The 72,089-nt window shown below is 36.3% G+C and overlaps 1 protein-coding gene across 2 annotated transcripts; it reads right to left on the bottom strand.

The window, feature by feature from the left end:
• Positions 1–2,558: 2,558 nt before the first annotated feature.
• Positions 2,559–37,721, bottom strand: RASSF9 (Ras association domain family member 9). Of its 2 annotated transcripts, none has more exons than XM_003906844.5 (2): positions 37,231–37,721; positions 2,559–7,530 (listed from the first exon to the last, which is right to left on the bottom strand). In XM_003906844.5, the coding sequence occupies exons 1-2, from the start codon at positions 37,275–37,277 to the stop codon at positions 6,270–6,272; spliced, it is 1,308 nt and encodes a 435-aa protein (XP_003906893.2). In that variant the 5' UTR covers positions 37,278–37,721; the 3' UTR covers positions 2,559–6,269. The 2 variants fall into 2 exon arrangements, with proteins under 2 accessions (XP_003906893.2, XP_009179545.2); XM_009181281.2 differs by lacking the exon at positions 37,231–37,721 and adding an exon at positions 17,868–17,896.
• Between the last annotated feature and the right edge of the window lie 34,368 nt (positions 37,722–72,089).

Consider the following 72,089-nt stretch of genomic DNA (forward strand, 5'->3'; position numbering starts at 1 on the left):
TCACAAAGTTCCTAACTGGACCAATGATACAATATTAATAGACATCCTATTTTTATTTATGTCATGGCCATTACAAATATTACTAGTTAAACTTAGGTATTCTATACTATGCAAATTAGGTAAAAATCTTAGACTTCTTTGCATTCAAATGTGTTTTAATCTGAATTTTGTTGGTCAGTTAATTTGTTTTTCTAGGGTAAGGAGAGTTGTTTGTTTGAAATTTCAGGTAATTTCCTAACTTTTTCAATTTACTTTTCTGGTATGCAAAATAATGTAAGAGAGAAAGTCTACATGCATGAGAGTAAGAATAATTTGAATAGGTGGTTGAAAGTTTAAAACTTAAGCATGAATGCACTATAAAGAATTAATGTACTATTAATCCACTATATTCAGTGAAGTTATTGAATTCAATGGATACAACATAGTTCTGAAGTGAGGGCTTAAAACAAGCAATGACTAGGGAATTTCCAAATTTTAACTTGGATGAAGATACTTATTAGTTGAATAATTTAATGAGGAGAGACAAACCTCATTTATGACAGTAACACAAAAGGTATGAAATTCAGAAATAAATCTTATACTGCTTGTGCAAGAAGAAAATAAAGTTTTAAATCCTGCTGAGGGACACAACTGAAGACTTGAACAAAAGGAAACACATAAGGCTCTCAAACAATAAGTCTCAATATTTAAGTAGTCAGTTTTCTCCAAATGTATATATAAATTTAGGCCGGGCACGGTGGCTCACGCCTGTAATCCCAGCACTTTGGGAGGCGGAGGCGAGTAAATCATGAGGTCAGGAGATTGAGCGTATCCTGGCTAACACGGTGAAACCCCGTCTCTACTAAAAATACAAAAAATTAGCCGGGCTTGGTGGCAGGCGCCTGTAGTCCCAGCTCCTCGGGAGGCTGAGGCAGGAGAATGGCGTGTACCCGGGAGGCGGAGCTTGCAGTGAGCCGAGATTGTGCCACTGCACTCCAGCCTGGGCGACAGAACAAGACTCAGTCTCAAAAACAAACAAACAAAATGCATATATAAATTTAGCATGATCTCAATTTAAAATACCAACAGACTATTTGTGTAGCTGTGCAAGATGATTATAAAAATTTCAAAATGTATAAAACAAGAACAGGAAAAATTTAAAAATACACACGAGTAGTAGGAATATATAAATAATTAAAATATACCAAATCTTAAAAGGATTATAAAGTCACAAAAATTCAAATCATGTAGATCTTGAATGTGAATACCCGACCAAATCAATAGGATGATAGAAAAAGTCCAAAAATAGATTCGAAATATGTACCAGAATTTGGTTCACAATCAAGGGATATTTAAAAACAGTGGCACAACGTTATTTGGTAAATAATGTGGAATAACTTGTAATCACCTAAACAAGAGTCAATTATCTCCCTACTTTTAAGCATTGTAACTAACTTAATTTCAGACGGTTGAAAGTTTACAACTAAAGCACGAATGCACTCTAAAGAAGCATCAGAGAAATTATTTTACAAATTATTTATCACGCAGTGTGAAGGCCTATTCAAAAATGACCAAAAAACACTTCATGACTTATTTATCCATACATTCAACTATATAACTTAATTTTTTGCTTTAAGATAAACAAGTTAAAAGACCAATAGCATACGCTGTGGGTGGGAAGAGTACATTAACAACTTGGGTAATAAAAGATTAATTTTTATAAAGATAAATTGTCAATGTTTATTAAATTTGAAAATGCCTTTGTCACCCTTTAAGCCAATATTCCTACATCTGACAATCTAGTCTTACAGAAATGCATTGATAGAATGACATTGTTTATAATAGTAAATTATCAGAAAATATCTAAATTCCCCAAAGGAGCAGATTAGTTAAAATAATTATTATAATTGATACAATGAATTTCCCTGCTGCTATCAAACAGCGTAAGGAATCTCTGTATGAACAATATGGGGCCATCTCCAGAATAACCACATCTCAGAGTGAGTAAGGAGTTATGTAAGAAAAATGTAAGAGTCTGCATAATCTTCCACAATAAATTGGAACAAATATGTATAAAACCTAATAAGTAGTTTTGTTCAATCTTATTTGCTATATATTTATATTTTCATGAAATAACTAACCTTAAAATAAATTGTATATTAGATTAGCAATTATATAATTTATGGTTGGGTGCAGTGGCTCATGGCTGTATTTCTAGCACTTTAGAAGGCCGAGGGGGCAAATTGCCTGAGTTCAGGAGTTCGAGACCACCTTGGGCAACATGGTGAAACCCCGTCTCTACTAAAAATACGAAAGAAATTAGCCAGGCGTGATGCTGGGTGCCTGTAGCCTCAGCTCCTCGGGAGGCTGAGACTCGACAATTGCTTGAAGCCAACCCAGGAGGTGGAGGTTGCAGAGAGCCGAGATCGTGCCACTGCACTCCAGTCTAGGTGACAAAGCTAGACTCCGTCTCAAAAAAAAAAAAAAAAAAAAAGGTAGCAATTATATAATTCAAACTGAAAGAAGATTTATTTTTAATATAGTCAAATAAAAGACCCCCAAAAACCATATCACATGAATGGTATAATTATTTCTTTTATTATTTTGGATCAGTTACAACATGAAGAAATGATATATACTTAATATTTGTCACATCATGTTTATTAAACCAACCAAGCAGCATGAAAAGAAATAGTCTAATAGCTAAAAACTATATATCAGGATAAAATGTATTTGTCACTAGAAAAATATGTTTTAAATAGAACAATATGTCTACTTGGAAAATAATTATAAAATGCAGCCACAGAAATATATTTTGTCATGTACAGTAGATATTTAAATAAATATAAAAATAAAATTTTAATGGATTAAAATAGCTTCTACACACTAATGAAGTGTTGTTATTTTACTTAAGAAGAAAAATGAAATAGATATTTTGTTTAGGATATTTTAAAGTTACTTTCTGTGTCTACCACTTAAAACCTAACTCTAAAGTATGTTTTTTTCTTATAAGCACACAATGCAATAAAAAGTTCTAAAATATAACCATTAAATCAGCTAAAAGAGACAACATATGGGTTTTATTAAGTCAGTAATTCTATGAATTAAAAATAAAAATAAAAACTGATGTCACATTTTAAAAAATCATGGTAGCATGAAGATTTAACTTTTCTTTCCCAAAATTTATAAGCTCAATTACTGTGAATGTTTTAAGTCTTCTAAAATACATATTCATTCATGTACAAAATGTATAAGCATCATTTGCCGTGTATAAAACACACACCACACACACACACACACACACACAAGCTACAAACCTCTAAAATTTAGTCACTCAATTCAGAAAGGGAGTAGCTGGCAAAGAAGTTAATAGGAAAGAGTAAGGCTAACAAGACAGATGATAAAGTATTTTAATAAGAATTCACTGAAGGAGGGGAATTAGGTAAGTGCATAAATATGTATAGCCTAAGCCAGAATAAAAATGCTTCTTATGAGAAGTACCTCTAAAATATTTCTGGGTTCAGAGATGAGATTCCAACTGATTGAATGGAACAAACATATCATAGAAGAGCTAGCACATTAAAAAGACTGTGGAAAGGGTAAGATTTCAGAGCACTGCAGAAGGAGAAAAAGGAGAATTCCAAGTGGAAGGATGAACAAGGATGAATCTAGGTCTTGTTACAGAAAGTTAGAATAGTCAGCTTTGGTTGTTTCTTCTAGCTGCATATAGCAATTTCATAGTTAACCTGTCAGGTTACTCAAGAATTTATACTTTAACATTTCTATAGATAATAACATTATTTTCTATCAAATTCTATACTTATAATTCTAATTCTCACTTAATTTAATAACAAATAGTTCAGTATCCAGATGTGACGGCATTGTATTTCAGTACTTCTATTTGTGTTAATATACTAACATATAACTGTAAATTAAGAGGTTCACCACAGTAGCTGATGAATGATTAAAGCATAATGATTGTAATGATCGAAAGCACAAATGCATTTGTATAACTAGTGAGCAAATGGAAATTCTAAAATGAATTTATAAAGCAATGGTACTGCTTTCTGAGACTTGCAAACATTATTTACTGTAAAATGTGGAAGAATTGACCCTTAAATGCATCACTGTGCTTAACTGTATAAAAGGAGAAGTTAATTCAGTTTCTAAGATGAAATTATCTCTCCAGGCCTACTTCTTATCAGAACCTTTTTCGAATTCAGATAATTAGTCAAATAGATAAGCATGTTCTTTCATTATTTTCTCACTAAAGATAAGAGTAATTCAAAGAGATTACTTCCACTGTAGGAAAATGTTACAATTGATTTATCATTTATGATGATCTTCTGAATTTGATCCCCATTAGTGAACAATGAATATGTCAGTAGCTAATATTGTTGAATAATTTTATGGACTCTTAGGCAGGTGAACTTTCCTTTCACAGATGACTATTCAATTCTATCTCTTTGAAAAAATATATAACCAATGTCAGAATTATTACTCTTTATCACTGTATTTTTCCATGGAATGGAAATTTCTATTTTTCTTTCCAGCCAACTTCAAATAAGACCTGAAAATATCTATTTTGGTGCAAGAAATGATAGTATAAATGCTCATGAAACTGAAGCAATAAGAAAAATCTAAATATCTTCCCAAAGATGAGTTAAAAGACAGGAGAAGGCAGGAACAAATAAATATGTTAAGAAAATTTAAGGAACAATAGATTTTTTTTAATGAGTTAACAATAAAGTTGCTTTAAAAAATTAAATACTTCTCAAATGTTGAAAGTAAAACAATAAGAACACTGAGTTAAAACCTGCACTGAAGTATGCATAAGAATAAAAGAGAAGAAATGAGAAAGATTGGGATGCTTAACCGATGTCCACATATTGAAACTAACTAAAATAATATTTCTACTTACATGTGCACTGACACACAGGAAAGGTATCAGCTAAATAAAAAATAAACTGCCGCAGTATTCAGTTAACAGTACAATAAAAAATAATTATTTCATTATGATTGCATCATGTGTTCATTGGCAGGAAGGAAGAAAAGGAAAAAAAGAAGATGGGAGAAGGAGAGATGAAGGCAGGAAAATAGAGAGGAAGTAAGGCAGACAGGAAGGCAGATAAGAAGAAAGTAAGCAAAGAAGGGAGAGAGAAGAAAGCACATTTCTAATTAAAAAACAAGCATCGTCGGCCATAATAATGATTGTCAGTCAAGATAAGACCTAAATAATCCCTTCAGTTTCTTGGATTCTTACTAGTGTGTCTGGGATTTTGCTAGTACTTTTTTAGGAACTAAGTTTTTTAAAGCACTTTAGACGAAGAAATAAGACAATCTGAATTATGGCATAGCAGAATAAGTCTTTTGTCCATGTGGTTTCCTCTCTGTAGGTTCAGAGACAAAATGCTAATAATTACAGCAGATTCTATTTTATCCACAGAAGGTTTCCAAATTCCATCACTGCAACTTTTGTAGACAAGATATAAACAAATAACACTTTGACTGATTTTCTCTGTAACCCACACTGTACCTCACTCAGTGAATGAACATGGGTTTCGTCAGGAGATCTGAATTGCCAGATAGCAAATACCCATGCATAGCTCTTAATAATTTTAGACTTCTTTATAAAAATTGCTGTTTGCATGCAGCACTTGGCCCTGCCTCATCTGTATCCTATATATGTCTGATTCCCTGCCAGTGTTTATACAGGTCCCAACAGCAGCTTGTTTCATAGGCCTCAACAGGTAGAAGGGTTCAGGAAGTGATATACATGATATGTTGTATTATCAAAGGATCAATTAAAAAAACCAAAATTTGAATTAATGCAGTTACAACACAGCAGCTTCCATATACTTTACAGATATAAAAACTCCAATGATACAGTTTTGGAAAAATATATATCACTGCACATTTTAATTCTACTTCTTCATGTTTGAATATTTGGGCTGTCTAATATGGAGGATTGCTTTTAAAGTTTACGTAAATCATTTTCCATAGTCGCTAAAGAAGATTATCATATGATTCCCATCAAATTATTTCTGTGTTCTCCACCTACAAGCTATCTGTGCTGCATTTGTAATAAATAGTTCATCGCTTGAAATTGTAATATTTTAAGTCCCCTTGGAAATTTCACATCAAAAACAACACATTTCTTTAGTTTTTATTAACTATTGAATACTATAATATGATTTACATTTTTTTCAGTGTTATATTTAAAATAAGGTTTCCAATTAAATTAAACAAACATTAAAACATGAAAGCAGGTCAGAAAGAAGGCATTGGAACTATGTTGACAACAGCACCACATCTCCCATGGTTGTTTCGGAGTCCTGACTGTGGTTAGAACTGATACCAGTGTCCGAGTCCGTGTCATTTGTGTAATTGCTAAATACTCTTTGAGTAAAGGGAGGAATCTCCCCGTTGCTACTGGAAACCTCAGATTCCTTCACTCTGTTTTCCTTTAACTGGCACCCATCTTTGTTGCTAATATGAAGTGAATTGAATTCCTTGGCCAGGAGTTCATATTCTTTTTCTTTCATCTGAAGCAATGAGTCACTGTATTTAATCTCTTTCTGGATGCCACTCAAATGAGAGTGAATTTTCAAACCAGCTTTCATGCTTTTCTCCAAATCACACTTAACACTCTCTAAATTAGAATTTTCCAGTTCACTTGCAACTGCCCCTTCCGCATCTTCATTTATATCAATGCAAACACTTTTTACCTCTTTTTCTATTTCAGCAGACAGCTTATCAATGAGTATTCGGTAATATTTCAGTCGTTCTTCCAGCTGTTCAATTCCATCACTTTCGCTCAGGTCCTCCAGAGTCTGGTTTTCCTCATACTGCAAGTCTAGATTTTGCTCAACTTCACTGAAACTGGGCATTAAATATGCATCCTGAACGTAGTTTTCTCCATCATTTTCTACCCGATCAAGATGGAACTTAGCTTCACACTTTTCAATTTCCAGATCCAGCTCTTTCATCCTCTTGACTTGCTGATGAATAGTATGGTCCTGGGAAATGATGAGATGAACTAATGTCTCCATATTATCTCGCTCATGAGAAACTGTGTCCTGCTTAATTTTGGCCAGTTTCCGGAAAGTTTTTCTGACTATTCTTTTTTGTTTATCTGGTGGTAATGTCTTCATGTAGTTTGCTGGGCTGAGCTCCCACATTTTTTCTGTGTTTTGCACTAATTTGGCTTCAGCTGTCCGCCACAAAGGAACTGGTAAAAAAGCATCTGCTTTAACCAAAACAAATTGCATATTGGGCTGCTCATCTCCCCATGCTTTCCAAAGCTTCAGGATTCTAGTTAATGGAGGAAGAACCCGTTCTGAGCCTCTCCACTTCTCTATGATGCAGTAATCACTGGGCTTCCCCAGAAGAAATCGTTTCTCTCCAAATGTAGCCTCATGTTCCTCAAGCAAAGCCTGGATGACATCAGCAGAGGTGGTGCGTTTAGTCAGCCCACACACAATCTTCTCTTCTTGGCAAACCCAAACCACAATTTCCTTCTCTTCTGAATCCATGTCTTTAGTTGGAGATCTGAAAGAAAAACAAAAGCACATTATATTTCTGTCATCGCCTGTGTAAACTCAGAAAGATGGTTTAACATTAATACGCTTTCTAGATTTTTACCCTTAATGAAAGAGGCATTTTAAAGTTGAGAATAAGAGTCAGAAGAATTGGCCGCGTGTGGTGGCTCATGCCTGTAATCCCAGCATTTTCAGAGGCCGAGGCGGGTGGATCACCTGAAGTCAGAAGTTTGAGACCAGCCTGGCCAACATGGATAAACCCCGTCTCTACTAAAAATACAAAAATTAGCCGGGCGTGGTGATGGACACCCTCAGGCGGCTGAGGCCGGAGAATTGCTTTAATCCAGGAGGTGGTGGTTGCAGGGAGTGGAGATTGTGCCACTGCCCTGCAGCCTGAGCAACAGAGTGAGCTCCATCTCAAAAAAAAAAAAAAAAAAAAAAAAGGAAGATTTAATTATTTAATGCAAGAAAAATATAAAAACCATGGAAAGAATCTTAATTATCTTTTTATTTCCTAGCGGGCTCTAGAAAGAGCAAACTTTCATTCAAGACAACTGAGGCTATTTTAATTAAAGCATAGGTAGCAATAGTGAAATCATAGAGTTAAAAATAGTACAAAATGGAAAAATAGTCATTCTTTTTCATTAACAACTGTTTATTTCATGCCAACTATATGGCCAGACACATCTAAAGGTACTAAGGATACAGTAATAAACAAAGAAGACAAGAATGCTGACATGAATATGTAACTAATGTAATATCAAATTGCAGTAAATGCTCTGAAGAAAATTAAATGGGGTGAAGAAATAGAAAATGACCTGGAAGAACGGCAGTCTATTTTACGTTGAGTGCTTAGGACAGTCTTCCCCAAGGAGGTGACATTTGCATAGCGATATCAATTATCACAAAGAGGCAATCAGAGTTCTCAGGAAAGAATTCCAGGAACAATGAGCAGAAGTATAAGGATCTAGGGACAGCAATAACGTGAATGTAGTTGAAAGCTGAGGATAGCAGAGTTGGAAATTGCTGCCGGTGGGAAGGAGAGATTAAATAATAGGCAACGGAGGGGATGGAGAAAAGCAACATCTCCTTTCTCCATCCCCTACTTTGGAGAAAGAGGAAGCTAAAGAGTTAGCTAACATTTTCCTAAACTCAAGCAGCTGGAAAGTTTTAAGCAGAGGTGAAACTAATTTATTCTTTACATATGTCTGTCTTCTGTTTGTGAAATGGACTGGAAAATAGAATAAAAATTAGAAGCAAGAAGTCTATTGCATCAGTCTAGAAAAGAGATGATGATTTCCCGGACTAGAGTTTTAACAATACAGATATCATAAAGGAATCAGAGTTGAGATATAGATGGTTACACAGATAGATCCCCCCTACCCAGCACACAGAGGCACACGCATGTATTTATGTAAATATACATGTACATATGGGCTTGATAGTACTTTCCTCTGTATTATATAAGGGCAAGTGGGAAAAAATCACGTCAGTTCTCTGGAGAAAAAATTGACACAAGTAGTAAAAGCAGCAAAACTTCCACGGTGTCTAGATCATATCTATTGGAAAATTTTTAAGATCATACTTTCCATCATGACTATACATCAAGTTGACTGTGTCTTTCATAATATCTCTTTAAAAGAATGCTATGGCCGGGCGCGGTGGCTCAAGCCTGTAATCCCAGCACTTTGGGAGGCTGAGACGGGCGGATCACAAGGTCAGGAGATCGAGACCATCCTGGCTAACACGGTGAAACCCCGTCTCTACTAAAAAATACAAAAAACTAGCCGGGCGAGGTGGCGGGCGCCTGTGGTCCCAGCTACTCCGGAGGCTGAGGCAGGAGAATGGCGTAAACCCGGGAGGCGGAGCTTGCAGTGAGCTGAGATCCGGCCACTGCACTCCAGCCTGGGCGACAGAGCGAGACTCAGTCTCAAAAAAAAGAATTCTATGAAACAAATGACACAAAATGAATTATGCTACAATGTGATTTCCGATGGTATAACAGTTTTGAGTAGTAATTGGCTTCTTGTGAAAGTTAAGTCAAAATCATTTATTGCTTTACTTATATGGTGCACTCAAAGGATATGACTCCAGGAACCACTTACCAAAGAAAATTTCTCTGGCTCCTATAATAATTTAACATTTAGAATTTATAGTGTTTATGTTTTGGTAGCAATAGTGATTAATTCTATGTTGTTATCTTTATTTTAAATTAACTAACTCTTATACTTTGGTTACTAACTCACCTGAAATCAAAAAGTTATTACTAAAGGTGAAAGATAAATCAGGGATGCCAAGTAACACTGAAGATTAGGGCAAACTCCTAACAAAAAATGTCCAAGAAAATGTAAGTATTCACATGGAGGAAGTAAAATATTATAGTTGATTACTCAAAAAATCACACTGAGTTGTGATAATTCTCTTATAAAATATTTTGCACTTAATGACTCAATATTGAGTATTATATTTTGAAGTAAGTATGATATTTGACAATGTTTATAATTCATCATTTAATAATTGCAAGCAACAAAAGAGTAGGTTAGAAATTAGGACACCAAACTTACTTTCATATTTTGATTAGTAGAGAAATAAGACACAAATACTTTGTAAACAAAAACAAGTAAGTTCTTTAAGTAAGTGATACTACTATCTGTGTTATGGCTATATAGCACGAGTCAGCTCTAAATAAATCCTTACCTTAATATGTTTTAATTGTGTACATGCAGTATCCAAAATTAGTATAAATGTTTTTGTACCATGTAGAGTTAATTTACTTCAACTAGGATATTTGAAAATCAGTAAACAATATTCTATGTACTTATTGCATGTTAAATTGCAAAATTTTATTGTAAACTTTTATAAATAATGGTAAAAATAAAATTAAATAGTTGTCATAATTATCAACCTTATAATGCTAGTAGTTGTTATGTTAAAACTAAGGAGAAATTTGTTTTATGTTATTTTTTAGTATTTAAGATTAAATTCTAAAAGAAATCCTGTTCAAAATAAATAGCATTAAAGATAGTAACTATCTATCATAAAGTATCTACAATGTCCCAGGCACTGTTCAAATCTCTTGCATGTACTAAGTAATTTAATTGTCACCATTCTGTAATGTAGGTAAAAATATTACCCCCATTTTACAGATAAAGTGAGGCACAAGAGGTGTTAGTAACTTGCCTGAGGTCACACAGTGAGTGGTGCAATGAAGGTCCAAACATAAGCAAGAAAACTGGCTCCAGAGTCTGCCGTTTTAACCACTACACTATAAAAACAAATTTCTAAGTCTGATAATTTAGATATGTGGATTAATTTGGAAATAAAATGAACCACTTTTTTAATAAGAACTTAAATTAGTCTTAGATACCAAGGGAATGAACCACAGTGCCCCATTAGAGCACTCAATTGATCAAGGAAGAACTTTTTCCACTAGGCAGCCATAAAGAAATGTGTGCAGAAATTATTCTCTTCTGTGCCTTTTTAAATTTTAGTCAAATCTTGTTTTATAACTCATGCAGTAATAAAAGATTTCTGCTGACCTGGATATCTCCCTTAGCTGACAAAACTCTCATGTAACCAAAACCCTCTGTTGTTGTCTTCTTAGACCTATCTCCTGTAGCAGACCTACAATTTTTTCATCCCTACACTAGAGCACTGAAGGAGACTCAGAAACTGAGCATATAATCATTTTTACTAGTAGAATAATAATGATGATGATGATGATGTATGTGACGATTCCCAAATACTCCCATGACCCCTATTCCTATTGGAATCCTTCCTGCTTTGGAAGGATCAAGTTCTTGTATATTGTGACCTCCTCTAGAGATCTGCCATTTTCAGCTCACATGGAAAGAACACTAATGATCATCATGCACATTGGTTCTATGTTACATATTTAAAAGTAATGCCTTATTAATAACCTCACAATCTGACTGGCTCCAGAACTATCATTTTCTGTCTTTCTTTTTAAAATCTGCCCCAAATGTCCTTGTATTTTCTGCAGTCAGCTATTTCTCAATATTTTGGGGAAATTTTAGAATCATGCAAACAGAACAATTTTTAAAACTTCTTCTGAACACATTTAAAAGTAATAACCATCTATTACTGAATTTAGGCAATAAATCATTCACAACTATTATATGGTTCACCAGGCCTAGAGTCTACTTTATAGCAGACTTAGGATTTATTTAAAATAAACCATATTTTATAATGTGGCTGTGGCTGAGTTTGTATTCATTTATTCCACAAATGTTTGTTAAGCACCTCCTCTGTGACTGGCACTGTCATGGGAAATGTGTATGATACAAAGATATACGTAATTTATAAGAAAATGTTTCTCTCTTATTGTGGGGAAAGTGCCAGGATTGAGAATGGAACATTTGTTTGTTTATTGGTGGTTCCAGTGCTGAATTCCTTAATACATTAGTAGCACCCAGTTGCTAGACGGATATAGACTTACGACCCTCAGTATCATTTCATAAAGTTAAAAAAATTTAAAAATATAGAAAGTATATGGAATAAATATCCATCAAAAATTAAATCAGTTTAGAAATCTTAAATAATCATTACTTTATAGACATAAATGTTTTCATTTGGTCACAGCCCTATGAAAACCTAGTCATCTGATATAAATAAATATTTTAACACTCGATCTGGGCCTAAATAAAATGTTCCCATCTCAACCTTTCAAAATGTACTGTTTAGTAGAAATAATGATATCCACAAATGCAAACACAACAAAAGGTTAAACATACAAATTTAGATTAGATAGCTTGGTTTGTTATGTAATACCATGTAACAAACAGTTCTTATCTAATGGATTCAAATCTAGTAGTTGAGACACATAACCTCCAATTCTAATGCAACAGCGGATTGCATAAAATATACACATATATTGCATGTGTAAAATTGTTATTTGTTCTGTGTTACTTTGCTTTATGTGTGTGTTTCTTGGGGCTGAGCAGATAAACATTGCTTTATTCTGTTTTTAATTTATAAAATCTCATATCCCAAGATTTATGTCTATTTTCTATTCTTATCTGTGTTTTGGTTTCACTGATGAACAATCCCACTGCCAATTTGATTGTTATTATTCCTTTTTTTTTTTCCTTTTCAGCTCACCATACTCTGCTCTTGCTCACTCAATACTTTTTAATACCTCAAATATGTTTTCCTGTTCATTGGAAATATGTTTATTGATATTTACAATTTTCAATCCAATGAAGATATTTCTATTTTAGAGGTTTCTTGGGCAACAGCCCTGAAGTTAGGAACCCATGTATAAGGCATTACTAATGTTATCCCCATTTTACAGATGACATAACTGAGGCAAGGAGAGGGAAAGTCACTTGCCTAGTCACAAAGCTAGGAAGTAGGAGTTTTCCTTCCAGCTCTGGCTTTATACTTTAACCTATAATCCCTGAAAGTGGATTACAATAGCTATTAAGATTACTCACTTACAAATATTTTCCAATTTATATGAATTGATTACATGTCAATAGTTACTTTTAAATTAACACTTGGAACTCAATGTACTTTTCTTCATAAAATTAATGTTTTACCTACTATAGTTAATCAAACTCCTGGGTTGAATGCTTTTAGGTAAAGTATAATTTTGCCTTCCTTTAACTTTATGATCTTCTTCATGAACATTCAGTATAAAGGCAAGCATTGAGAGAGTCCCCTGTATCTGATTCTGGAATACTAGATGAATAGGGGCTGAGATTGAAGGCAGACGGTAAGACTGATATTGATGTTGGTTCCAGGAGTGATCCTCACTAGATACTCTGGAAGGGAGTAACCAACAGGTGGATGTCCTGATGGGCACCTCTATAGGAATACCATCATTTGTTTGCAAGTGTAGATTAGTTTAAATTAACTGGTTATAAAATAGAGATTTCCTGGATTATGGAATTCCAAATGTATTACTCCTATATTACATTATAGAGGAAAAGCTTTTACTCAAAAAATTGTACATTTAACAGAATAAAGTAACAACCACACTCACACTTAATTCATGCCAATTTCAGTTTAGAATTTTAGGTTAATTTGATAACTGTTATCTTCACAATTTGCCAGTGGATATAAAATTTCATAAGCCAGAATTCAGTGGGGTCATGTCTTCAAAGTATAGTAGTTAGCATGCTAATAGCTTATCATCCATGAACTTTCTTTAATAAATTATATGGTCAAAATATTTGAATCAGTTATCTACATCATTACTTATAACAAGGTAATGTACCAGATGTCCACTTTAAGCAGGTAAAACAATGAATAAATAAAAACTCAGAGTATCACCTTACACAATGTTAATTACGGTATGTTACATTTTGTTTCTGATTAAAACACATCACAATCAATAAAACTTAAGACATTTTACAATGAAATATACGTTCAAAATTGAATAACATTATAGCTGTGATTGCACTTGATTTGAACTAGTTTGTCCATTTCAAGAATGGTTCCTAACAGAAGAGAAAATGCTTTTTACTCATATTTAAACTATGACTCCCACCAATTCATAACTACTTCACACAATTATCTTTTACTATGTTTTAGTTATTGGAAATTGAATGAAAAACAATTCAAAACATTATTGAAAATATTTTGTTACACTATATACATATATTATGCTACAACTATAATTACATAGTATACATTTATGAAATTTCTTATGCACATAACTATCCTTAGTTGTATATTTGAAACCTTGTTAAATTTGAAAACATTAAATACATCCTAAGGTTTCCACAGAAATATTTTGTTGTGTTGCTTAACATACTTCTGTTTATTTTAAAGATAGTTTATAATCACATAGTATGTTTGAAAATTATCAATATATACACAAGAAAAATTTTTAATGTTCATAATGCTATATAATGTACATTTTAATTTAATAACCCCCGAAATATTGAGATTCATTTGCAAATAATTTGAAAAATATATAGCAGGGATGATTGGACTTGAAAATTTAAATTTAAGATTTTATCTTAATTTTTATGAACAGATTTAAAAAAATCAGCTACATTATTTTTTCATATTCTATATATTCTTCACTATAAAACTGCAATGTAGATATATGACATATTTCTGCAAGTAAAAATACGAGTAATAGAGGTAGAAAATTGTGGAAAATATACTGTATAAATACAGGTATTAAGAATGATAATAAAGTAACCACTATTATTACTTAATACAGAGAGTGGTATAGTGTTTTTGGTACTCTTATTCAGTAACCTTATTGATTTTACTATAGTAGTTAACAATATTATTTTATAAATATTTTCTAACTTATACACAATATTTTTTCACCTGTTTCAACCAGTCTATTTTTTTTATTGGCATGTACACTACCAAAATAAAATAACTCTTAACCAAGTAAGAGACATTGTAAAAAATCACTAATATACACGTTGGATCAAAGATGAGCCAAGAATGTTTTTAATCTTCCCCGATTTATAGTTTTCTGGTTTTGATTAAATTTGTGCTAATGAGACACACTTCACTGAAAAGACAGATATATACTTGGTTATTCGCCTACACCAGTTTCATTATTCAGGTTTTGCCTTTTTCGAATATCTTCATCATAAATTCAAGAGGATTTATATACTACATGAAACTTTCAACAACATGTGTTAGCCTCAGAGGTATTTTTCCAAAATAACTTTGAAATATTAGTGAAAAATTGAATATGGGACTTTTTACATTGACTCTATTGTGAAGCAAGCACTTAAAATGATTCTCCACTGATAATTAGCATTAATAACACAGAAACAATTACACAGAATTAAAATGAGTTGGCTTGTAATAAAAAAGACACATTCATACAATCAAATATTCTTTCAAAATACTTTAATTGACTAAGCACAAAGCATCAAGACATAAATTAGCAGTTTAAATCCTGAAGTTTTAAGATAAAATATTGTCTATGATATTGTAGCATCAAATTGGAGATTCAACAAAATTTATATTTATAGAAAAGGAATTTAGTGTGGAGGTAGAGAAAAATGAAGCTAAGTGGATAAATGTATAAAATTTGGCCATCTTTATTCAGTGGCCCAAAGATAAAAGGCACGAAAGTTGGCCCTGGAAAATCAATCAAAGAGCAAAATTTCTTTCTAGTGTATCATAGACATTAAACTTTGGCTAAAATTTTATGTATAAAACTTAGCAGGAACCCACTTTCAAAACAATAAGAATAAATAAATATTAAATTATTAAGAATAATTACATTATAAGATATGCTTCTAAAACCCAGTATATGAACACCAGGATGTAACCTGTAAATATTATGGAAAATATTTGGAACTTTGAGTGCATTTTTCCATAGAACATGTGAAACAACTCTCGATTTCCCAGGCCAGCCTGGAAAGTATAATACTAACACAATGTAGCTACTATGTAAAGGAGTGATTCCAAGGGAAATGCTTTTATTGCTTGAGTCTCTGCAGAAAAAGCCTTCGTGCTTGAAAATCAGAGTCTGGACTTTTTCAGTTTCAACCTATTGGTGGCACCTATGCCTAGAGATTGTGAGGGAAACTTCCATCAGATTGAAGGATGAGACCTGTGAAGCTTTGGGGGCATATCTGAGTCTTGGCCAGCTTCCCAAAGACTAGTCTTTGTTTCCTTCTTATTACCACTGTTTATTCTTTAAACTGAAATTTATCTCAGTGGTTCCCTACCAAGGGTGATTTTGCCCCCGGGAGATATGTGACAATGTGTAGACACATTTTTGGTTTTCACATCAGGTGGCACTGTTGACACACCCTCTTCCAGATTTTAAACAAAACAGTATGTATCCAGTGATTAGAAGCCAGAAAGATAAATATCCTACAATGCACAAGACAGCTTCTCATATCAAATAATTATCTGGCCTGAAATGTCAATAGTGGCACTGTTGACAAGCCCTGTTCCAGATTTAAAATAAAACATACTTTCAGCACAGCTCCCCTTTTCCCTCTTTTTTCTTACCACTTCTAGGAATCTAATAGTAAAATGTATTAAAGCAAAAATAACAAGCCAGGGAGATGCAGTAATCTCAAGTAGTCTAAAACATATGATGAAAGTTGGCATTCTATTTAACGAAATATGAATAGGACTTTTTTTTTTTTTTTTTTTTTTTGCTCCTTTTCATCCCACCATCAACCTTTATACTTGCTATAATTAATTCTACCCAACTGGGCCTCTTTGTTAACTCCAGAACTGGTTCTAAGGAACAGGATTAATTTTAGTTCATGGAAAGGCTTCCATTCATAGCCTTGTAAATTTTTCTTTTTGATTAAGAAATTGTATTTGAATATATGGCCACTATATACGGGAAATGAGCTATGGGACAAAAAGAAGATGTGTGGATGACATGACATACTTGGAATGGTTTAGACCCATGCAGTGATGGTTGTGTTAGGGATGGGAGTCAGCACAATGGTTTATTGCAATTCTCTTATATGCCTTCCTTGAAGTTATTTCTGTCCTGGACAGAAGGGACAAACAAAAATCAGAATTAGGAAGGAAGATTTCTAGGCACTCAAAGTTTAAGGAAAGAGATGGCCAAGAAATTATCTGCAGTCTTTACACGGTGAAAGGGAAACTCCACAGACAACTGTAGGAAATAAGAGAGAGAGAGAAAAAAAACAAAAACCTCTAGTTTAGGGGAGCTGTAGGCATAAAAGATAGGTCTAAACAAGTCAGGGACAACCTTTAAAAATAGCCTAGCAATAAAATTAAACTGAATATAACATTATGTTGCTTTTGTTGTCCAGAAGACATTCTGGAATCTAATATGGTCACAAAGTCACCCTTATTCATGTGAATTGGTGACATCCATTATTCCATGCATTGTGTTTCTGATTGCTGAATATAAAACAATGGTTACTCCTTTGGGTATACACCCAGTAATGAGATTGCTGAGTCTAATGGTATTTCTGATTTTAGGTCTTTGAGGAATTGCCACACTGTCTTCCACAATGACTGAACTAATTTTCACTCCTCTGAAAAGTGTATAATCATTAATTTTTTTCCACCTTACCATCATCTGTTATTTTTGATTTTTTTAATAGTAGCCATTCTGACTGGCATGAGATGGTATGGTATCTCATTGTTGTTCTGATTTGCATTTCTCTAATGATCAATGATATTGAACTTTTTTTCCTATGATGGTTGGTTGCATGTATGTCTTCAAAAAAAAGAAAAATACACATTACATTAAACCAAATAAAACTGCCTATATTCTGACTTAAAAAATAAAGTATCTGTTCATGTCATTTGCCCACTTTTTTATGGGATTGTTTGTTTTTTACTTGTAAATTTAAGTTCCTTATAGAGGCTAGATATAAAACCACATGTACTCACGCATATGTTCATTGCAGCACTAGTCACAATCGCAAAGACATGGAATCAAACTAAATGCCCATCAACGGTAGACTGGAAAACGAAAATGTGGTTCATATACACCATGGAATACTATGAAGCTGTAAAAGAATGAGATCATGTCCTTACAAGGATATGAACAGAAATGGAGTCCATTATCCTGGACAAACTAACATAGAAACAGAAAACCAAGTACTGCATGTTCTCACTTGTAAGTGGGAGCTAAATGATGAGAACACGTGGACATATAGAGGGCAACAACACACTGGTGTCTTTCAGAGGGTGGAGGATAGGAGGAGGGAGAGGTTCAGGCAAAATAACTAATGGGTACTAGGCTTAATACCCAGGTGAGGGGATAATCTGTATAACAAACCCCCATGACACAAGTTTACCTATGTTACAAACTTGCACTGGTACCCCCGAACTTAAAAGTTAAAATAAAAAAAACAATGGTTACTAATATTCTACATTTCATCAGTATTTGACTAAACTAAGCTTAGTGTTATAGCCTGATTTTTTTCATGCTATAGAAGGTAAACAAATGTTTTCAGCCAAAATTTTCTTTCCATAGAGAAAAGGGGATTATCTTTCTCATATTTTCTTAAAACACAGTGCACATAATTCCCTTCAAAATCTTCATTAAATGTCAGTACATTTTATAATAATATAATCCTCAGTAGACAGAAGCTGATTTTACTCTAACACCATTACAGAATTTTTTTTTGAGACAGAGTCTTGCTCTGTCGCCCAGGCTGGAGTGCAGTGGCGCGATCTCAGCTCACTGCAAGGTCTGCCTCTTGGGTTCACACCATTATCCTGCCTCAGCTTCCCAAGTAGCTGGGACTACAGGTGCCCACCACCACGCCTGGCTAATTTTTTGTATTTTTATTAGAGACGGGGTTTCACCGTGTTAGCCAGGATGGTCTCAATCTCCTGACCTTGTGATCTGCCCTCCTCGGCCTCCCAAAGTGCTGGGATTACAGGCGTGAGCCACCGCGCCCGGCCAAATGTGCAATTTTTAATAAAAATTTTAACAGTAAATTGCATTTATTCTATATCACTTTGCCTCCAAATTCACTGTTCATTTTAAGCTATGGTACATAAATTATTATAATTTGCTTCAACATGTATTTGTTAATGGAACTTCAGTTTTAACAAATATGATTTGGTGTTAAGGATGTAAGAGAAATGGAAGATAAAATGATTTTTATATTCAGAATATTGTCATATAGCTGGAAAGAAAAAAATATATGTTTAGAGAAATAGATTTTTAAAATTCAAGACCACATTAAGCACTACTAGAAATCATAAGATATGCTCTGTACAAATGTACTATACAATTTCAGAGAAGAAAGGCAACAACAAAGTTAAGTAGTCTTTAATAAATAATAAAAAAGACATAGAAGTTGTTCTCAATAGCTTCAATTCAGTCACAACCTCCATAACCCTTTGTAGAAAGAGCTTCAAGAGATTTAATGTGGGACGAAGGTGGTAATTTAGATCTTGTCTGTAAAGGGGACCTATTCAAATTGTGCCTTGCCTTAACATGATTAATGTGGGCATGGTAGCTGAGGAACAGCTACTTAAAAAATGGTAAGATAACTAAAGAACAGTTGAGGATAGGTAAAAGATACATTGGATAATAATAACTCATATTTATTGTATGCTTAGTAAATGTCAACAATTGTGGTAAATGCTTTATGCATATAAATTCAGTTTTCATTACAACCATATCAAATAGGTTGTATTATCAAACCCATGTTACAGATTAGAAAACTGAGGCACAAGAGATTGTTTGTTCAATGCTACCCTCAGCTAATAAGTGGAGTAAAATAAGTTTCGATAATTGAATTAGAATTGAGTCAGACCACTGATGAACTCTCTAGTAAATCTAATATAATAATCAATATGTTTTAGTAAGTTTTTTTCTGAAAACAAAATATAATATCTGAGTTAGATTTGAACTTATTGAGAAAATATGCTTTGTGGTATCATAAAAACACAAGACAGTATACATTTATTTATCAACTACATCAATGTATTATCAATATACAAAGTTATCTATCAATGCAATATTCAATAATTGATTTTCTTGAAATCAGGTGGCTTATCATACACAGACTCCTCATTTTTTAAATCAGTTTAAAAAGGAACTATAAAATTGGCTGGGCATGGTGGCTCACGCCTGTAATCCCAGCACTGTGGGATGCCAAGGCGGGAGGATTACGAGGTCAAGAAATCGAGACCATCCTGGCCAACATGGTGAAACCCCGTCTCTACTAAAAATACAAAAATTAGCTGGGCATGATGGCGTGTGCCTATAGTCCCAGCTACTCTGGAGGCTGAGGCAGGAGAATGGCATGAACCCGGGAGGCGCAGCTTCAAGAAAAAAAAAAAAAAAAGGAAATATAAAATTATTTTGTAATTTCCATGGTGAACACCTGAATAAAATATTGAATTGCCTGTTCAATTCAAATTTCTAAAAATATTGTTAAAACTGGATTAAACAAAGTTTCTTCATGGTATTGTAAACCTCCAAAACAATATAATGAGTAACTTGGAAGGAATCAAATGCATGTATCTTTGATTACTGGCTTTTTCACATACTAGGCAATTTTTTTTTTTACCTCAAGCATTCTTTTTTTTTTTTTTTTTTTAGGAGACAGGGTCTCACTACGTTGCTGGAGCTGGTCTCAACTTAAGTGATCCTCATGTCTTGGCCTCCCAAGGTGCTGGGATTACAGGCACGAGCCACGGTTCCTGGCCGCTTTAATCATTCTTGATTATACTACAATGTTTACCATAAAAATTAGCAAAATACGGATTTTAAATAAGAAAATTTAAAATGACTTATTCATTCCTGCACCTGGAGATAACTCATATTTAATTATTTTCTAATAAAAAATACCAATATTTAATGAACATTTAGTATGTGCTATGCTCTGAGTGCTTTACATGTTTAAACCTATTTAATCCATTTCCCAAACCAATGAGGATGTACTAAAATTACGCCCATTTTATAGATGAGTGAATCAATAAGTACAGATAGATCATTATGCACATCTAAGCTTAAATTTTCTCATCTACACAACACACCCAAATCACAAGTTTGTGATAAATATTAAATTACACAACATATGTGAAGTTCCTAAGCCAGTGACTGATACATAGTTAGCATTTATAATGACTAGTTCTCTGTCTGCTTTAGAAAAAAAACAAAAAAAATAAGACAACAATAATGTGGTTATATGAAGACCAGCAGAGCGCCAAGTTCATATTTGTAAATATTAGTACCTTGTCTAGATATTTAAACATACAAAGCTAAAATGTCTCTGCTAGCTTTGGAAATGGAAAATTGAAAAGGACAACTGGTTCAGTTATTTTTCTAGTTTTCTTTAGACTTGTTCATTAGTCAATAGATAGGTGATAAGTCAATGTTTTGATGTTCAAATAAATTTGGAAATTATTTGGCTACCACGGTGTTGGCAAACTATAGCCCTTTGATCACATGCAGGCCACCACCAGTTTTTGTATGGTTCATGGTCTAAGAATGTGTTTTACATTTTTTCATGATTTTAAAAATCAAAAGGAAAATAACCAGCTTAGACATGAAAATCATAAGGTTCAGATTTCAGTGTCCATAAAGTTTTATTGAAACCCAGCCATGCTCATTTGTTTACATATTGTATATGACTGTTTTCATGCTGCAATGACGAAGTTGAGTATGTGACAGAGAATGATCTTATGGTTCACAAACCTTGAAATATTTACTATTAGTCCTTTACTGAAAGTTTGTCAACCCCTGGATAAACACAGTCAAATAGATTTCTTTACTTTAGGAATTCTGAGGGCATTTAATATGATGATGTTACATCATAAAACCCCAAGAAAAGGAAAATGATTTCAGTATACAGTACTTTCTAAATGTATTTGACCTTGTCACATTTCACAATATTTAAGGTTTACATGAAACGTCTGTAACGCACAAATTAAACTATTTTTTACCATATAAAATGAAAAATGTCATCTTTTTTCCTCAGAAGCCACCTGTATTTGCTAACAATAAATTAAATAATATTTCCCTCATGTAAATAATGTATGACTGCATAAAACTGTATTAAAATGCCGATGGGATCTCTTACATAAAACATTAAAATTTTTTTCAGGAATACATATTGAATGTCAGTCTAGGAGGACCTTTGACTGTCGTCTTTAAGTTTTAGAGAACTGTTCAATTTATTTTTAGTAAGTTTCAATGTTCCCCCACTTGTTCAGCCTTTAAAAGTTACATTGAGGCCCAGCGCAGTGGCTCATGCCTGTAATCCCAGCACTTTGGGAGGCCAAGGTGGGCAGATCACGAGATCAAGAGATCCAGATCATCCTGGCCAACATGGTGAAACCCCGTCTCTACTAAAAATACAAAAATTAGCCGGGTGTGGTGTTCGGCGTCTGTAGTCCCAACTACTCCGGAGGCTGAGACAGGAGAATGACGTGAACCTGGGAGGCGGAGATTGCGTGAGCCAAGATGGCCCCACTGCACTCCAGTCTGGTGACAAAAAAAAAAAAAAAAAAGAAAGAAAGAAAAGGAAAAGAAAAAGAAAAAAAAAAGCTACATTGACCAATAAATTCTAAGTTTGTCTGGCTATTTCCTACACTTAAAAAATAAACACGTCAGAAAAACTGAAGGCAGTTTAGGTAAAGCAAATATGCTACACATGAAATAGGAAGCTCTGGCCCACAACTAACTCTGCTTAATTTTACCCAGTATGTGGCAAATGTCTTCTGAAGTAACATTTGTTTTTGGATCATACAGCTGCAATCCTAGGGAGAGATAAATACAGAACTCATAAATAATACAGCTCTTAGGTTGCTAAGGAAATTTGAATCACTGTTTTGATAGATAAAGCATGAAAATTAGTGCTATGAAAATAGTTTCCTCCAAACTCAAACCATTAACATTTTTAAAAAATAGTTTGAAAATTGGAGTCTTTCAGAAAATTAATGACTCTGTGGAAACTTAGGACAGTCATCACTTAATAAAAACAAAAGAAAAAATTATCTTGAAAATTAAAATTTGATATATATGTTTGTGTGTATACAAGTGTGTGTGTGTATAATTGTATTTATTAGTTCTGTGCTCAACTAATGCCACTTCAATTTTCCAAGAAGTAATATTATAAACCAGACATGCGGGATAAGAAAAACCCTAGACATTCCATAATGGCAAGGTAGCTATACAACATAATTCCCATGTACAGAGAAAAGGGAAGAGAGTGTGTAAAGAATGTGTATTGGAAACCACTTGGGGTTAAGTAAACTGAGCTCATAGTTCAGATTCCGGAAACTGATTATAATCAAAATACAAATATTTAACATGCGGTATTTACCAGATGAAATGGTGAGAAAATATCTAATCTTGTTGAAAATTCGAGTGTTCACTTCCCAGTATTACCTGCACCTGCGAGGTTGCTAAAGTGCCCTTAGTGTTTGGTATTTTGTAAAGAAATATTTCGCAACAAAAAATAAGTGCTTATTAAAAGGAAAGTCACCTACCCTTAATGTTTTGTTTACTGATAACTATTGTTATTTCAGCTATTAGTACGAGATTTTCTTTTGACAGCCGAATCCATATTGGCTTTCCCTTCTTAGTGCAAGATATTTCCTAATGATAATGATTTTGAGCTTGTATTTATGTGCAACCACCTGCTCTTCCCCTCTAAATGTATTCCGAGATAAGCTGGTAAACTGGAAGGGCATAAGTCACATGAAAGAATTTCAGTTATCCAGTTGGATAGCTGAAAACATGAGGTGAGCCCCGTTATCCCTGACTTTCATTTTCTGAATATACCCTGTAATGAACTGCAACAAAATAACTTCCAACTGGAAGCTTCATCTGAATAATCAACTATTTACATTAATCACAAATAAATTTCTTGAAGAGAAAAAGAAAATTATTAACTTGTAGAAATGAGAGTATATCAGGGCTTGCCATTCTATTTTGTTAAGGAAAAGGAGAGATATTATACTTGGGAACATTATTGGTAAGAGAAAAATACGAATCGTCTATATCAAAAGTATTGTGCGTTTATTTTTCTTCCCTAGGTTTTAACTCTTTAATATGCTTTGAATTTTAACGTCTCCACCTCTTCTAGGACTTTGCTTTATAATTTACCCCTTCATTAACTCTTTTTATCTTCTACCTTTTTCTCTGGTTCTTTCTACTATCTTGTCACATTAAAAGAACCTTCGCTTGACCACATATTCCCCTCCACTATCTTTCCTTCACACACCAAATAGCAATCCATTGTTATTCTCTCTAGTACATCACTTTCCAGAAACTCCTCAACCCACCACAAAATGTCTATCTACCGCCTCCACTCATCCTCAGTAGACACGGGCCTTCTTAGGGTTTTCAGAAATCTCCTAACTGCCACACCCAATAGTCACTTGCAGAACTGATCTGACATGACCTCTTTGTAACATAATGCATTCCGACCTCCTCCTTCCATTCTTGCAACTCTCCTCTCCTTGACTGTTACGATGCCATTCTCACATGGGTCTTCCTTTACTTTTCCAGCTGCTTCTTCCCAGATCCCACATGGACGTTGCTTCTTCCACATAGTCAATAGATGTGGACGTCATGCAAGTTAAGATTAGCATGGCCACAAATACTTGGCAGTTCTTCCCATTAAGAGAAGCTCTCTATTTCTTCACCCCTTGAATAGACCTTGGAACTTGCTATGACCAATGGAATGTGACAAACCCCATGTTTGCAAGTTCTGGAGTTCAGGCTTCAAAAAGTCTTGCAGCTTCTGCTTACTTCTTTTTGGAATGCAGTCTGAGACTCCTATTTGATGAAAAAAAGCCTGAGTTCAAAGAGTATATGGAGAGAAAAGAGGCAAACCATCGAAATAAAGTTGCTCTACCTGAACTGAGCCCTCAGCCAATCAGCTGCTCATGAGAGAGCCCAGGTGAAGCCAGCAGAAGAACCAGTCCTGCTGACCCACAGAATTATGGAAAATAATAAATTGTTCTTTTAGCCACTAATTTGGGGAGTGGTTTTTTTTTTCTTTTTTTTTTTTTTTTTTCTTTTTGAGATGGAATCTTACTCTGTCGCCCAGGCTGGAGTGCAGTGGCGCAATCTCGGCTCACTACAAGCTCCGCCTCCTGGGTTCAGGGCATTTTCCTGCCTCACCCTCCCGAGTAGCTGGGACTACAGGCGCCCGCCACCTCGCCCGGCTAATTTTTTTTGTATTTTTAGTAGAGACAGGGTTTCACCGTGTTAGCCAGGATGGTCTCGATCACCTGACCTCGTCATCCGCCCGCCTCGGCCTCCCAAGTGCTGGGATTACAGGCTTGAGCCACCGCGCTGGCTGGGGAGTGTTTTATTATGCAGTAAGTGATAACTGATACAGTTGGCATCCCCTAAGTTTTCGACTGTGACTCATTTCTTGTCTCACTAAACACAGTCTTGTGTGTGACTGCAATAATAGTTGCAGTCTGTAAACCAGTTGTATGATGATGGTTCTCTAAACCTAACTATTACGACCTTGAGTTCTAGACCTATATTCCCAGCTTTTTTTTTTTTTTGGATCTTGATATTTTCATTTTCATAACTTACAAACACCTCAGATTTGACCCGTGAAAACTAATTCATCATACTCTTCTTTCAAATATCAAACTATTACATTACCTGAGTTCCTATCTTACTGAATGCAATTATTAATAGTATTCCCCATCTGTCTACCCAGCTTGAAAAATGAGTTTTCCTAAACTCTTTCCTTTGCCTCTCTCCTCTTTAACAACCAATCACTGTTTATCTTTTCTCTTAACTAGCCCAAATATCTGCCCTCATATTCATCACTACCACAATTCAGACAACTCTTTTACTATATATTACTGTAGTAAGATATTGTATATTCTGTTATTATAAAATCTTTCCCCTTCACATTTGTGCCCCATAATCTTACCAGACTGTCATTTTTAAAATGTAAATCTTGTTTTAATTTCTTTGATTGAAATCTTTAAATTATTTCTGAGTCTTGCATTTTAAACCTGTCTCTGTCTCCCTTTATCCCACTCTCTATCTCTTTTCTGCTCCTAGGATTTCTTCCATAATCTGACTCCTCTAACTCATAGCCAAGCATTAATTAATATACATATTGAGTTAGCCATTCCTTACTTCTTGCTGATCTCTAACAGGTCTACTATGAGAACAACCTGCTGTTACACATATCACATTATTGATTGCTAGACTGGAACGGACCGCATCTGCTATGCTTTTATTTTGACTTCGAGCTTTTCCATAACCTGTTGCGTTATCCTGAAACATCCTTTGATCCCTTCTCCATCTAACTCTTACTCTGCTTTAAGTGTTAAGTGTTGCTTTCAGGAAAGTTCTCTAACCTTCTCTGAATAACTTCACTTCCACAAACCCAAATGGAAATGTGTGCTTATTTATGTATTTATTTATTTATGATAGGAAGTCTCACTCTGTTGACCAGGCTGGAGTGCAGTGGTGCGATCTCAGCTCACTGCAACCTTTACCTCCAAGGTTCAAGTGAGTCTCCTGCCTCGGCCTCCCTGATAGCTGGGATTACAGGCGCATGCCACCATGCCTGATTAATTTTTGTATTTTTAGTAGAGACGAGATTTCACCATGTTGATACTTCTACAAAATCTAATATACACTTAGTAGCAGCACTTTGTACTTTAGATAATGCTTCCTTTTTTGCTAATTTGCCAGTCAAGTCCTGGACTAAGTCTCACTTTCGACTAAATGCCTAATACAGTAGGTATTAAACTTGGGAGTGGGGTGGAGATGAGAAGGGGGAGTTGTAAGGAGATATATAAAGGGAATTTCTCAGTCAATAATCTAGATCGAGTGTCTGTAAACTAAGGTCCTCGTGGTTATAACTGCCCCACCACCTGTTTTTGTAAATAAAAGTTTTATTGGGACACAGTCACATCGATTTCATTATGTATTGTCTATAGCTGTTTCCATACTACAAGGACAGAGTAGTTGAGATGGAGACACTATGTCTGGGAAAATATAAAATATTTATTATGTTTTTTACACAAAAAGTTTGACAGCTCCTGTCCTAGATAATTTGGCTGCCCCAGAAATCTACACTGTATTTGTTTAAATAATAAAATGTTTATTGAACTTCAATATCTACACAAGTTTTCTCTGTGCCATTCTCCAGGAGATAAACAGGTAAAAATAATGTGATCTTTACACACACACACACACACACACACACCCTTACAGTCCATTGGAAATAATGGCTATGTTTGAAAGCAATTTCAACCAAAGGTAATGATTAAAGGATCATTAAAAGGGTGACTGCCTCATGTGGCCTGACTGTGATTCATGTAAGATTAGTCAGCCTGACAGCCCTGACTGGGAAACCAGTTTGTGTTTTGCCTTTGAAAGCCTCACTCCAGGTGCATCGTGCTATTCTGTATTAATCAGCCCCATATGGATGTCAGGAGGGAGAAGAGTAGGTTGAATGAAAGGCTGCTCTCACAGTCCCATCTCAGGTGCAGTGTATCCAAACACCAGGTGTTTACAGGTGGAATATTTGGAAACATTAAAATCACACCTTAATTTTCTTCAGTCTTCACCCTGATGTTCTTCCCTCCCAAAACCTATCTCTGTCATATTTTCTGTTCTTTATGATGACACACATGTATCTCCAGTTACTCAGAACCAAAATCTAGTCACCAATGGTTCTTTTTTCCCATCCTGATACAGGTCCTATGCATTGAATTTTGAATTCCTATAAATTCTGCCTCCATGGTGACTCTTAAATCATTCTTCTCTTTCTGTTTAAGAAAGTACTTCAACTCTCCCATACCTGGCCCACTCGTATTATTTCTCTATTCCTTCCAATATTTTAAAATATATTTCTTCAAGTTTGATATTTATGTGACATAATGGTCATATCATTTTCTTGCTCATAGCCCTTCAGGGTTCCCACCACAATCTGAGGAAGACATAAATTAAATTTAAAAGTAAAATAATCTGTTTGGCCATTCACAAACTCACTGATATTATTATGCCAAATATTTTACATTTCCTCCTCTTTCTCCTTTACCTACAATATTCTTTTTCCCAACTTGTCATATTCTAACTTTCCCTCTCATTTAGATGCCAGGATAGACGCCGTTTTGTAAAACCCACAGAGGTTGTTTCTCCTTGTCACCTAACATACCACTCTATCTATATGTCAGTCCTGAGTTTCAGGCCCTAATATCTTACTGAATACCTCTACTTTATATATTTAACTAATCTGAAACTTAGCAAGGCTGGAGAAGAATCATTAATTTTCCACACATTCTTCCCAACATCTGCTCTTTGACAAATGTCTTCAGAATCATCCCTGTTAAAACCGTCAGAGTCATCCCTCATTTTTCATCTTCCCTCACTCAGTACAAATTTAACTTCTCCTTCCAAACTGTATCCATTTTGTCACCTACATTCCTTCTCTACTATCATTACACTAGTCATCACCTTTTGCCTGTACCACTGTAATGTCACTGCAACTAGATTCCCTGCTTTCACTCTTTGTCCTACTACAATTACCTCTCTACATACTAGCTAAGTTGACCTTTTGAAAAATGTAAATAAGATTATATAATTCCCCCTGGTTAATACCCTTCAGTGGATTTCCCTTGCATTTAAAGTACAATCAACATCCCTTATGATCCACAAATATCTAAATGATCACACTCCATCTAGATCTTCAACTACTTTCCCTACTAGTTAAGCCCCTTACTTTATGTTTTCTTCCTTCATGTTTTCCACAGCTCCAAACCATATTCTGTCTTAGTGACTTTATACTTTCTGTTCAACCTGGCTGAAACAGTCTTCTACCACAAGCCTGACATGCCTGATTTCTTTGGTTCATTACAGTCTTAACTAACAAGCCAACACTTCCCAGACCACTCTCCATTCTCCACTACACGACTCTATTTTTTCCTTATAACAGTAATTACTATCTCAAATGTCTAATTCACGTATTGTTCTTGCATTGTCTATCTGTCTACCACTGCATTACACATCCAATCAGAGGAAAGACCTTGTTTATCTTTCTCACTACTTTATCCTTAGCATCTAGAAAAATATATGGCACATACTACAAGGTAAATAAATATTTATTATTCAACATGTGGATTTTATTATGACACTTTAAAATGCTTGCTTTATATTTCAATTGTTTACATATGGCTTGTGTGTCTTGTTAATCAGCAAGCTCCTTAAAAACATAATCCATACCTGATTTATCATTAATACTTCACAATATAACTAGATATAAATATGTGTGTGTGTGTGTGTGTGTGTGTGTGTGTGTATTTAAATACTTCACAAGTCTGATGGAGTGAGATTTGTGATCTACTTAGAACATCATGTATGGTTTTTTCTGAAATGATAAAATAAATTTTCTAGTATCTAATAGCACAAGAGTGTGGTTGTAGCAGTAATAATTTAATTGTACATTTAAAAATAACTAAAAGAGTGTAATCAGATTGTAACACAAGGATAAATATTTCATGTGGCAGATACCTTATTTACCCTGATGTGATTATTATGCATTGTATGCTTGTATCAAAATATCTCATGTATCACATAAATATATATATACACTTACTATGTGTCCACAAAAATGAAAAATAAAATATTATGAGCATATTCTGTAAAACACTACATTCCAGAGTCAACCGTTTTACTGAATCTTCTAAATTGTGATAAGAGCAAGTCCTCCTAATTAAAAGTAGAACCACAAAAAATGCTTAACATTGTTAAAACAGTAACTTAGTCTAAGTCTCATGGCTATTAGTTATAGTTCTAGGAAGAAATTCCTTGACTTCCACTGCTAGAAGAACAGCCAGTCAAGGAATAAAGTTGAATGCTTTGTGGTCTACCTCTGTAATGTGCCTAGTTTCCTGCACTATTAACAAAGATGAAACCTCAACATTTTACTATGGCCTTTTAAATGTTTTTACTAATGATGTACAATTCTTCTCCATATGAGAAGGTAGTTATTACATGTCTACTCCATAAAAAGTTCCATGGTTTACTAATAGCATCTCTCTTATCTTCCAGGCAAACACAAAGTCTTATGTGCAGAGCTGAAATAGGTATCCTTTTAGGCTTTACTGTGGAAGACTGTGTTTTGCCAAAACAAATGCTCTTCTACTGAATGCTAAATTACCACAGTTAACCATAATTTCAGGGATTCCAGTGGGATTGAAAAAGATCAGAATAAATAAGGAGCATTAAGAGTAACTAAAGGTATATGAGGTGGCTACAAAACGTCCCAACCATTGGTTGAGAACAAGAAACATGCACCAGAGGGCATATCAATAGGCCTCTGACACAAAGCTTCTACCAATCATACACCATAATTAATGAGCCTGAAAATTTGCTGAAGTTGGACCACTATCTGCATAAATGGAAATAAAATTTAAAAGACTCATAAAATGGTAGTTATTCAATTTCAAGATCTGATAAACTGACCAATTTAATGTGATGATTAGAATAAACAGAAGTCAACTGCCATTGACTTTCAACCTGACAATGTTATATAAATACATGAAAGTATTTTAAACGCTTTTATTGTAATTGTAAAATATTGTTTTCCACCAACTCAACTAAGATTATTGATTATTGCCAAACTGACCATATTATTGCCCACTTCTTGGATTCTTCTCTTTTAATTATCATATGTGAGTCAATCTTAGCCCTGTGTGATTCAGCCCCCTCCTACATATTTTTCTAAATCTATTGCATTCCCTTCTCTTGTTCAAGCCTGTTGCCTGTGGGAGTTTAATAAATGCTAGCTAATTACGATGATGCTCATTTTATTTTCCTTTACCTCCATTTACTCCTCTCTTAAATATTTCTACATAGAGTTAATCAACATTTATTGAGCACCTACTCTACAGAGGAATAGCCTTCATCAACTCCAAGAGATTATACTCTAATTTTCTTAATTGTATTACAAAGATTATGATTTTGTCTACCCTGTCAAAGATAGTTTTCCATGGAAGGGTGATTTTTAAAAAGTTCTTGCATGAGCTATTTTACTATAATGCTGTTTTCTCAATTAGGAGTTTAATCTCTTAGGAATGGGGTTGTGTCTTTGCATGCCTGGTACAGTACTAAACACAGTTTACCCGTCCTAAAGAAATAAAATTAAAAGGTAGCCACTCAGAACATTCCTATAACTGTGTTGCTAAACTATCTCAAATAAGAAGGAGATATGCTCCATATTCAACAGTGAGGTCTTTAGAAGCCATTCAGTCTCACCCACCCAACTTCACTCATGCCTACCTGGCTGTGCTCTAGGAGGATGAGGGGAGGTAAGAACATCCCTAGAGAACGAATGGCCATGCTCCTTGATTTGTTTTTCTACCAAACGTCTGATAAAGTCTCATATCATCGATTTATTAGATATGGCCCTTTACCACTTGAAAGCCAGGAGCTGAGCCTAGGAACAGGGAAGATGAGAGGTCAACCTTGCATTAATGGATTCATGTTTTAAGGTACCCACGTATCCACTTAACAGAAATACATTACTGACCAGCTGTATTTTGAGAGTATATGTTGAATGTCTTTATTCAATCAACAAATATTTTTTGAGCACTTATTCTCTGGCTATCTAGGACGGAAAAAGACAAGTAAGGTCCCTGTTCTGATTGGACCTACACTCAATGATTTTTTTAAACAAAATGCTTAAATCACTTTATTTATAAAAGCAGGGTGCATTCTAGTCTGAAGATACAAACTTCTGAGCATAATTTTCCTTGTTTTTCAGCAGATTTAATTTACATTGCTCATTCTTATACTTGAAATATCTTATTACTGCCAGTGCTAAACATCTTCGCAAGGCTCTACTCCATTCTCATAAATACTTTGTACTTGTATGATCATTTATATTAGTAATTGCTTTCAATTTTATCCAACAAATACACAAACTTTCTCTAGAAGGTGTAGTACTACAGCAGACTCCACGAGAATGGAATCACAATCTATTAAAAATAGTAAAGAATTAGCACTTAAGAAATCAGTGTTGTGTTTTGCCAATGTTGTGTTTGGATGTCAAGAAATTAATTAAGCAACCATATATTAAAGTCATTATAATGCAAAAGTAAGCTGAACTTTTTCCTCTGACATATACCTGGTGCAGATATCATGAGGTTTCATTTTAGAAAGCTGATATGTAAGAAGCAAAGAGATTCCTTGTCAAGGACTGGTATTCATATACACCTGCAAGAGTTAAACACATACCCCTACTTCAACCTTATTTCATTTTCGGAACTAATATCAAAAGAATAGAGCCACACATTTGTGAATTATTTAGGGTTATCATCAGATCTCCTGGAACTACATGACAGTAACATAACATCAAAACTTTCTGAGTTTTATACAGCCAATAAATACATTATCTAAATTAAATTATTAGACAGCTTCAAACTTTTTAAAACTTTTCTCCAAAAATTGATTTAAGTACTTCTCACCTTGACATGTGTCCAGGCACTGATACTGTATATAATATATTTTATGTAACACAAAGCTGGCTTAGTTTTTCTTCAGAAACAATTCAGGTTTAACCTAGAGCTCAATTTCACCCTTGCCACAGCTCTCAGGATATTTTTGCTAGGGATAAAGCATTCCAGTCATTGTTCCTAATGAGCTATCCACTGCCAACTAATAACTACTTGAGTTACCAGATATAATCAGGGGAAATCACTTTCAGGAACTCCTGAGAACTGTGAAGATTTATATACTCAAATATCTGGCACTTCTCCATACAGTTTTGGGAACATTTTGAATCTTAATTGGAAGGATAAACAAAATAGTGCATACTAATTTCCCACTCTGCAGAATACACACATTACCATACTTCTAATTACAGAGAGAAGACATCCTTCTTGTCAGCAACTTTTGCCCTAACCACAAAACTTAATTCTTTCTTCTGATGAAGCAATCATTGAATGATTTACTTCTAGTGACAATATAATGTACTTGGCTTTAAGAACTTTTGGCTAAATATGTTCTAATTGATTAAAAAGCAACCTGGAATGCAAATTTTATGTATCAATTATAAAACAATAAAGTTATAATATTTTATGCTCATAAATTCAGGACAAGCAAATTTTTTGGAGTCTTTTAATTTTAGGTTGATATTACAAGTATGTCTGCCATAGCCTGTAGTGGGTATTCATATATCAGTACGTTTTGTGAAAGTCAAAGGAAACCCTCGAGATGAAATTAAGGGAAAATGAAGACAAAACTAAATAGTACTTCAAAATAATTTTAAATGCCCTTTGAACTGGATTCAATATTTTTATATTCATTATTTTTTATCTTACAAATCACCTATGCAAACTATTCTCATTTCCTATTTTGAAAAACACATTAGACACTATTTCATTATGGCAATGTTGTACTTCCAGCAAGGTTTGGTGAAAGTACCAACCAATTCTCTGTCTCCAAACTTTATTAATTAAAACACTACAAAATCATACCTTACAACCAAGTGTTCCGAAAAAGCTTTATAATAACATTCTAGTTATCTGAACTTTTACAAAATTTCTGATAGTTACTTAGACATATTAACATTAAAACAATCTTTACCTTGAAAACATAATCTAATATAAAGACAATCACATTCACAAATGGAATCTATGTGAATGGTAAATAGGTTAATAATCTAAATCCAATTGCTGAATGTCCACATGAATCTCAAATGGATTGGTGTTTCATTATTTACTTCTTTAGCTTTTATGTGAGGAACATTGGCTCCCTAGCAACTTTTAGAAAACACTGTCAGAACTTGAACAGCTTGTTGAAATATATCTATACTCTCAAACATTTGTATTCTTTGTATCTCTCAAACATTTGTATTCAAACATGTTGAACAAAAGTCTGATGAAGAAGATATGCCTCAAGAATCTTTGGAATTCAGTCATAGAATATTCTGTTTTTCTGGAATCAAAGTAATAATTCAACTCCTAAAATCAACAGATTCTCTTAAAATCGAAGTCTTCCAATTAAACATTATCACACTTAGAAAAATTTAAAAGATTAACTCTCATTGTAAACAGAAAAAAATTTAGATTGGTTCCATGTCTTTATATGAAAGTTTGAAATGAAATGCTTAATTATATTTGGGCATACAAACTTTTCAGGCTTTTTATTTAGGCATCTATTATTCTCAAATTTCCTGAATACTATTTCCTAAATTGTTGAACTAAATAATCTTTAAATTTGGGAAAAAAATTATCTAGTGCGATCAAATTTGCTTGGTTTCAAAATCCATATAACTATGTGTCTATCTCTTTAGGTTTTGAATTACATTAAATATCAACTAACTCTTTAAAAAGTATTCACTTTTATGTAATACCAGTTAGTGTCACATGATGAATAGAGAATACAATAATTAGTATATTTATAGTTTGAGTACAAATTATAATTCAATTTACAAAATTGATAATTGTATTGTAGTTCTACTACATGGCAGGCACTGTCTTGGACATGAAAACACAATGGTGTCTAGACAGATACGGCCCCACCTTCTCCAAGCTTTATGGTTTGTATTTTCTAAAATTTTGTATTGCCTCATACTTTGAAGTTTTAATTGCATCCTGTTTGTCTCTAAAGCTCTCAACTATCCATTTATTATAAGAACATTTATAGTACTATCTCATGAGGTTCAATTCTGGGTGATTAAGTATCACTCCAAGAGTGACCAAAAGTGAAAAGAGAGGCAGAGAATAGCATGCAGAAAAATTCTGTAAGCAGACTTTCTCAAAATTTTATGATCTTTAATCTCCAATATTCCTTGTAACAGTACATATATTTTCCTGCTGATAAAGATGCAATTATGCTCAAGTAGTTTTTTGTTATTGTTGCCTGTCATATATCATAAGGCATATAAATATATTTGTTATCCAAATTCTTACTTTACATTGTACAAGAAATTTTATGTCTGTATTTGAAGAATATAGTGACTCTTATCAGATAACTATCTTATCATAAATCACATTTTCCATGAAAGGATAAATCACTCATCATTGAAGAAAAGATATTTTGTTTCTGTGCTTTAGAGTGTGGTTATTCAAATCATTATGGAAACTGTAAACAAAATGAGCAAACTTAATCTTGCAAGTAATTTTCACTTGTGATCTCACCTCTGCTAAGGTGAAAAAACAAAACCAAAGACCCAGTATATAGAATTACTAAATACCAAAACAAATATTAATTCTATTTCAATACACTCTGTAATTTATTTACTGCTTAATTTGAAATACCCATATTTTTGGGTCCTAGACCACTGCTGTGGTTTAAATCTTTCTTAAGGATTGAATGATACAAATCTGTAGAGGGAAATACTTTCATTAGAGAAGCTTACGCATATCCTTACTATTGCCACCTTTTCCAAAACACTTGCCTTCATAACAAAGCATCATCTTCGGGAGCCATTCCATTTTCTGAGAAACTTGAAACACTATTAAACTCTCTATTTTTTATCTTTATTTTCACCTTTTCATAATTTTGCATAGAAAACTTTTAAAAAATGTTTGTATACTCACCTCCTCAAAAGACAGCTAGTTTTATAGGTAGAGTAGATAGCAGAGTGGCAGAACTGATGTAATGAAATTGAAGAATGCACTTCCCTGAGGGAAACTCAGGGGCGCATGCAAAGTTTTATTGTCCTGTATTTGGCATACCAATGACAGAAATCTCAAATTGCTAAAGCAAAACAAAAAAACCTCAAACAAACAAACAGAAAGACCTGACTACAGGGATAGTATGCCAGAAACACAACTTGATTTATGAAACCATAAAGTTTTCCAGAGTATTTTTGTATATTTTGATGACATTTAAACAAATGCCAAAATAATACTACAAAAATACCACTACAAAAATATCATTTAGAAACCAGAATATTTTTATTTTTGCCTTGCGGGAGGCTTTTCTGGAATATTCTAGAATATTTTAAAATACATTACCACCATCAAAACACAGATTTTAAATACTCAAACCACTTTATTTTAATATACAGTTTCATTATCTGTAATTATCATAAATACCATATTTGTGAAATATTGTCAAATTATTAGAAAATAAAGCTTACTTAGAAACTTTTACAGTATTTATCAAGGCCATTTAATTTCTAAAGGAAATTTTGTCAACTAAATCATGAATACATTTGGAATGAGTTAAAAACAGGATTTTCAAAGTAGACATGTGTGCACAAAAATAAAATATGGAGATTTACTTTAAAGTTGTTATTACTGTATATCGTCAGGTAGACACTTTAAAATAATTATATCATTTCCTACCATGTAATTGTATCCTTTTAAATCTGCACTGAGCAAATTATGACAAGTACAAACAGGCATGATTGAGAGAAAAGTGGTGGACAAGTCCCTATGCCAAAATAAATATATCTTAAAAAATATAGCCCATGTCTAAATTTATTCTCAAGTTTTTGGCATGAAAACGTAACATTTGATGTGTAAATAAAATATTTAACAAGACTAAAATAGACATACTGTCCCTAGGAAAATATGTGTGTGTATGTGTGTTTTAAGTAACTTATTTATACTACAGGCATTTCAAGCTTGAAATATCAAATCAAATCAAAGTAAAATAGTAATAATAAGGATTAGAGAGGATAGCTGCTTGAATCCTTCTTTAGTGCTTATAACTTCCTAAAATTCTCAAAGATTTTTGAAAGAATCAGTTCACACAGAGTTTCTCTCCAGAGTATTTTCACTTTGGGAACATTCCAGCTTTCAGGAATGCCCCGCTCTCAGGGGAGCCAAAGCATTGTTTCTGAATTATATCAGCAGATTTATTTCTCATCCTATTTAGTGACTATAAATTTTAGTTATCTCTTTATCAAAGTTTTAACTCTTTCTATAGTATTCTAAAGCTCTGTTTGAAACAAAACGACACTTTTTATTCTACTACCCTCAAAAGTCCAGGACAACAAAAAGAGAAACTGTTTATCTTGCTAATTGTGGAGCCAGGACTGTTCAAAAGGGGAGAAAGGAGTAAAAAATATTCACTCTTTATCGTCTGCGATTCTTGAGCTGGTAAATGCCATCTATCAATACTGGGGGAATATCCTTACCATCTAGGTATTCATACTAGCCTAACTCTTTAGGCTAGGGCTTTGTCCCCACAAAGCCTTTTTTATCAGAATCTAACAACCACAAAACACAGGCTTTCACAAGTAGGGTCCAGACTACACATACCAGACACATACACACACACAGACACACACACACACACACACACACACACACACACGCTTTACTTTACCTGTTTTTATGCCGAGTCTTTAGCAAGTTTCTTCCAAAGGGAGCCATGGTCTGTCGGGCAACTGAATAAAGAAGTTATGTTAAAGCGATCTGGGGGTAGGGGTGGGGGTGTCTGGATTTCCAGGGTAAAGGGAGGAGGGCTGGAAGCTTTCTCTTCTCCTCGAATGTTCCTGGCTTTCAGCTCATTAGTAGCCGGCTGAGAAAGTTGCTGGAAGTTGTGCAACTGCTGCTTAACTTTGAACTGCGGGATTGTTGTGGCTGCTGCACCTTTGGAGACCTGCCCGGCTTCAGCCTCGAAGAAGGCGTTTGGAAGCAGGAAAAGAAAAAAAAAAAAAAGAAAGAAAGAAAGAGAGAGACAGGAAGGGAGGAGGACTCTATTGTGTTCTGTAGTTATTTGCAGACTAGCTAAACTTAAAGAACTGCCAACCCCACAGGCATGGTAATACCAATGGAATGGGAATTTCACTCGATCTGGAAACCCCCATCCCCCGCTTTCCACACCCAACCACACAAGGTGTACTGAAAGCACCTAAACGGATTAAAAGTAAATATCCCCCAACTCCTGCTCAGCTCCAGTCTGTGGTAAGTCATCTCATCATGGCAAGAATGAGGGAGAGCCGAAAACTCTGTTTGCCAAGGCATTCGACCCCCAAATCCCCTGCCAGGGTGTCAGGACTTTAAAATATATTAGGGAGAGTGAAGCTGGAAACCAGATCAAGGTGGACTCACAGACAATTTAGGATTTTAAGTCCCTGAACTCACGGTCTTAAGAGCTTCTTCCAGGTCCCTCCTCCACACTCTCAAGTTCATCTTGCAAAAGTTGAAGGACCTGAAGGACCACAGGGCTCCAGGGCTGATGCATCACAGTTTGGTCTAGGAACCAGCTGGAGTTCAGTGTTTGACTTCCACGGAGTTTATGTTGACCCCTACCCCATCTTTGACATTCACTGGGCCTTTAGAGCCCTGGGAATTTCAGAGGAAAAGCAAACTGCTCCTGCCCTCAACGAGTAAAGAAGACACACCTAGGGGATCTGCTGGAAGTCGAAACGTGAAGGGAAGTCTAAAGGAGGGAAAGTTTCACCTAGTCCCAGGAGAGCTCCAACCCAGAAGCAGGGCAGGGGAATGGAGCTGGGAGAGTTCAGGGGCCTGCAGGAAGCCCAGCGCAGCTCCCACCAGGTACCTGGCACTTATGGGAAAGCGCTGTTTAGGGGCAAGGGCCAGGAGAGCTTTCTCATGGACGTGTTTTACTGGGATTTTGCCCGCCTGAAACCACCCCACCACCCTCCACCCCACCAGGCTTCCCAGGCTTCCCAGGCAGATGATGAGGGAGGGAGGGAAAGGAAAGTCAACAAACTTGTGAGTTCCTTCTGAGCCTTGGCAAAGAATATGAATGGCTCACGCTTACTTTGGGAGTTTATCCCCTGCCCCCAACATCAGCAAACAAAAAAGTGATCTCAAGGGCTTCCATGATTCTGATACACACTGATTTATGCAGTGCTCAGATAAATCATGTTTTTCATTATTTATTATCATAATCTTTCTCTATTCATCTATATTTCATGTTTCTGTATGTACATATACACATGTGTCATATACTATTTTATTATTTATAATATTTATTTGTAATTTTATATAATCATATATTATATCCATATATACATCCAAATCATTATGAAGTGGAAAACATCACAATAGCTAATGTTACAGTTTAGTTACCTTTTTCTATCCCTGGGAGTTAGGATAATTAAAAAATACACACCCATCTTAATTTGATAGGGTCAGTGATTCCAGAGAAAATCAAGGCACCAAAAGTAGTAATGACATGTTCTGTGTATATATATGTATAAATGTACACATATATACATGTATAAACATCTGTATGCACATCTTCATCTTTGTAAACATAAGTGTATATATGTGTGTGTGTGTTTTATATATATTACATACTGTGTATATATGCACTTCCGATGCAACATAAGTTACTTAATCTTAGGTGTATTTCTGTTTTGGTTCTTGATTTTGTTTTACTAGCACCTCACAAGAAATGATTTAAACTGTTATGGAAGTTTACCTAGTTATTCTAAGTTGTTCACAATGTAATCCCTTAAAGCTATACTGTTTACTTATTAATATAATTGTTGCAGTCAATTTGCAAATAATTTCACATTTACAAATATCCCTACACTTCCTTTAGTTTCGATTCTGCACACTTATTAACATTTTATATACATATGTGTATTATATTTTTCAATAAAAGAGTTTTAATGGGGAATGAGGAAACAATACTGTGTCTTTACTAGCATAATCTTACGTTGAGTTTCAGGTTATCACAAATGAGTTTCATTTAGGTGTCATTAATCCTCACATAAAATGCCCTATTAATACTTTTCATGGCAAGCTCTTTGATGTATAAGAATTACACATAAAAAGGTTTGTACTCACTAAATATATACCATTTTTATTTGCCAATTATACCTTAATAAAGCTGAAAGAAAAAGCACAAAGGGTTAATGTCTCTCAGATAGTAGAAGCGGAAAGGAATTTAAAAAAATGAATACTAATACCTTAATAGAAAATTGAGCAAAAACAATCCTAAAAGAAAGTAACAAAAATCATTCTTTTTAAAAATTTTTTATTTTTTTATTTTTTTGAGTTAGAATCTTCCTGTGTGGCCCAGGCTATTCACAGACACAATTGTTGCACACTACAGTCTCAAACTCCTGAACTCAGGCAATGCTTTTGTTTCTCCCATCTAAGTAGCTAGTACTACAGGTATGCTCCACCATGTCCAATTAAAAACATGTTTTTAAAAATTGACTACAATCTGCAACAATTTGTTGTATATTTTAGAATAACGAATAACTTCAATTTAGGAGTACAATTTAAAATGTTTGGAACACAAATAATGAATGCTTGAAGGAATGAAAACCTCATGTACCCTGAGGTGATTATTACACACTGTATGCTTGTATCAAAATATCTCATGTACCCCATAAATATATACACCATATATGTACTAATAATGTTTTTAAAGTAACCTTCACTAGTAACTAGATACTGTCTAGTTAAATTGAAACAAGATTTTGTTTTACCTCTGCCAAACTGACTACTTTGTAAAATAATGATGCTCAATAGTGTCAATACGATGAGCATAGTATACTACTCTGCATAAATATTAAAAATTGGCATATCATTTTGCAGAAATGAATTTGGCTATGTAGAGCAATAACCTTCAGAATAGTCAAACTCTCATTCACGTTTTTCTCATAAAAACTTTTTGGAAAAAAATAACAAGTTTCGGAGAAATCTTATACTCATTGATATTAATTCTGAGAACAAAATGAAATAATGCATACCAATTGCTGACATATAGTGTTAACCTAAGTAGTGTTTTTATTATAGGGTAGAGGTGGTTAGGAAAAATTATCTCACACTTGAAACTAAAACAAATGGATGACTGCATGTTATCTCAAACATATAATGGAGCATTGTCTAATAGACTCTTTCAAAGATTATTTAATTCTCTGGAAGAATGCATTGTTTCTTTTACTTACTCTTTTTTTATTTGGCTGAGACTCCATGAGATTAGATATTAAACCGGTTTTTAACAAAAGAGTAAATTTTGTTGTTCAGAAGCAATATAAATTATTTTATCTAGTAGAAAAGATAACACAAACGTAGTTTTATTGCATTGTAGAACATCAACCAACTTTACATCTATTTAATTTTCTCTCAGCATTCTGTCTTTAATTCACTTTCTGTCCATAACAGTCTTTCTTATTCTCTTTTAGACCAGCTTTATAATTCTGCTGGATCCCTCACTAATGAGTTAAGTCAATTTTTGTCACTTGCTCACTACACATTTGTATTAAATTCATGTTTTGGCTTCCTGAAAATTATACCCTGAAAAACTATGAGAACACAGTAGTCCTTTATAGAAGAAGTCCTTTATAGAAGAAGTAGTCCTATATAAGAAGTCTTTATAGAGGAAAGATGGCTACTTAGCTATATAATTTCTACTTTTCTTAAAACATAAAATGTGCAAAAAGGATTTTGATGGTAGAAAATAGAGTGTCCTTTCATTCATTTATGATATGAAGCTCAGCCAAAATAGATAGAAAAGATGTATTCCCTTACAAATAGATTAACATATGAAAAATCAGCATTGAAGATGGTACATTATACTTGATAAAACAATAAATGTATACTCTCTGCAATTAAATGAAAATGATTTAATCTTTGGTTGACTTGATATCAAAAGCTAAATATTGTTAAAACATGTTGTCTGATAGAGACCCAGCCTGTTTCCATATGAAGTCTTGTTTGTTTGTCTGTTTTGAGACGGTGTCACTCTGTCACCCAAGCTGGAGTGCAGTGATACCAATCTTGGCTCACTGTAGCCTCGGCCTAAAGGACTCAGGTGATTCTTCCACCTCAGCCTCCTGAGTAGCTGGGACTACAGGCATGCACCACCACACACAGCTATTTTCTGTGTTTTTTTGTAGAGATGGGGTTTTGCCATGTTGACCAAGCTGGTCTGGAACTCCGGGGATCAAGCGATCCACTTGCCTCAGCCTCACAATGTACTGGGATTTACAGGTGTGAACCACTGCACCTGACCCATATGAAGAGGTATTAATTTCATTTCTGATAACTAAATTTCAAAATTATCTGGGCTGATCTAATGCATGCAAAGAATGGAGAGTAAAGTCTTTGCACAGCTCCCTGACCGTTTACATCGATGTCTTGATTTTCCTCCTCCTACAATATGTTATAAAACTAAAGTTTTAAAAATACCACTCTTATTTTCGTCTTAAATCCTTTAAAGACTCTTTTTGAATTCAGCACAAACTCTGTAGGTTATCATTCAAGGCTCTTTATTACACAAGTTTTTCTGACTTTTAGCTTTAGTATACACGACTTCGCTAAAAGGGCGGCAGATATAACGCGGGAGTTAAGAGTGCAAGTTTTGGAGCTGCACAGACGAGGATCCATGTCACGGCTCTGGCATTTTCTAGTAGAGACCTTGGGTAAATTATTTAACCTTCCAAGCCCCAGTTTTCTGATCTGATAAATGGAGAAAATAATAATAATGTAACATCATTTTCTTATTAAATATAAGTCTAAGATAATTTTTTCTTCTAAAAAACTCTTATAAAGATGTGCTCTCTTCTTATTGCTAGAAATTTACTTCTCACAATTTAATTATTAAATTGGCTTACTGGTATAATTACAATAGACATCTGTGATAAGAGCCACTTGTCCCCACGGCCTTCATAAAAAGAACAGCAGAGCTGAAATTCTTCTGATCACACAGATACTTGACTGTGAGCCAATTTGTCGACACTTACAAGGTAATCTGTGAGGAAATAACATACTAGATAGCTTGTTATAATCAATCAGTTCATCTGATTTACTCAAAACCCCATTCTCAATCAAGCGAATAGTAATAAGATAGAACTTCTTTTGTATGGAAAAGAGAGAGAAGAACTCAGAAATAATTAGAGCTGGCCAGAGGGTAGGATCATAATTTGAGTGAGAATCTTTGTACAACAGGTTGTGGCAAAAGGGCATTGTGCAAAACACAGTTGTTTACAACAAAAAGTAGGAAAGCCCCCAAAAGTCAGTAAAAATAAATTCTTAAATTGAATACCAGAGCCACTACAATTATTATTATTATCTACAAGTACCTATCTTCAGCAGTTCTTTCCTGTCTTAAATTTGCTCATGGTAATAGGAAACTGTCTCTAAAAATTGGAATGGATGAGGCTTTTCTCACAAAACCTTTTAAATATGGATGATAGGTGTCATGGTTTGTAAATTAACCTCTCTAAGAGGTTTTAAGAATAGAAGAAATGGCCGGGCATGGTGGCTCACGTCTGTAGTCCCAGCACTTTGGGAGGCCGAGGCGGGCGGATCACGAAGTCAGGAGATCGAGACTATCCTGGCTAACATGATGAAACCCTGTCTCTACCAAAAATACAAAAATTAGCCGGGCATGGTGGCAGGTACCTGTAGTCCCAGCTACTCGGGAGGCTGAGACAGGAGACTGGCATGAACCTGGGAGACAGAGCTTGCAGTCAGCCAAAATAGCGCCACTGCACTCCAGCCTGGGCGACAGAGCGAGACTCTGTCTCAGAAAAAAAAAAAAAAAAAAAAAAGAATAGAAGAAATAACTATCTTGAATGGATTAGGTGTATCTCAGAAGCCGGGATTCCATTTCAACTCTAGGTTTCTATGGTGTCAATGCTCTTTTGATTCTCCATAAAAGTTCAGAATGGCACTACTAAGTTTTGTAGTACTTACATGGAGTCAGGTGGTATAATTAGTCATCCAGCTTTAATAGATGATTCCATTAAAAATCTTTTTTAATAAATTAAACTTAATATTTGAGTAGCTGACTGGCTGAGTGTTGGTCAGATAGCTGTGTCCTAAATAAAAGTCCAAATTTCCTCACTAAGGAGCTATGACTGTTATTAACTCTAATTAGATAAATCCACATAAGGCTGGCTACTGGCGGAAATTGCTCCACTTCAAAGAAAGTTTTGAAGGCTATGAAACATAAAGTATGCACATAACATAAAATATGTGCATATAAGTATATAAACGCCACCAAATATACATTCACCTTCTATGGTAAATGATATAATATTATGTTGTAGTGCTTTACATAAGGCATTTTTATATTTGATGTCTTATTTGATCATAGCATGCTGAGCAGGAAAGAAAATAGAATCTCAAATTTGTGGATAAGAAAAGTGAGGTTGAGAGCTATGTGATGATTGAATAATTAATCAAAACCAAATCAAGTTGTTGTTAACAAAAATAATAATTTATAATTATAATATAATCACTTAATTGCCTTTGGAAAATTTCCTTAAGTGATACTTTACTTTTATTAAGTAGATTTGGGACTCTTTCCTTTTTAAGACTTATTAAAGATTTTGTGAATGTAATGTGAATTCACCATGGTACAAATTTTATTTCCTTATGATATGGAGACCATCATAGGCTCAAATGTATCAGAGCACTAATACTAACTGTTACTGATTGAATTGTGTCCTCCACAAAATCCATATATTGAAGCTCTAAACCCAATGTGACTGTATTTGAAGAGAGAACCTTTATGGCAATAATTAAAGTTAAATGAGGGCATATGGGTGGGTCTCTAAACTGATAGGTCTGGTGTTCTTACAAGAGGAGGAAGAGACAACAAAGTTATCTCTCTCATTACTCATAAACAAATAAAAAGTCATGTAAGGATGCAGCAGTCAGAGAAGATGGCCATCTACAAGCCAAGAAGAGAACCCTCACCAGAAGGTATTTTCGGACACTTTAATTATGAACTTTTAGCCTCTACAACTGTGAGAATATGAATTTATGTTGTTTAAGCCACCCAGTCTGTGTCATTTGCTCATGACAGCAGACTAATACACCAATAATATGAAGCAAATGAACTTGGACTGACTTTCCTTGGAGAAGGACACCATAGTACCGTTTGCCCTTTGAGTAAAAGCTACCTCCTCTTACTATCCCTTTGTGTTCTGGAAGAAGAGGTGGATGATTTGCACCTGCACCTGGAAGCCTCCTGGGAAGTGCAGGGTTCTGAATCCACACTTGTCCTTTGAGCAGCAATGTTACAGAATTTTTCAGTGAATTAAGGTTTCCTATTGAACTGAAAAGATACCAGTGATGCTAAAAGTGATCCAAATCCAAATGTAAGTGATGGCAATGGCAGGCCATCTGGAGCAGCCGCTGCCAAGACGCCGGCTGCAACGGGGAGGCACAGCCGGGGCTGCATTCTCCACGGAGCCAGCGGGAGCCAGGAACAAGTGGGAAACCCACCGCTACCAAGGTGGCAGGGCAGGAGCTCCCTGGGTGCAACTGCAGCTGTCCAAGCCATGGCTGCAGACCCCGGCCTCCCTGTGCTCTTGGACACTGGGAGCAGGCCTCCTGCCTGCTCTCCTGGGCACTGCTGAAGTCAACCAAGTCACAGCTGCAGACCTGGGCTTCCCTGTGCTATGTTTCCTGGGGACCGGAAACAGGCGGAAGCCCTGCCCTCCCGGGTTCACATGCAGTCACCCAAGCCGTGACGGAGGACCTGGGCATCTCTATAGTCTTGGGGACCTAGAAAGTATCCCCCTTCGTGCCTCATCGGTCTTGAAGGTGTCTGCTTCAACTGCCTGGACTCTCCCCACTCTCGGCACCGCTCTGATCTCGGGGCAAGATTGTGGCTGAGCCCTGGTGCTGTCACAGCCCAGTCGAGTGTGTGCATGCTTGGGGCAGCACTGCCATGCCAGACCTATGCTGTCTCAGACCCCTCTGGACTTTGGGCTCTGATAAGCACAAGAGGGAGGCCCAGTGGGTACTGAGGGAAGCTCGGCACTGGCCTGCCTGGATCTTCTTCATGAACAGCCTGGGCACCACAGAAAGCAGTAGAAGGCAGACAGGCTCCAAGGAAGAAAGGGATGGGTCCCTTGTGAAGCCCCGCCTTCAGGCTGGGGAAAGCCTAAAGCCTGGGGGCCAGGCGCCAGTCTCCTGGACCAGAGAGAGAACTTGTGGTGGTTTTTCCTGTGCCCGCCCATGGCTGCCCTTGGACCAATCAGCAGGTACTTCCTCCCCTCTGAGGCCCATAGAAACCCTAGACTCAGTCAGATTTGGGAAGACAATGGGAAGACTTGCCTGCAGAGAGGAGCTACCTACTCTAATGCCTCCTCTCAGATGAGAGTTGAACCCTGAATGGGGCAACCTGCCTGCAGAGAGGAGCTATCCACTCCAGGGTCTCCTCTGAGCTATTCTGGCACTCAGTAGAGCTCCTCTTCACCTTGCTCACCCTCTACTTGTCCACATACCTCATTCTTCCTGGAGGCAGGACAAGAACGCAGGACCTGCCAGGTGACAGGGTTGAAAGAGCTATAACAAGGCTGAAACACTCTCCTTGCTCACTACATTGCAGGTGAAGGGGAGAGAAGAACTGTGGCCCTTCGGAGACCCCAGACCTGGGAAGCTCCCGGAGCCAGGGCTGTTACTCCCTCTGTAGGGGCCTGCAGGTCCTGGAGTCTCCAAGCTTCTTGGCACCACAACATTCCCCAGTATCGGACATGGAAGCTGCTTGCAGTCTACCTGGTCCAGCCGCAGCCTCTCAGTGAGCTGGTGCCCGTGCCAGCACCTGGAGCTGCCATCCACTGCAGCAGCCAGTGTGCCTGACTGTGCAGTGGTCGGACCCCATGCTCGCTTGCTTACACACCCCTCACCACTCCACATGTGGCTCGCCCTTGGCAGGAATGGAATCCAGGCAGGTAGCGTGAGCCGAGCACAGCCTGACAGGCTGAGTGGACAGAGCAAGCCCAGCGGGCCTGAGCAAAACTCAGGCAAAGGTACCACTGTTCATAGAGGTTTCTGGCCAGAAAAGTAACATCCCAAGGATCGTGTGACATAAGAAATTTCTCAGGTTACAGCTTTCTCTCTAGAGTTCAACAGAAAAACCTGCAGGCTTATGAGCAAGGATTCTTTCTGGAAACCACTCAAAACAAAACCACTATGGATCTTCAAATTCTAGCTAAGTGTGCGAGTTTCTGAGAGTACATCAGGAAGTAATGTTTGACTACATGACCTTAAGGTTACTTCTTCTACACTTGCCAGTGTCTGAGCTTGTTAGGGCAGTGGTCGCAGATCTGACTTTGTTCACCTAGTGTTTGAGACTGAAACCTTTGAGAGCAATAGAAAACATGGCAGCTAAAAAGCTAGAACTGCAGGTAAGCTGTTCACATTTGTCAATCTCGGCTCACGGGAAACCTTCACCTCCCAGGATCAAGCAATTCTCCTGCCTCGGCCTCCCGAGTAGCTGGGATTACAGGCATGCACCACTACAACCCAGCTAATTTTCATATTTATGGTAGAGACAGGGTTTCAACCATGTTGGCCAGGCTGGTCTTAAATCCTGACCTCAAATGACACACCCTTGTCAGCCTCCTAAAGTGCTGGGATTACATGTGTGAGCCACCATGCCCGGCCAAGTGTAGAAGGTCTTATTAAAATACTTGTAATGAATAAAAGTGGGTTAGTTTCTAACAAATATTGGCAGAAGTGGTTGTGGATCATCTTCGAGTATTAAGTTTTAAAAGACTGGCTTCTGTCTTGCTCTGGGGGAAGCCATTTTGTGACCAGCCCTATGGAGAGGTGCACATGGTGAGGAACTGAAGCCGCCTACCAATAGCCATAGGAGTCAACTTAGATACCCCAGTCCCTTTAGAGATTGCAGCCCTCATCTACAGTTTACCTGCAATCTCGTGAGACACCTTGAGGCCTTAGCATCTAGCAAAGCTGCTCCCAAATTCTTGACTCTTACAAACTGCTTTAGTTAATAAATGTTCCAAGATGCTAAGTTTTGGAGTAAATTGTTACACAGAGATAAATAACTGTTACAATTAGATTTAATAGGTATCAAAGAAAGGCAGCACAAAACAACAAAGGCAAGTCACTTTTTAAACATTAGATTGGCCAAATTTTAAAAGAATAATACTCCCCAGTATCTACCAGGCACGCGCTATTGATGTGTATTTAATTGAAACTCCCTGCTTGGGGAATAATTTGCCAAAATTACATCTGTAAAACTTTAAAGTGCACATTTCTTTTTTATTTAATGGTTCTAATTCTAAAATTCTAACCTAGAGGAGTTCAACATTGTAAATGCCCCAGAAGGTATATTTTGGCATCACTGCATGCAATAGTGAAAAATGAATTGTCTAACAACTATCTATCTATTATAACAACTCTCTAGTGTCAGATGCTATCTCTGTAACAACTATCTATTATATGTCAGACACTTTTCTTAATGCTTACAAAAATCTATGAGATAGGCTCATGTTCAAATCCATTTTATGATAAGGGAAACTGGGAAGAGAGATGTGAAATAACGTGCTTGCAGTTACAAAGCTACTAAGAGGAAGAGAAGAGATATAAAGCCATGAAGAAGAGATATATAAAGTACATATATTGAATGTACTTTAATAAGTGAATGTTTAAATACAAAAACACACTTCAATTATGAACCATTTGATACAAATGTTTAAAAGAATAAGATATTTCTATAGACAATTTTACAAACTGATATCAGTGAACTTTTTTCTTTCAAGTGAAACTACATTTCAATGGCTGCTAACTAAATTGCCGAAGGGTGTTAAACAGGTTATGCTAATGAATATAGTGAACTAGACAGCTCTAGCAGATTACCCCTATGTGGAACGTGGGTCCATTATTTCTACAGTTTCTGAGTTTTTTTTTAAGAGAAACCTAAAAATCTGACTTTTTAAAAGTAAATTTTGTCATATTAAATGAATGGCAATAAATTATATTCTTAAAAATCTAAAATCAAATAAGACATTTCTGAATGCAGACTCCCCCCCGCTGTGTTCCAGATTGCAATCTCCCTGTGCATTAACAATAATAAATTAAGAACAGTTATTCAAAGTCACCTGACAAAACTTCACTGAAACATGATTGACTCCGTTATCACATCTAAATGAATAATGCCTTAATTAAAATGACATTGGCCACCCACTGGAAGCAGAGTAAAGGAGAGAGAAAGAATTGCTGCATCCAAGCAATCTCAATACAAATATTGCCATCCCAAGAATCTATGTATCAGGTACTTACATATTGTGGACCCTGCGTATGTTTATAGCAGAATGGTTGAGAACGTGGACTCTTGAGCTAGAATACATCTGTTTGAAGCACAGTTCCACCACAAACCACTTATTCAAACTCTGGGCCTCCGTGTCTCTATTTGTAAAGCAGGATATAATTGAATCCCATAGAGATGCTGTAAGAAAACAATGACTCCATAAATACCAGCTATTATTAATGTGGAGATAAAGTATTGTATTACCACAACCAGGTGCCAGAAAGCATTCTTATTATTTACCAGCCTTTCTGCTGACTTCATTCTCACAAAACAATTCCTGGTTATAATCACTTGTGTGCAATGAAAGAATGTCTTGGCCTGAAGGTGTGAAAGCAAACATTGTAGTAAAGATCTTAGTATATTTTTTAAAATTGCTACATTTTACTTTTATTTTTAAAATATCAACAGATAAAATTGTATGTTCTTACTATTTACAACATATTTTTGGAGTATGCATCCATTGTGGAATGACTAACTTGGTTAATTAATATATGTAATCACCTTACATAGTTATTTTTGTCATAAGGACCCTCTACATCCATTCAGTATTTTCAAGAATACAATATATTGTTAATTATGGCCAATATGTTGTACAAGAGATCTCTTGACATATGTCTCCTGTCTAATTGAAACTTTGTGTCCTATTATCAACATTTCCAAACATGCACCCCCAAAACCATTCCAGTCCCTGATAACCATCATTCTACTTTCCACTTACCTGAGTTCAACTCTTTCAGATTATGCAGTATTTTTCCTTTGGTGCTTGGCTTATTTCACTCAATGTAACATCTTCCAGGTTTATTCATGCTGTCAAAAACTACATAATTCCCTTATTTTTATAGCTGAATACTGTTTTATTGTGTATATTTATCACATTTTCTTTCTTCATTCATCCGTTGATAGACATTTTGGTAGATTCCCCATTTTAGCTACTGTGAATAATGTTGCAATAAACATGGAGATGCAGATATCTCTTTGAAATACAGATTTCTTTTCCCTTGAATATATGCCCAGTAGTTAAATTGATGGATCAGATGGCAGTTTTAGTTTTTTATTTTTTGAGGGACCTCCATACAGTTTTCCATAATTACATTGTCACTAACTGTGTGAGGACTTCTTTTTCCCCACATCCTAGTCAACATTTGTTATCATTTTTTTATAATAGTCCTTCAAACAGGTGCGAGGCAATATCTCACTGTGTTTTTAATTTGCTTTTCTTGATGCTTATGATGTAGAGCATTACATACAGACACACACACACACACACACACGTTGGGCATTTTGTATTATTGAGAGAAATAACTATTCAAGTCCTTTGACATTTTATTTTATTTTATTTTATTTATTTTATTTTTTTTGAGACAGAGTTTCACTCTTGTTACCCAGGCAGGAGTGCAATGGTGCAATCTTGGTTCACTGCAACCTACACCTCCTGGATTCAAAGGATTCTCATCCCTCAGCCTCCCTAGTAGCTGGGACTACAGGCATGCACCACCATGCCTGGCAAATTTTTTTTTTTTTTTTTTTTTTTTTTTTAGTGGAGACAGGGTTTTTCCACGTTGGTCAGTCTGGTCTCAAACTCCCGACTTCAGGTGATCCACCCTCCCAAAGTGCTGGGATTACAGGTGTGAGCCACTGTGCCTGGCCATTTTGCCTATTTTTTAATTGGTTTATTTATTTACTTGGCATTGAGTTGAGTTACTTATATATTTTGGATATTAGCACCTTTACAGTTGCATAGTTTGCAGATATTGTCTCCCATTCTATCAATTGCATATTCACTGTTGATATAGTCTGGCTGTGTGTCCACACCAAAATCCTATCTTGAATTGTAATCCAAATTGTAACCCCCACATGTTGGGAGAGGTACCCCATGGAGAGGTGATTAGATCATGGGGATGTTTCCTCCTGCTGTTCTCATGATAGCAAGTGAGTTCTCATGGCTTTATAAGGGTATCTGCACTTTCCCCACTTTGCTCTGCAATTCTCCTTCATGTCGCCATGTGAAGAAGGACTTGTTTACTTTCCTCTTTGCCATGATTGTAAGTTTCCTGAGACCTCTACAGCTGGCAGAACTCTGAGTCAATTAAGACTCTTTCCTATATAAATTACCCTCTCAGGCAGCTCTTTATAGCAGTGTCAGAATTGACTAATACAACTATATTGATTGTTTCCTTTGCTGTGAAGCGTCTTTTTAGTTTGATATAATCTCATTTGTCTATTTCTACTTTTGTTATCTGTTCCTTTGGCATATTATTAAAGAAATCATCGCCCAGATCAATGTCATGAAGTTTTTCCCTTATGTTTTCTTCTTGCAGTTTTACAGTTTTAAGTGCTACATTTAAGTTTTTTGTTCATTTTGAGCTGTTTTTTTTATATATAGTGTGATATAAGAATCTAATTTCATTCTTCTGCATGTGCATATCAGTTTTTCCAGTACCATTTATTGAAAAACCTGCTGTTTTCCTATTGTGTATACTTGGCATCTTTGTTGAAAATCAATTGACTGTAATAAATGGGTGGATTTAATTTTGAGCCCTCAATTCTTTTATTTTTAATTTCAACATTTATTTTAGATTCAGTAGGTAACTGTGCATGTTTGTTACATGGGCATACTCCATGAAGTTGAGGGTTAGGGCACATTTGATCCCATCACCCAGGTTATAAGCATCGTATACAATAAATAGTTTTTCAACCCTTCCCCTCTCTCTCCCCTCAGACCCAAGTAGTTCCCAGTGTCTATTGTTGTCATCTTTAGGTCTGAGTGTACTCATTGTTTAGCTTTTTCTTATAAGTGAGAACATGTGGTATTTGGTTTTCCATTTATTCAATAATTTGCTTAGGATAATGACCTTTAGCTACATCTATGTTGCTGCAAAGGAAACAATTTTGTTTATATTTATGACTGTGTAGTATTCCATGGTAAACATGTACCACATTTTCTTTATTCAGTCCATCATTAATGGGCACCTGAGTTGATTCCATGTCTTTGCTACTGTGAATAACAATATGATGAACATATGACTGGACATGTCCTTTTGGTAGAATGATTGATTTTCCTTTGGTTATATAATAAGTAATGGAATTGCCAGGTTGAAAGATAGTTCTATTTTTAATTCCTTGAGAAATCTCCAAACTGCTTTCCACAGTATCTGAGCTCCTTTATATTCCCATCAACAATATATAAGCATTCATTTTTCTCCGTAACCACACCATCATCTGTTATATTTTAACTTTTTAATAAAAGCCACTCTGACTGGTGTTACTTATGTCATTGTGGTTTTGATTTGCATTTCTCTGAGGATTAGTGATATGGAATATTTTTTCATGTTTGTTGGCTGCTTATATGTGTTCTTTTAAGAAATGTCTGTTCATGCTTTTTGCCCATTTTAAAAAATTGGGTTATTTGTATTTTACTTGTTGATTTACGTTCCTTATAATAAGATTCTGGACACTAGACTTTTGTTGGATGCATAGTTTGTGAATATTTTCTCCCATTCTGTAGCTTATCTATTTACTCTGTCGATAGTTTGTTTTGCTGTGCAGAAGCTCTTTAGTTTAATTAGATGCCATTTGTCAGTTTTCATTTCTGTTGCAGTTGCTTTTGAGGACTTAGTTACAATTTTTTTGCCAAGACCAATGTGATGTCTAGAAGCATATTTCTTATGTTTTCTCCTAGGATTCTTATAGTTTGACATTTAAGTCTTACATTTAAGTCTTTAATCCATCTTGAGCTGATTTTTGTATATGGTGATAGGCAAGAGTCCAGTTTCATTCTTCTGCATTTGGATAGCCATTTGGATATCTTCTGCCTATGGATAGCTATTGCAGTGCCATTTATTGACTAGTGAGTATTTACTGTATTGCTTATTTTTTGTCAACTTTGTGGAAGATCAGATGGCTGTAGGTGTGTGTTTTTATTTCTGGGTTCTCTATCATGTTTCTTTCATGTATGTATCTGCCTTCATATCAGTACTATGCTGTTTTGGTTATTATAGCTTTGTAGTATAGTTTGAAGTTGGGTAATGTGATGCCTCCAGCTTTGTTCTTTATGCTTAGGATTGCCTTGGTTATTCAGGCTCTTTTTCGGTTCCATATGAATTTTAGAATAGTTTTCCCTAATTCTGTGAAAAAGTGATGCTGGTAATTTGATAGGAATAGAATTGAATCTGTTGGTTGCTTTGGGTAGCTGGGCCATTTTACAACACTAATTCTTCCAATCCATGAGCCTGGAATTTTTTTCCTTTTGTTTGTATCATCTCTGACTTTTTTCAATAGTGTTTTGTAGCTCTCCTTGGAGAGCTCCTTCACCTCCTTGGTTTGATTTATTCCTAAATATTTTACTTTTTGGGGACTATGGAATTGCATTTTGATTTGGTTCTCAGTTTGAACATGTTGGTGTTTAGAAGTGCTACTGCTTTTTGTACTTGATTTTGTAACCTGAAACTTTACTTAAATTGTTTTATCAGCTCTAGAATTATTTTGCAGAATCTTTAGAGTTTCCTAGATATAGAATTATAACTCAGTGAAGAGAGTTTTTGTACATTGATTTTGTAACCTGAAACTTTACTTAAATTGTTTTATCAGCTCTAGAATTATTTAGCAGAATCTTTAGAGTTTCCTAGATATAGAATTATAACTCAATGAAGGGAGATTATTTAACTTTCTCTTTTCCTATATGGATGCCTTTTATTTCTTTATCTTGCCTGATTACTCTGACTAGGACTTCCAGTTGAATAGGAGTGGTGAGAGTGGGCATCCTTGTCTTATTCTAATTCTTAAGGGGAACGCTTCCAGCTTTTGTCCATTCAGTATGATGTTGGCTGTGAGTCTGTCACAGATAGCTCATATTATTTTGAGATGTTCCTTTATGCCTAATGTGTTGAGAGTTTTTATCATGAAAGAATGTTTGATTTTATCAAAAACTTTTTCTGCATCTGTTGAGATTAACATAGGGCTTTTGATGAGACACACAGATAGAGGGTGTGGGCCAGCACAGCAAGCGATGAGAAGTGAAGAGGATAAAAAGGAATCCCTATGGACATTTTAACAATATTAACTGTTTAAATCCAGAAAAACAATATATCTTTCAATTTATTTGTGCCTTCTTTAATTTCTTTCATCGATTATTTGTAATTTCCAGTGTACAGATCTTTCACCTACTCAGTTAAAGTTATGACAAAGTGTGTATTACCAATAACATAAATAGTCCATTAATACATATTTTGTATGCTCTATATATGTATATAATATACTGTATTCTTAAAATAAAGTATGATAGAGAAAGAAGGTTATTAAGACAATCACATGCAAGAAAAAATATAGTTACTCTTTGTTAAGTAGCAGTGATCATCATAAACACCTTCATCCTTATCATCTTTATGTTGAGTAGGCTGAGGAGGAAGAGGAAGGGAATGGTTAGTCCTTCTGTCTGGAGATGACAGAAGCAGAAGAATATTTTTACATATGTGGACCCCTATGTTCAAACTCACATTGTTTAAGAGTCAACTACAGAAGGAAATAATGTCAAGAATATAAATGAATAAAATTGAGAGTAAATGATAAAGTCAACAAAAGCCAAAAGCCAGTTTTATAAAAAGATGAAGAAAATTGATACATCTCTAGCAAAATTCGTCAGGAAATTAAAGAGAGAAACACAATGTCAGAAATGATTAAGAAAATGTTACTATAGATCCTACAGAAAATATGATATAATAACTAAATATTATGAGTAAATACATGTCAATGAGTTTGATGACTTAGATAATATAGGAAAACCAATAAAGGATACGAGTTACTAAAATAAGGATTATCGACCCAGGTCCTATCAATGCATTTAAAACCAAAAATACTTATCTGAGGCTGCATCTCAAGCTGGTATTGTGACTATGTTGTCAGAATTAGTAGAGAGCTTCCTAGAGTGATCATATTGAAAGATAATTATTAGGATGTGTGAATTTTATCACTTGTATTTTCTTAAGCCATTGGTTGTCCAAGTCTTAAGTAATTTGTGATGTACCATGACATCTTGTAGGCATACATTAAAGGACTTAAAAATAAGCAGAGGAAAACTTCTGTCATCCTCTGTGATTAGTTTTTGATGAAAGACAGATTAGATAAAAGAAGCAGAACACATGAATAGGCCTAGATTTGTTTGGAAAAAAAAATTTACAAGTTTGAACTTTCCCACCAGGTCAAGGTGTTTTCACTAGTAGACTCTAACTACTGGTAAAGCAATGATACCAATCTTACACAAATGTTTCACCTATAAAAGGAAAGAGATCACTTTCTATATAATTTTATGAGGCCAGACTAATTATGATACAAAAATTAGTTGCATATATTTCAAGAAACAAATAGCACAGAACACAATCTCTTATGAAAAGACATGTAAAAATCCGTAACAAAGTACAAAATACATTCTACATTATATAAATAGTATAAGACATGACATTATGCTGTTATCCCAACAATATAATGTTGATTTAATAGTTTAAAAATTAGTCAAAACCATTATCAAAATAATAAAAAGGACAAAATTCATATGATAATCTTAATACATGTGACAAAAACATTTGACAAAATTGAACACCCATCTATGATTAAAAAATAAAAACCTCCCAGCAAACTAGGAATAAAAAGAAAAACCTACAGTTAGCATAATGCTTAATTGTAAAATACTAACTGCTTCCACTTAAAATCAGAAATCAGATAAGGATTTCTGCTCTCACCACTTGATCAACACCTTTGTACTGGAAGTGTTAGCTAATTCAGTAAGAACCAATAACAAGTAACTAAATGACTTATGGGTTAGAAAGAAAGAAAAAAGAAGTGTCTTTATATGCATACAATATGGTTGTTTACGTAGACAATCCAAAGGAATCTACATAAACATAGCTAATAGATCTACTTAATGAATTTAACAACATTGCAGTGTAGAATGACAATTTATAAATATCATTTTGCTGTCTATATGCTAACAATTATTAGAAATAAAACTTGCTAAAACAGACCTCTAGTTTGAAAACATAAAATATTTCTGACAGAAGTTATGGTTTATAAGATACATATAAATTCTCTCTATCTTTTTTTCTCTCTCTTATTTAAGAAACAAGATTTTGCTGTGTAGCACAGGCAGAAGTGCATGGGGTAGGGTGACTATTTACAGGAACTGTCATCGCTCACTGCAGCCTGGAACTCCTGGGCTCGAGGGAACTTCTTGCCTCAGCTTTCAAAGTAGCTGGAACTACAGATGTGCCTCACCATGCCCAGCAGAAGTTAAATTTAAAAAGATCTGAAGTAATGGAGAACATACTATATTAATGGATGAGAAGACTAAATGCATTGAACATATCAATTATCTCAAATTAATCAATCTGATTTAATGCAATCCCAATCAAACCAGGCTTTTAAAATATAAACAAAAAACCCGACTCGAAAATGTATGTAGAAATGTAAAGAATCAACAGAAGCCAGAATGATTTTGAAGAAAACAAAGCTGAGGAACTTAAGCTTGTTGATTTTAAAGTTACTACAGTAATTACTACTGTAAAGATACAGTAATCAAAATACTATACTATTTACATAAGGCCAAATAAAGAGACCATTCAAAGAGAGTAAACTTCTATGATCCAATCAATGGTTTTTCAAAGGAGGCACCAAATAATTTCAATGGGGAAACAATATCTATTTAACAAATAATGTGGAGGAATGAAATATAAAAATGAAAAATATGAACCTGACCTCAACAGCCTGCACAAAGATTAATTTGAGAACACTTCATAGAACTATATTGTAAAAGCTAGATTTATAAACCTTCTAGAAGCAAACATAAACATTTTTGTGACATTGAGGTATGCAATGATTTTTAGGCTATTAGGAGCACTAATCAGAAAGAATAAAAATGGTCAATTGATTCCATCAAACTTAAACACTTGCTCTTTGAAAGACATTCTTATGAAAATAGGTAAGCTGCAAATTGGAAGAAAATATTTGCAGTGCATATACCTGGGGAGGAAAAAAAAAAAAAAAAAAAAACCTCATAACTCAACAATAAAAAGGCAGCCCAGTTAAACAATGGGTAATGATCTGAACAAACACTTTCCAAAGAAAAATATGAGAGTAGCCAGGGCTGGGTGCGCTAGCTCACACCTGTAATGCTGTCACAGGATCATTAAAGTGTCGCTTTTCCAGCTTGAAACTTCTGTGGCTGGTGGCACTTTTGCCTGAGTTTTTCTTGGGCCCACTGAGCTTGTTCTGCCCACACTGCCTGGCAGACTGTGCTCAGTTCATGCTACCAGCCCACATCCCATGCCTGACAAGGGTGAGCCAGGTGTGGAGTGGAGGAATGTGTGAGCAAGTAGAGTCTGGCCACTGTGCACAGTCAGGCATGCCAGATTCAGTGGGATGGGTAGCTCCAGGCACTACACAGGTACCAGCTCCCTGTGATGCTGTAGCTAAACCAGACATACTGCAATGGACTTCCACTGTAGGGACCAGGGAACACAGTGTAACCCAGAAGTCTGGGGATGCCAGGAACTGCAGATCCCCAAAGATGGTGTTACAGCTCTGGCTTGGGGAGGTTCTAGGTCTGGGTTCCCCAAAGGGCCTCTAATATGGTTGGGCTGTGTGTCCCCACCCAAATCTCGTCTTTTAGCTCCTACAATTTTCATGTGTTGTGGGAGGGACCGGGTGGGAGATGATTGAATCATGGGGGTAGGTCATTTCTGTGCTGTTCTTGTGATAGCGACTAAGTCTCACGTGATGTGATGCTTTTAAAAGCGGGAGTTTCCCTGCATGAGCTCTCTTTCTTTGCACACTGCCATGCATGTAAGACGTGACCAGCTCCTCCTTGCCTTCCACCATGATTGTGAGGCCTCCCCAGCCGTGTGGAACTGTAAGTCCATTAAACCTCTTTTTCTTCCCAGTCTCAGGTATGTCATTATCAGCAGCGTGAAAATAAACTAATACAGCTGCAGCTTTTCTCTCCTTCTCTCCTTCTTGTCACCCACAAAGTTGTGAGCAGGGGGATGTTTCAGTCCTGTTTGTGTTTGTCTTTCAGTTCTGCCATTCGATGGGTCCTGAGTACTTTTTCTGCATCCAGGAAGAATGAAGTATGTGGACAACTGGAGGGTGAGCAAGGTGAAGAGGAGCTTCATTGAGCTAAGGAACAGCTCTCAGGAGATCAAAAGAACAAAGGTGCCACTGGCCACAGATGTTTTGAGCTGGAAAAGTGACACCCTAAGGATCCTGTGACAACACTACAGGTGTGAGACACTGCACCCAGCCATGGCTACTCATATTTTATTTTGGGAAGTGTTTGTTCAGATCATTGCCCATTATTTAACTGGGCTGTCTTTTTCTTGTTGAGTTATGAAGTTTTCCAGATACATGCACAGCAAATATTTTCTCCCAGTTTGCAGCTTATCTATCTTCATAAGAATGTCTTTCAAAGAGCAAGTGTTTAAGTTTGATGGAATCAATTGACCATTTTTATTCTTTCTGATTAGTGCTCCTAATAGCCTACAAAATAGCTCCTTTCCACAGGCAGGGCATCCCGACAAGTGTCCAGCTCTCAGCAGAGAGGAGACCCATAGTGGGTAGCTCCTTTCCACAGATAGGTAGTCCTGATAAGTGCAGCCCTCAATGGAGACGAGAGCTGGAGTGGGTAGCTCCTTCATGCAGGTGGTAGTCCCAATGTCTGGCTGAGTCTGGGGTTTTTATGGGCTCAGAAGGGAGGAAGTGTGTGCTAATTGGTTCATGGGCAGCCATGGGTGGGTCCAGAGAAAACAGCATAAATTCTCATTCTGGGGAGTAAACTCTACTCAGAACTGGCAGCCAGGCCCCAGGATTCAGGCTATCCCTGGATTGAAAGTGAGGTTTTGGCCAGGTGTAGTGGCTCATGCCTGTAATCCCAGCACTTTGGGAGGTTGAGGCGGGTGGATAACGAAGTCAGGAGATCAAGACCATCCTGGCTAACACGGTGAAACCCTGCCTCTACTAAAAATACAAAAAATTAGCTGGGCATTGTAGTGGAGGCCTGTAATCCCAGCTTCTCAGGAGGCTGAGGCAGGAGAATGGTGTGAATCCAGGAGGCAGAGCTTGCAGTGAGCCCAGATCGCACCACTGCACTCCAGCCTGGGCAACAGAGAAGGACTCTGTCTCAAAAAAAAAGAAAAAAAGAAAAAAAGGAAAAAGAAAGTGGGGTTTCGTTGGAGACCTGCCACTCTCCACCCAGGAACCTGTCTGTCTTCTGCCATCAACATGCCATCCATGGCTGAGTGGCTGTAGCTGCATCCTGGAGCACAGGTCTTCCGCCCACCCAACTCGGTAGGGAACAGTGCTCCAGATGGACCACCACCACTATCAATCTCAGAACTTTGGGAAACTGAGGTAGGTGGATTGCTTGAATCGAGGAGTTTGAGACCAGCCCAGACAACATGGTGAAACCCCATCTTTACAAAAAATACAAAAATTAGCCAGGTGTGATGACACAAGCTGTAGTCTCTGCCACTCTGGAGACTGAGGCAGGAGCATACTTGAGCTCAGGCAGTCAAGGCTGCAGTGAGCCAAGATTGCATCACTGCACTCCAGCCTGGGTTACAGAGTGAGACCCTGTCTCAACAACAACAACAACAAAAATAGAATAGCCACTATGCACAAGACAAAGAGTTCAACATTGTCATAAAAAACAAAAAACCAAGAGATGACACATTACAATGGCTAAAAGGTAGTAATACCAAATGTTAGCAAGGACTTTAAAATGGGACAGTCACCATAATGAACTGTTGGTCAGTTTCTTACTAACTTGAGCATACACCTACTCTAAAACTCAACACTTTCATTCTAGGTATTTCATTCTAGGTTTATACAAAAACAATAAAAATATATGTCCAGGAAAATACTTACATGTGAGGGAAGGTTCGTAAGAGCTTTTTTCATAATAGCTCCAAACTAGAAACCACACAAATGTTCATTGCACAGGAGAATGAATAAAGTTACAGTATATTCATACAATAGAATAATACTCAGCAATAAAGTGGTATGTACTACTGATGTGTGTAGTACCATAAAGCAATCTTGAAAGCATTATATTGAACATCAGTAGACACTCACTTAAAAAGTATACAAAAGTTTATTCCACTTATATGAACATTAAAAATAGGCAAATTTAAGTGCTTACCTCTGATGTCAGAGGATTCTCTGGGAATGTGAATTTTTGGGGGTTTTTGAATTACACAAATATATATAATTGTCAAAATTCATCATCATTTATACTTAGGACTTATGCCTTCCACTGGATGCAAATTTTGCCTCAGTTAAAAAATAATCCAAAGTGGGACAAATGCTATGTATGAAACTAACACTAAAAGACCTCAATATTGGAAAGCAAAGAGACACAAGGATGCTCAACTTTGGAGAGAAGGAAGAGAAATAAGGTTCATATAGAATCTCTGAGACAAAATCTGATTTAAGATTTCATGAACAGATCCTGGAATGATTTCAAGAGATTAAAGTATGTAAATGTAAAGTAGAAGAGGAAAAATGAGTAAATGAGAGGGGCAAGTTTAGTTTCCTGTTGGATGTGTAAGCTAACTTTTATTGTATGTCTGCTACATAACACATTTTGTAATATATGCATACTATATAAGAATAAATATGATCTTTTTTTTTTTTTTTTTTTTGAGACAGAGTCTCACTCTGTCACCCAGGCTTAAGGGCTGTGACATGATCTCAGCTCACTGCAACCTCCACCTCACGAGTTCCCGTGATTCTCCTGCCTCAGCCTTCATGGCCAGTAGCTACACATTTCAATTTGTCTGCATAGTGTTGTAAATAAATTGAACTAAATATTAGCATTTAAAGATTGTAATATTTTCATAAAATACAATTTTCTGCAAAATCCTGAAAATTGGAAGATTTACCTTTCTTGGTTTCTATTTTCTTTTATAAAAAAACTTTGTGGGCCAGGCACAGTGCCTCACGCCTGTAATCCCAGCACCTTGGGAGGCAGAAGTGGGTGGATCACGAGGTCAGGATCAAGACCATCCTGGCTAACACGGTAAAGCCCTGTCTCTACTAAAAACACAAAAATAGGCATGGTGGGATGTGCCTATACTCCCAGCTACTTGGGAGGCTGAGGCAGGAGAATTGCTTGCACCTAGGAGGCGGAGGTCGCAGCCTGGGTGACAGAGCGAGAATCTGTCTAAAAAAAAAAACTTTGTGGGTCAGGTGTGGTGGCTCACACCTGTAATCCCAGCACTTTGGGAGGCCAAGGCAGGCAGATCACAAGGTCAGGAGATTAAGACTATCCTGGCTAATACTGTAAAAACCTGTTTCAACTAAAAATAAAAATAAAAATAAAAATAATTATCCGGTCGTGATGGCATGCACCTGTATGTAGTCCCAGCTGCTCAGGAGGCTGAGGCAGGAGAATTCCTTGAACCCGGAGGCAGAGGTTGCAGTGAGCTGAGATTGCGCCACTGCACTCCAGTCTGGGAGACAGAGTGAGACTGTCTCAAAAACACAAAACAAAACAAAAACTTTGTTTTGCTTTATTTCTTCTAAAAAAACAGGACACATATGCAGAATATGCAGGTTTTGTTACATAGGTATATGTGCATCACAATGATTTGCTGCACCTATCAACCTATCCTCTAAGTTCCCTCCCTCACCCTCCATCCCTTCAACAAGCACTGCTTTGTGTTGTTCCCCTCTCTGTGTCCAAGTGTTCTCAATATTCAGCTTCCACTTATGAGTGAGAACATGCAATATTCGATTTTTTGTTCCTGCGTTAGTGTGCTGTGGATAATGGCTTCCAACTTCATCCATGTCTCCATAAAGAACATGATCTCGTTCCTTTTCATGGCTGCATAGTATTCCACGGTGTATATACACCACATTTTCTTTATCCAGTCTATATCACCGATGGGCATTTGGGTTGGTTCCATGTCTTTGCTCTTGTAAGTAGTGCTGCAGTAAACATACATGTGCATGTGTCTTTATAGTAGAATCATTTATATTCCTTTGGGTATATACCCAATAATCAGATTGCTGAGTCAAATGGTATTTCTGGTTCTAGATCTTTGAGGAATTGTCATACTGTGTTCCACCATGGTTGAACTAAATTACATTCCTACCAACAGTGTAAAAGTTTCTTATTTCTCCACAGCCTAGTCAGCAGCTATTGTTTCTTGATTTTTTTTTTTTTTTTTTTTTTTGAGATGGAGTCTTGTTCTGTCACCCAGGTTGGAGTGCAGTGGCCAATCTTGGCTCACTGCAAGCTCTGCCTCCCGGGTTCATGCCATTCTCCTGCCTTAGCCTCCTGAGTAGCTGGGACTACAGGTGCCTGCCACCTCACCTGGCTAATTTTTTGTGTTTTTAGTAGAGACCGGGTTTCACCATGTTAGCCAGGATGGCCTTGGTCTCCTGACCTCATGATCTTCCTGCCTCAGCCTCCCAAAGTGCTGAGATTACAGGCGTGATCCACTGCACCCATCCTGTTTCTTGATTTTTTAACAATTGCCATTCTGACTGGCATGAAATGGTTTGTCGTTGTGGTTTTGATTTGCATTTCTCTGATGATGATCAATGATGTTGAGCTTTCTTTCATATGTTTGTTGACTTTTGAGAAGTGCCTGTTTATATATGTTGCCCACTTTTTGATGGGGCTGTTTGTTTGTTTGGTTGTTTCCTGTAAATCTGTTTAAGTTCCTTGTAGATTCTGGATATTAGACCTTCGTCAGATGGGTAGATTGCAAAAATTTTCTCCACTCTGTAGGTTGCCTGTTCACTCTGATGATAATTTCTTTTGCTGTGCAGAAGCTTTTTAGTTTATTAGATCTCATTTGTCAGTTTTGGCTTTTTGTTGCCATTGCTTTTGGCATTTTCATCATGAAGTCTTGCCCATGCCTATGCCCTGAATGGTATTGCCTAAGTTTTCTTCTAGGGTTTTTGTGATTTGGGGTTTTACATTTAAGTTTTTAATTCATCTTGAGTTAAGTTTTGTACAAGATATAAGGAAAGGGTTTAGTTTCACTTTTTTGCATATGGCTAGTCAGTTTTCCCCCCAGCACCATTTATTGAATAGGAGATCCTTTCCTTTCTGCATTGCTTGCTTTTGTCATGTCAAAGATCAGAAGGTTGTAGATGTGTGGTGTTACTTCTGAGGTCTCTGTTCTGTTCCATTGATCTTTTTGTCAGGTATGTCAAAGATCAGATGGTTGTAGATGTGTGGTGTTGTTTCTGAGGTCTCTGTTCTATTCCATTTGTCTACATGTCTGTTTTGGTACCAGTATCATGATGTTTTGATTACTGTAGCCTTGTGGTATAGTGTGAAGTCAGATGGTGTGATGCCTCCAGTTTTGTTCTTTTTGCTTTGGATTATCTTGGTTATACGGGGTCTTCTTTGGTTCCATAAAATGTAAAGTAGTTTTTTCCTAATTCTGTAAAGAATGCCAATGGTAATTTGATGAAAATATCATTTAATCTATAAATTACTTTGTGTAGTATGGCCATTTTCATGATATTGAGTCTTACTATCCATGAGAATGGAATGTTTTTCCTTTTCTTTGTGTCCTCTCTGATTTCCTTGAGCAGTGGTTTGTAGTTCTCCTTGAAGAGGTTCTTCACATCCCTTGTTAGCTGTGTTCCTAGGTATTTTATTCTCCGTAGTGATTGTGAATGGGAGTTCATTCATGATTTGGCTCTCTGATTGTCTACTGTTGGTGTATAGGAATGCCTGTGATTTTTGCACATTGAGTTTTATACTCTGCGACTCTGCTGATGCTGCTTATCAGTTTAAGGAGTTTTGGGGCTGAGATGATAGGGTTTTCTAAATATGAAATCATGTTGTCTACAAGCAGAGACAGTTTCACATCCTCTTCCTATTTGACTACATTTTATTTCTTTCTCTTGTCTGATTGTCCCTGCCAGAACTTCCAAAACTATAATAAATAGAGTAGTGAGAGGGCATTCTTGTCATGTACCAGTTTTCAAAGGGAATGCTTTCAGCTTTTTCCCATTTAAAATGATATTGGGTGTGGGTTTGTCATAAATAGCTCTTACTATTTTGAGATATGTTCCATCAATATCTAGTTTATTGAGAGTTTTTAACATGAAGGTATGTTGAATTTTATCAAAGGCCTTTTCTGAATCTATTGAGGTAATTGTGAGATTTTCATCTTTGTTTCTGTTTATGTGATAGATTATGTTTATTGATTTGTGTATGTTGAACCAGCCTTGCATCCCAGGAATGAAGCCAACTTGATCGTGGGGGATAAGTTTTGTGATGTGCTGCTGGATTCAGTTTGCCAGTATTTTATTGAGGATTTTTGCATCAGTGTTCATCAGGGATATTAGCCTGAAATTTATTTTATTTTACTTTATTCATTTATTTTTTTGCTGTGTCTCTTCCTGGTCTTGGATTCAGGATGATGCTGGCTTCATAAAACGAGTTAGGGAACAGCCCCTCCTTTTCAATTGTTTGGAATAGTTTTCAAAAGGAATAGTACCAACAACTCTTTGTACTTCTGGTAGAATTTGGCTGTGAATCTGACTAGTCCTGGACTTTTTTTGTTTGGTAGGCTACTAATTATTGCCTCAATTTCAGGACTTGTTATTGGTCTATTCAGGGATTTCACTTCCTAGTTTAGTATTGGGAGGGTGTATGCATCCAGGAATTTATCCAATTCTTTTAGATTTTCCAGTTTATTTGCACAGAGGTGTTTATAGTATTCTCTGATGGTAATTTGTATTTCTGTAGGGTCAGTGGTGATATCCCATTTATCATTTTTTAATGTGTCTGTTTGATTCTTCTCTCTTTTCTTCTTTTTTTTTTTTATTTTTTAAAAATTAACAAAATAGATGGTTAACTAGATTTCTGCCTTAATATCATTATTTACCCAGGAGTCATTCAGGAGCAGGTTGTTCAATTTCCATATAATTGTGTGGGTTTGAGTGAGGTTCTTTTTTTTTTTTTTCTTTTTTTCTTTCTTTTTTTTTATTGTTATTATACTTTAAGTTCTAGGGTACATGTGCATAATGTGCAGGTTTGTTACATATGTATACTTGTGCCATGTTGCTGTGCTGCACCCATCAACTCGTCAGCACCCATCAACTCGTCATTTACATCAGGTATAACTCCCAATGCAATCCCTCCCCCGTCCCCCCTCCCCATGATAGGCCCTGGTGTGTGATGTTCCCCTTCCCGAGTCCAAGTGATCTCATTGTTCAGTTCCCACCTATGAGTGAGAACATGCGGTGTTTGGTTTTCTGTTCTTGTGATAGTTTGCTAAGAATGATGGTTTCCAGCTGCATCCATGTCCCTACAAAGGACACAAACTCATACTTTTTTATGGCTGCATAGTATTCCATGGTGCATATGTGCCACATTTTCTTAATCCAGTCTGTCACTGATGGACATTTGGGCTGATTCCAAGTCTTTGCTATTGTGAATAGTGCCGCAATAAACATACGTGTGCATGTGTCTTTATAGCAGCATGATTCATAATCCTTTGGGTATATACCCAGTAATGGGATGGCTGGGTCGTATGGTACATCTAGTTCTAGATCCTTGAGGAATCGCCATACTGTTTTCCATAATGGTTGAACTAGTTTACAATCCCACCAACAGTGTAAAAGTGTTCCTATTTCTCCACATCCTCTCCAGCACCTGTTGTTTCCTGACTTTTGAATGATCTCCATTCTAACTGGTGTGAGATGGTATCTCATTGTGGTTTTGATTTGCATTTCTCTGATGGCCAGTGATGATGAGCATTTTTTCATATGTCTGTTGGCTGTATGAATGTCTTCTTTTGAGAAATCTCTGTTCATATCCTTTGCCCACTTTTTGATGGGGTTGTTTGTTTTTTTCTTGTAAATTTGTTTGAGTTCTTCATAGGTTCTGGATATTAGCCCTTTGTTAGATGAGTAGATTGCAAACATTTTCTCCCATTCTGTAGGTTGCCTGTTCACTCTGATGGTAGTTTCTTTTGCTGTGCAGAAGCTCTTTAGTTTAATTAGATCCCATTTGTCAATTTTGGCTTTTGCTGCCGTTGCTTTTGGTGTTTTAGACATGAAGTCTTTGCCCATGCCTATGTCCTGAATGGTACTACCTAGGTTTTCCTCTAGGGTTTTTATGGTATTACGTCTAACATTTAAGTCTCTAATCCATCTTGAATTAATTTTCGTATAAGGAGTAAGGAAAGGATCCAGTTTCAGCTTTCTACTTATGGCTAGCCAATTTTCCCAGCACCATTTATTAAATAGGGAATCCTTTCCCCATTTCTTGTTTCTCTCAGGTTTGTCAAAGATCAGATGGCTGTACATGTGTGGTATTATTTCTGAGGACTCTGTTCTGTTCCATTGGTCTATATCTCTGTTTTGGTACCAGTACCATGCTGTTTTGGTTACTGTAGCCTTGTAGTATAGTTTGAAGTCAGGTAGCATGATGCCTCCAGCTTTGTTCTTTTGACTTAGGATTGTCTTGGAGATGCGGGCTCTTTTTTGGTTCCATATGAACTTTAAAGCAGTTCTTTCCAATTCTGTGAAGAAACTCATTGGTAGCTTGATGGGGATGGCATTGAATCTATAAATTACCTTGGGCAGTATGGCCATTTTCACGATATTGATTCTTCCTATCCATGAGCATGCTATGTTCTTCCATTTGTTTGTGTCCTCTTTTATTTCACTGAGCAGTGGTTTGTAGTTCTCCTTGAAGAGGTCCTTTACATCCCTCGTAAGTTGGATTCCTAGGTATTTTATTCTCTTTGAAGCAATTGTGAATGGAAGTTCATTCCTGATTTGGCTCTCTGTTTGTCTGTTACTGGTGTATAAGAATGCTTGTGATTTTTGCACATTAATTTTGTATCCTGAGACTTTGCTGAAGTTGCTTATCAGCTTAAGGAGATTTTGGGCTGAGACAATGGGATTTTCTAAATATACAATCATGTCATCTGCAAAGAGGGACAATTTGACTTCTTCTTTTCCTAACTGAATACCCTTGATTTCTTTCTCTTTCCTGATTGCCCTAGCCAGAACTTCCAACACTATGTTGAACAGGAGTGGTGAGAGAGGGCATCCCTGTCTTGTGCCAGTTTTCAGAGGGAATTTTTCCAGTTTTTGCCCATTCAGTATGATATTGGCTGTGGGTTTGTCATAAATAGCTCTTATTATTTTGAGGTACATTCCATCAATACCGAATTTATTGAGTGTTTTTAGCATGAAGGGCTGTTGAATTTTGTCAAAAGCCTTTTCTGCATCTATTGAGATAATCATGTGATTCTTGTCTTTCGTTCTGTTTATATGCTGGATTATGTTTATTGATTTGCGAATGTTGAACCAGCTTTGCATCCCAGGGATGAAGCCCACTTGATCATGGTGGATAAGCTTTTTGATGTGTTGCTGAATCCAGTTTGCCGGTATTTTATTGAGGATTTTTGCATCAATGTTCATCAGGGATATTGGTCTAAAATTCTCTTTTTTTGTTGTGTCTCTGCCAGGCTTTGGTATCAGGATGATGTTGGCCTCATAAAATGAGTTAGGGAGGATTCCCTCTTTTTCTATTGATTGGAATAGTTTCAGAAGGAATGGTACCAGCTCCTCCTTGTACCTCTGGTAGAATTCAGCTGTGAATCCATCTGGCCCTGGACTTTTTTTCGTTGGTAGGCTATTAATTATTGCCTCAATTTCAGAGCCTGCTATTGGTCTATTCAGGGATTCAACTTCTTCCTGGTTTAGTCTTGGAAGAGTGTAAGTGTCCAGGAAATTATCCATTTCTTCTAGATTTTCTAGTTTATTTGCGTAGAGGTGTTTATAGTATTCTCTGATGGTAGTTTGTATTTCTGTGGGGTCGGTGGTGATATCCCCTTTATCATTTTTTATTGCATCTATTTGATTCTTCTCTGTTTTCTTCTTTATTAGTCTTGCTAGTGGTCTGTCAATTTTGTTGATCTTTTCAAAAAACCAACTCCTGGATTCATTGATTTTTGGAGGGTTTTTTGTGTCTCTATCTCCTTCAGTTCTGCTCTGATCTTAGTTATTTCTTGCCTTCTGCTGGCTTTTGAATGCATTTGCTCTTGCTTCTCTAGTTCTTTTAATTGTGATGTTAGAGTGTCAATTTTAGATCTTTCCTGCTTTCTCTTGTGGGCATTTAGTGCTATAAATTTCCCTCTACACACTGCTTTAAATGTGTCCCAGAGATTCTGGTATGTTGTATCTTTGTTCTCATTGGTTTCAAAGAACATCTTTATTTCTGCCTTCATTTCGTTTTATACCCAGTAGTCATTCAGGAGCAGGTTGTTCAGTTTCCATGTAGTTGAGCGGTTTTGATTGAGTTTCTTAGTCCTGAGTTCTAGTTTGATTGCACTGTGGTCTGAGAGACAGTTTGTTATAATTTCTGTTCTTGTACATTTGCTGAGGAGTGCTTTACTTCCAATTATATGGTCAATTTTGGAGTAAGTACGATGTGGTGCTGAGAAGAATGTATATTCTGTTGATTTGGGGTGGAGAGTTCTATAGATGTCTATTAGGTCTGCTTGCTGCAGAGATGAGTTCAATTCCTGGATATCCTTGTTAACTTTCTGTCTCGTTGATCTGTCTAATGTTGACAGTGGAGTGTTGAAGTCTCCCATTATTATTGTATGGGAGTCTAAGTCTCTTTGTAAGTCTCTAAGGACTTGCTTTATGAATCTGGGTGCTCCTGTATTGGGTGCATATATATTTAGGAGAGTTAGCTCTTCCTGTTGAATTGATCCTTTTACCATTATGTAATGGCCTTCTTTGTCTCTTTTGATCTTTGATGGTTTAAAGTCTGTTTTATCAGAGACTAGTATTGCAATCCCTGCTATTTTTTGTTCTCCATTTGCTTGGTAAATCTTCCTCCATCCCTTTATTTTGAGCCTATATATGTCTCTGCGTGTGAGATGGGTCTCCTGAATACAGCAGACTGATGGGTCTTGACTCTTTATCCAGTTTTCCAGTCTGTGCCTTTTAATTGGACCATTTAGTCCATTCACATTTAAGGTTAATATTGTTATGTGTGAACTTGATCCTGCCATTATGATATTAACTGGTTATTTTGCTCGTTAGTTGATGCAGTTTCTTCCTAGCCTAAATGGTCTTTACATTTTGGCATGTTTTTGCAATGGCTGGTACCGGTTGTTCCTTTCCATGTTTAGTGCTTCCTTCAGGGTCTCTTGTAAGACAGGCCTAGTGGTGACAAAATCTCTAAGCATTTGCTTATCTGTAAAGGATTTTATTTCTCCTTCACTTATGAAACTTAGTTTGGCTGGATATGAAATTCTGGGTTTAAAATTCTTTTCTTTAAGAATGTTGAATATTGGCCCCCACTCTCTTCTGGCTTGGAGAGTTTCTGCCGAGAGATCTGCTGTTAGTCTGATGGGCTTCCCTTTGTGGGTAACCCGACCTTTCTCTCTGGCTGCCCTTAAGATTTTTTCCTTCATTTCAACTTTGGTGAATCTGGCAATTATGTGTCTTGGAGTTGCTCTTCTCGAGGAGTATCTTTGTGGCATTCTCTGTATTTCCTGGATTTGAATGTTGGCCTGCCCTACTAGGTTGGGGAAGTTCTCCTGGATGATATCCTGAAGCGTGTTTTCCAACTTGGTTCCATTTTCCCCCTCACTTTCAGGCACCCCAATCAGACGGAGATTTGGTCTTTTTACATAATCCCATACTTCTTGCAGGCTTTGTTCATTTCTTTTTCTTCTTTTTTCTTTTGGTTTCTCTTCTCGCTTCATTTCGTTCACTTGATCCTCAATCGCTGATACTCTTTCTTCCAGTTGATCGAGTCGGTTACTGAAGCTTGTGCATTTGTCACGTATTTCTCGTGTCATGGTTTTCATCTCTTTCATTTCGTTTATGACCTTCTCTGCATTAATTACTCTAGCCATCAATTCTTCCACTTTTTTTTCAAGATTTTTAGTTTCTTTGTGCTGGGTACGTAATTCCTCCTTTAGCTCTGAGAAGTTTGATGGACTGAAGCCTTCTTCTCTCATCTCGTCAAAGTCATTCTCCGTCCAGCTTTGATCTGTTGCTGGCGATGAGCTGCGCTCCTTTGCCGGGGGAGATGTGCTCTTATTTTTTGAATTTCCAGCTTTTCTGCCCTGCTTTTTCCCCATCTTTGTGGTTTTATCTGCCACTGGTCTTTGATGACGATGGTGACATACTGATGGGGTTTTGGTGTAGGTGTCCTTCCTGTTTGATAGTTTTCCTTCTAACAGTCAGGACCCTCAGCTGTAGGTCTGTTGGAGATTGCTTGAGGTCCACTCCAGACCCTGTTTGCCTGGGTATCAGCAGCAGAGGCTGCAGAAGATAGAATATTTCTGAACAGCGAGTGTACCTGTCTGATTCTTGCTTTGGAAGCTTCCTCTCAGGGGTGTACTCCACCCTGTGAGGTGTGGGGTGTCAGACTGCCCCTAGTGGGGGATGTCTCCCAGTTAGGCTACTCAGGGGTCAGGGACCCACTTGAGCAGGCAGTCTGTCCCTTCTCAGATCTCAACCTCCATGTTGGGAGATCCACTGCACTCTTCAAAGCTGTCAGACAGAGTCATTTGCGTCTGCAGAGGTTTCTGCTGCTTTTGTTGTTTACTGTGCCCTGCCCCCAGAGGTGGAGTCTACAGAGACAGGCAGGTTTCCTTGAGCTGCTGTGAGCTCCACCCAGTTCGAGCTTCCCAGCAGCTTTGTTTACCTACTTAAGCCTCAGCAATGGCGGGCGCCCCTCCCCCAGCCTCGCTGCTGCCTTGCAGTGATATCGCAGACTGCTGTGCTAGCAATGAGGGAGGCTCCGTGGGCATGGGACCCTCCCAGCCAGGTGTGGGATATAATCTCCTGGTGTGCCTGTTTGCTTAAAGTGCAGTATTGGGGTGGGAGTTACCCGATTTTCCAGGTGTTGTGTGTCTCAGTTCCCCTGGCTAAGAAAAGGGATTCCCTTTCCCCTTGCGCTTCCCAGGTGAGGGGATGCCTCGCCCTGCTTCAGCTCTTGCTGGTCGGGCTGCAGCCGCTGACCAGCACCGATTGTCTGGCACTCCCTAGTGAGATGAACCCAGTACCTCAGTTGAAAATACAGAAATCACCGGTCTTCTGTGTCGCTCGCGCTGGGAGTTGGAGACTGGAGCTGCTCCTCTTGAGTGAGGTTCTTAATCCTGATTTCTAATTTGATTGCACTGTGGTCTGAGAGACTATTATGATTTCAGCTCATTTGCATTTGCTGAGGAATGTTTTACTTCCAATTATGTTGTCAATTTTAGAATAAGTGCCATGGTGGCACTGAGAAAAATGTATATTCTTTTGATTTGGAGTGTAGAGTTCTGTAAATATCTATTAGGTCCACTTGTTCCAGAGCTGAGTTCAAGTCCTAGATACTTTTCTGTCTCGTTGATCTGTCTAATATTGAAAGTTGGGTGTTAAAGTCTCCCACTATTAATGTGTGGGAGTCTAAGTCTCTTTGTAGGTCTCTAAGACCTTGTTTTATGAATCTGGATGCTCTAGTATTGGGTGCAAATATATTTAGAATAGTTTGCTCTCCTTGTTGAATTGTTCCCTTTACTATTATGTAATCCCTTTCTTTGTCTTTTTGTCTTTGTTGGTTTAAAGTCTGTTTTGTCAGACACTAGAATTAGAATTGCAACCTTGCAATAATTTTTTTTTTTTTTTTTTTTTTGCTTTCCATTTGCTTGGTGAATTTTCCTCCATCCCTGTATTTTGAGCCTTTGTGTGTCTTTGCACATGAGATGGGTCTTGTGAATACAGCACATCAATGGGTCTTGACCCATTATCCAACTTGCCAGTTTGTGCCTTTTAATTGGGGCATTTAGGCCATTTACATTTAAGGTTAGTATTGTTATGTGTGAATTTCATCCTGTCATCATGGTGCTATTTGGTTATTTTGCACACTAGTTGATGCAGTTTCTTCACGGTGTCATTGGACTTTATATTTTGGTATGTTTTTGCAGTGGCTGGCACTGTTTTTTTCCTTTTCATATTTAGTGCTTCTTTCAGGTGCTCTTGTGAAGCAGGCCTAGTGGTACTGGAATCTCTCAGCATTTGCTTGTCTGATAAGGATTTTATTTCTCCTTTGCTTATGAAGCTTAGTTTGTCGGGATATGAAATTCTGGTTGAAAATTCTTTCTTTGAGAATGTTGAATATTGGCCCCCAATCT

This window comes from Papio anubis, chromosome 9 (assembly GCF_008728515.1).
Source record: "Papio anubis isolate 15944 chromosome 9, Panubis1.0, whole genome shotgun sequence".
NCBI classification, from domain to species: Eukaryota; Metazoa; Chordata; class Mammalia; order Primates; family Cercopithecidae; genus Papio; species Papio anubis.

What these genes read in the sequence shown, in the direction of transcription:
- RASSF9 (XM_003906844.5), bottom strand. Translation starts at nt 37,277, where the DNA reads ATGGCTCCCTTTGGAAGAAACTTGCTAAAGACTCGGCATAAAAACAG. An exon ending in AAGACTCGGCATAAAAACAG is followed by an intron (nt 7,531 to 37,230) that starts GTAAAGTAAAGC and finishes TTTTTCTTTCAG; the next exon opens with ATCTCCAACTAAAGACATGG.